Source organism: Dendrobates tinctorius, unplaced genomic scaffold (genome assembly GCF_039654945.1).
Source record: "Dendrobates tinctorius isolate UK_male_01 unplaced genomic scaffold, ASM3965494v1 ptg000023l, whole genome shotgun sequence".
NCBI lineage: Eukaryota > Metazoa > Chordata > Amphibia > Anura > Dendrobatidae > Dendrobates > Dendrobates tinctorius.
The window spans coordinates 3,611,728-3,683,816 of NW_027361691.1; the positions used below are offsets into that span (position 1 = coordinate 3,611,728).

General features: G+C 45.4%; 1 protein-coding gene across 1 annotated transcript; it reads right to left on the minus strand.

The window, feature by feature from the left end:
• Positions 1-15,690: 15,690 nt before the first annotated feature.
• Positions 15,691-50,704, minus strand: PRCP (prolylcarboxypeptidase). Its single transcript, XM_073569181.1, has 9 exons — positions 50,510-50,704; positions 31,314-31,454; positions 30,602-30,703; positions 30,319-30,497; positions 28,828-28,985; positions 27,471-27,643; positions 24,976-25,140; positions 17,819-18,006; positions 15,691-16,903 (listed from the first exon to the last, which is right to left on the minus strand). The coding sequence occupies exons 1-9, from the start codon at positions 50,702-50,704 to the stop codon at positions 16,690-16,692; spliced, it is 1,515 nt and encodes a 504-aa protein (XP_073425282.1). The 3' UTR covers positions 15,691-16,689.
• Positions 50,705-72,089: the final 21,385 nt, after the last annotated feature.

A 72,089-nucleotide genomic window follows, 5' to 3' on the forward strand; every position in this document is an offset into this window, starting at 1 on the left:
ACAGGAGGATTCTGGTTCAGGTGCTTGAAGAGATCCATTGGTTCAGGGTTTGGAGGCAGGTAGTTTTAGGAAGTTTGGAATGGTTTACCCCACTTTGACAATAAGGCTGGGATCACACTACTGTGTGTGATGCGAGAAAGTCGGACGAGTTTCTCACATCAACACCCGGCGCTGCCAGCGGCACTCAGGACCGGAGCTGCGGCTACATGTATTTCTATGCAACCGCAGCTCCGGTCCCGAGTGCCGGCGGCTGCGCCGGGTGTTGATGCGAGAAACTCGTGCGACTTTCTCGCATCACACACTGTAGTGCGATCCCGACCTAATCCATAAGGTATGGGAAGCAATTAAAAAGACTAGGGGAAGGGTGGGACATCTGACCAATTTTCCCCGACATGGCAAAATGAAATACTGCTGGAGTTTGTTAAAATGGGGGAATTTAAAAATTGGAAGAGATTATGAATACGATACATGGTCCAGATACAGGATGTGTAAAGGCCCCGTCTCACATAGCGAGATCGCTGAAACGTCACAGGTTTTGTGACGCACCAGTGACCTCGCCATCTCTGATCTGGGCCCCCGCTGCGATCTCGCTGATCGTGCTCAAATGTCCTGGGCCATTTTTTGATCGCTGGTGTCCCGCTGGCATCGCTGTGTTTGACACCGTAACAACAGCGAGCGACCTCGTTGAAGCACGTGTATCGAGGTCTGTATCATCAGAATAGCTGCTGTGTGACTAGGTCCCAATGACCGCCAAAAATCGCTGTGTCGTTGCTGCGTCATCGAATAGATCTGCCTGTTTGACAGCTTACTAGCGACGCTCCAGAGATCCTTACCAGGTTGTATCGTTCTCGGGATCAATGGAGCGTCGCTATGTGAAAAGGTACCTTAAGGATTGATATCTTTTGAGAAGCTATAGGAGACCTATGGGCTACCGGAGGTCTATAGGTTTCAATATCATAGAATCATAGAATCGTAGAGTTGGAAGGGACCTCCTGGGCCATCTGGTCCAACCCCCTGCTCAAAGCAGGATTCGCTAAATCATCCCAGTCAGATGTCTGTCCAGCCTCTGTTTGAAGACTTCCATTGAAGGAGAACTCACCACTTCTCGTGGCAGCCTGTTCCACTCATTGATCACTCTAACTGTCAAAAAGTTTTTTCTAATATCTAATCTGTGTCTCCTCCCATTCAGTTTCATCCCATTGCTTCTAGTCTTTCCTTGTGCAAATGAGAATAAAGTTGATCCTTCTACAATGTGACAGCCCTTTAGATATTTGTAGACAGCTATTAAGTCTCCTCTCAGTCTTCTCTTTTGCAAACTAAACATTCCCAAATCCTGCAACCTTTCCTCATAAGACAGGGTTTGCAGACCGGTCACCATTCTGGTCGCTCTTTTCTGAACTTGCTCCAGTTTGTTGATGTCTTTTTTAAAATGTGGTGCCCAAAACTGGACACAATATTCCAGATGAGGTCTGACCAAAGAGGAGTAGAGGGAAATAATGACTTCACGTGATCTAGACTGTATGCTTCTGTTAATACATCCTAGAATTGCATTTGCCTTTTTTGCTGCTGCATCACACTGTTGACTCATATTCAGTCTGTGATCTATTAGTATACCCAAGTCTTTTTCACATGTGCTGTCACTTAGCCCTATTCCTCCCATTCTATATATGCTTTTTCCATTTTTATTGCCCAGATGTAGTACTTTGCATTTCTCCCTGTTAAAAACCATTCTGTTTGTTGCTGCCCACTTCTCCAGTTTATTTAAATCTTTTTGAATCCTCTCTCTCTCTTCTCTAGTATTAGCTATCCCTCCTAGCTTTGTGTCATCAGCAAATTTAATCAGTTTACCCTCAATGCCTTCATCTAAATCATTGATAAAGATGTTGAACAATACAGGGCCCAGGACAGAGCCCTGTGGTACCCCACTTGAGACATTCTTCCAACTGGATGTGCAGCCATTTACGACCACTCTTTGGGTCCGATCACTAAGCCAGTTATGAATCCACCTAACAGTTGCCTTGTCTATTCCATACTTAATCATTTTTTCAATAAGGATTGTATGAGAGACTTTGTCAAATGCTTTGCTGAAGTCAAGATATACTATATCTACAGCATTTCCTTGATCCACCCAATCAGTGATACCATCATAGAAGGAAATTAAGTTAGTCTGACATGACTTATTAGTTACAAACCCATGCTGACTCTGTTTAATCACTTCATTCTTATCCAGGTATTGACATACATGTTGTTTAATAATTTGTTCAAAGATCTTTCCTGGTATAGAAGTCAGACTCACCGGCCTATAGTTACCTGGGTCCACCTTCTTCCCCTTTTTGAAGATAGGAACAACATTTGCTCTTCTCCAGTCTTCTGGCACTTCTCCTGTTCTCCAAGAATTTTCAAAGATTATAGAGAGGGGTTCAAAAATTTCTTCTGCTATCTCCTTCAGTACTCTGGGGTGTAATTCATCTGGACCTGGAGACTTGAATTCATTTAGGCTAGCTAAGTGTTTCCTCACTATCTTTCTGTTTATAGATATCCTGGATTCTTCTATTCCCTTAATAGGACAGTGAATAACAGTTGATGTTACATTTCCTTTCTGAGAGAAAACAGATGCAAAATAGGAATTTAAAAGTTCAGCCTTCTCAACATCCTGTCTTACCATTGCATCATTTTCATCCTGTAAAAATCCTATAGCATCTTTGACTTTTCTTTTACTTTTGACATATCCCCAAAATCCTTTATTATTGCTTTTGACATCTCTTGCAAGCCTCAATTCATTTTCAGCTTTAGCTAATCTGATTTGTGCCCTGCAGGTTCTGCAGACAGCATTATATTCTTCTTTAGATATGCCTCCCTCTTTCCATTTTATAAACATTTTTTTCTTCCTTTTTAGCATGTGCTTAAGTTCTGTGTTCATCCATCCTGGTTTCCTTAACTGCTTCCTATTCTTCCCTCTTTTCGGAATTGTTAACAACTGTGCTTTGAGAATTTCATTTTTCAAGATTTCCCATCCTTCCTGGACATTTTTGTCTTTAAGGATATCCAGCCATTGGATCCCTCCAATTCTCTTTCTGAATCCCTTAAAATCTGCCTTTCTGAAATCTAACCTTGACGTCTGAGTCTTCACAGGTCTTCCGCCTCTAGTTATCCAAAATTCTAAAATAGCATGGTCGCTACCTCCTAGGGTCCCAGCCACTTTTACCTCCTCAACCATTTCCTCCCTGTTTATAAGGATTAGATCCAAGGTAGCAGTTCCCCTTGTTTTCTCCACTACCTTTTGGAAGATAAAGTTGTCAGCAAGAGAGGATAAGAATTTCCTTGACCTGTTAGTTTTGCCTGAGAGAGATTCCCAACAAATGTCTGGATAGTTGAAATCTCCCATGACAACTATGTCATATTTTTTGGAGAACTTTGCCATTTGATGCATAAAGAGTTCATCCATAGCTTCAGCTTGCACAGGCGGCCTGTAGTAAATGCCTACAATGGTGTCCTTTCCATTGTTCTGAACATAAGGATGAGTGACCTCATGGAGATCAACATCCAACACTGCGGAGACACCATCACATGTTTCTCAACGCAGTGATCTAGAGCAATGCCCCCATCCCTTATGGGAAATATGCAAAAGCATGTAAATCAACAGCCGCGGAGACACCATCACATGTTTCTCAACGCAAGCAATGACTAGCCAGGTCTTTCCCCGGGAAGGAACAACCACGGGAAGGGCAGTCTCCAATGAAGGAAACCACCTATGCCAAAACATGGTATCCATCCACAGACAGCTGTTTCGGGGTATTGCCCCTCATCAGTGTGGAGTAGGAAACTGGCTAGTAGGAGCAATGCCTAGTGAAAGGCTATGAACATAAGGATGAGTGACCTCATGGAGATCAACATCCAACACTGCGGAGACACCATCACATGTTTCTCAACGCAGTGATCTAGAGCAATGCCCCCATCCCTTATGGGAAATATGCAAAAGCATGTAAATCAACAGCCGCGGAGACACCATCACATGTTTCTCAACGCAAGCAATGACTAGCCAGGTCTTTCCCCGGGAAGGAACAACCACGGGAAGGGCAGTCTCCAATGAAGGAAACCACCTATGCCAAAACATGGTATCCATCCACAGACAGCTGTTTCGGGGTATTGCCCCTCATCAGTGTGGAGTAGGAAACTGGCTAGTAGGAGCAATGCCTAGTGAAAGGCTATGAACATAAGGATGAGTGACCTCATGGAGATCAACATCCAACACTGCGGAGACACCATCACATGTTTCTCAACGCAGTGATCTAGAGCAATGCCCCCATCCCTTATGGGAAATATGCAAAAGCATGTAAATCAACAGCCGCGGAGACACCATCACATGTTTCTCAACGCAAGCAATGACTAGCCAGGTCTTTCCCCGGGAAGGAACAACCACGGGAAGGGCAGTCTCCAATGAAGGAAACCACCTATGCCAAAACATGGTATCCATCCACAGACAGCTGTTTCGGGGTATTGCCCCTCATCAGTGTGGAGTAGGAAACTGGCTAGTAGGAGCAATGCCTAGTGAAAGGCTATGAACATAAGGATGAGTGACCTCATGGAGATCAACATCCAACACTGCGGAGACACCATCACATGTTTCTCAACGCAGTGATCTAGAGCAATGCCCCCATCCCTTATGGGAAATATGCAAAAGCATGTAAATCAACAGCCGCGGAGACACCATCACATGTTTCTCAACGCAAGCAATGACTAGCCAGGTCTTTCCCCGGGAAGGAACAACCACGGGAAGGGCAGTCTCCAATGAAGGAAACCACCTATGCCAAAACATGGTATCCATCCACAGACAGCTGTTTCGGGGTATTGCCCCTCATCAGTGTGGAGTAGGAAACTGGCTAGTAGGAGCAATGCCTAGTGAAAGGCTATGAACATAAGGATGAGTGACCTCATGGAGATCAACATCCAACACTGCGGAGACACCATCACATGTTTCTCAACGCAGTGATCTAGAGCAATGCCCCCATCCCTTATGGGAAATATGCAAAAGCATGTAAATCAACAGCCGCGGAGACACCATCACATGTTTCTCAACGCAAGCAATGACTAGCCAGGTCTTTCCCCGGGAAGGAACAACCACGGGAAGGGCAGTCTCCAATGAAGGAAACCACCTATGCCAAAACATGGTATCCATCCACAGACAGCTGTTTCGGGGTATTGCCCCTCATCAGTGTGGAGTAGGAAACTGGCTAGTAGGAGCAATGCCTAGTGAAAGGCTATGAACATAAGGATGAGTGACCTCATGGAGATCAACATCCAACACTGCGGAGACACCATCACATGTTTCTCAACGCAGTGATCTAGAGCAATGCCTCCATCCCTTATGGGAAATATGCAAAAGCATGTAAATCAACAGCCGCGGAGACACCATCACATGTTTCTCAACGCAAGCAATGACTAGCCAGGTCTTTCCCCGGGAAGGAACAACCACGGGAAGGGCAGTCTCCAATGAAGGAAACCACCTATGCCAAAACATGGTATCCATCCACAGACAGCTGTTTCGGGGTATTGCCCCTCATCAGTGTGGAGTAGGAAACTGGCTAGTAGGAGCAATGCCTAGTGAAAGGCTATGAACATAAGGATGAGTGACCATTGTTCTGTCCTTGTATTCTTACCCAAACAGTTTCCACAGAACTCCCAGTCTCTGAAGCTTCAATCTCTGTGCAGATATACGCGTTTCTAACATACAATGCAACACCCCCTCCTCGTTTATCAAGTCTGTTTCTTGCAAATAAGTTGTATCCTTCTAGTCTTGTATTCCAATCATGTGTATTGTCCCACCAAGTTTCAGTGATTCCAATGACATCATATTTCTTTTCCTGTGTTAGTAGTTCCAATTCTCCTTGTTTGTTGCCCATGCTTTGTGCATTAGTATAGAAACATTTTAGTTTGTGATTGGTTTCTCTTTCTCCAATATTTTTATTAATTAGATTCTTTCGTCTTTGTTCTTCCTTTCCACTTCTAATAGCAGAGTTCTCAATAGCATTTGTCAGGTGTATGGCTTTTTCTGGTCTTTTGCTTCCCTTCCCATGTTGTTCTAGTTTAAAGCTCTCCTTACAAGTGTAGCAAGGCGACTTCCAAATACATGTTTTCCAGTCTTCGTAAGGTGCACCCCATCTCTAGCAAGTAGTCCATCGTATAAGTAGTTCACTCCGTGATCCAGAAATCCAAATCGTTGCTGACGGCACCATCGACGTAGCCAGTTGTTCACCTGCAGAATCTTATTCCACCTCCTTGTTCCATGGCCATCCACTGGGAGGATGGAAGAGAAGACCACCTGCGCTCCCAGTTCTTTCACTTTCTTACCTAAGTCTTCAAAGTCTCTGCAGATGGTTTCCAGGTCGTTTCTTGCAGTGTCATTTGTCCCCACATGTAGTAGCAGGAATGGGTAGTCATCTGTAGGTCTGAAGAGTCCTGATATCCTGTCAGACACATCTTTAATTTTTGCAGACAGTTTAGACCTGCTTACACAACACAGAGCAAAACGGTTAACATGGAGATTCGTAAAGATTATGTTTGCGCAAAGGGGAGAACAAAAAGGGGTAGTTTCAGATATTTACAACGTTATTGTATACCTTTTTAAAAAAGGCAATATAGAATTAATCTTCAGCTCACCTGGTCCAGCCTGCCCAGTCCTCCTTTCCATGATCTCGGTGCACGGAATGAATCCATCCCCATCTGGGAGAAAATTCTTGGTGAAAAAAAAACTTTTGTAGTTCCAGCACATGATATAGGAAAATTAAAAAAAGCCTTTATTTAGTCCATCATTAAAAATTACAATACCAAATGTAATAAAAGCATGTGTAGGCTTACGCGTTTCGGATCATAGTTGACCCTTAATCATAGCATAAAATACTGGATAAATGTAGCACTTATCAAGGAAAAGCAACCAAAGAAGGCTGCCTTGGGTAACACCCACCAGAATCAGCTGTAATACCAGCATCACTAATTCAAGGTTAGCAATAGTACCTCACTGGATTAACCCTATGATGCATCCATCTTATACAAACATGTTACAATGTGAATTCTCACTTAGTGATAATCTAATGGTTTAGTCACTTTTTAACCAAATTTTTATATATATAAATTCATCAGGAAGGGATGGGATTACAGGCGCACACCACCGCACCCAGCGGCAAAAAAAAAAAAAAAAAAAAAAAAATTTAATAAAAAAACCTTTGAAAAAAAAAATTTTTAATAAAAAAACCTTTGGAAAAAAAACTTAGAAAAAAAATTAATATAAATTTTTTTTTTCTTTTTTTTCTCCTTTCCTTTCCCCTCCTCTTCCTTTCAATTTATCTCTATGTTTCCAACTATTTTAGTATAAATACATCAATTCATGCTTAAAATTTAATCCTGCTGGATATCTGGTGTTAAGTTTTAGAATCCATCGAGCTTCAGTCATGTGGAGTAGTTTAATTCTATCACCACCGCGCCGAGGAGCAGGAACAAATTCCAAAGCACTTACTCGCAGGCTGCTCAATTCTCCCTTATGTTCATGCAAAAAGTTTTTTTTTCACTTTTTAAAAAAGGTATCTGATTAACCCCTTTCCTACATTGGACGTAATATTCCGTCCATGTGACCTGGGACCTAAGTCCCATGGACGGAATATTACGTCTAGCGCGATCAGCGGCGCCCACATGGTGAGCTCCGCTGATCATCACAGCTGACACCCGGCACAATGTGTCAGGGGCAGTCACGGACCTCCCCCGACATGTTAACCCCTTGCACACCGCGATCAAACATGATCGCGGTGTACCGGGGGTTAAAGGGAAGCATCGGCAGGGAGGGGGCTCCCTCCGTGCTTCCCTGAGCCCCCCACAGCAGCGCAATGTGCAGCGCTGCTGCGGGGGGCTCTTTCCCTGCAGGTCCCCGGTTCCAAGATGGTGACTGGGGCCTTCGGGGGCCTGCAGAGAGCCAGCTTCCTCAGTGCCTGCAAAGCGCAGGCATGAGGAAGCCTTCGGCACTGCCAGTGACAGATCGCTGATCTGTCATAGTGATCTGTGATGTGACAGATCAGCGATCTGTCACAGGACAGTGATGTCCCCCCTGGGACAATGTAATAAAGAAAAAAAAAAAAAAAAAAAAATATATTAAAAAAAAAAAAGGGTAAAAATAATTTAAAAAAAAAAAATTGCTAAATAAATTAAAAAAAAAAAATATTCCCAAATAAATTCATCTTTTGGAAATAAAAAAAACAAACAATAAAAATACACATATTTGGTATCGCCGGTCCGTAACGACCCGCCCTATAAAACTGTCCCATTAGTTAACCCCTTTAGCGAACCCCTTAAATAAAAAACGAAGCAAAAAATAATGATTTATTATCATACCGCCGAAAAAAAAGTGCAATACTGTGCGACCAAAAAGACGCATATAAATATCCATGATACCGCTGAAAAGGTCAGCGTGGCCCACAAAAAGCGAGCCGCCATACAGCATCATCAGCAAAAAAATAAAGTTATAGCTCGCAGAATAAAGCGATGCAAAAATAATTATTTTTTATATAAAATTGGTTTCATTGCATAAAAGCACCAAAATATAAAAAAAGACATAAATGAGGTATCGCTGTAAGCGTACTGACCCGAAGAATAAAACCGCTTTATCAATTTTACCGCAGGCGGAACGGTGTAAACGCACCCCCCCAAAAGAAATTCATGAAACGCTGGTTTTTGTTCATTCTGCATCCCAAAAATCGGCATAAAAAGCGATCAAAAAATGTAAGGTGCCTGAAAATGGCACCAATAAAAACGTCAACTCGTCCCGCAAAAAATAAGACCTCACATGACTCTGTGGGTCAAAATATGGAAAAAATTATAGCTCTCAATATGTGGTGATGCAAAAACTATTTTTACAATAAAAAGTGTCTTTTAGCGTCTGACAGCCGCCAAACATAAAAACCGCCATAAATAGTAAATCAAACCCCCCGTTATCACCCCCTTAGTTAGGGAAAAATAATAAAATAAAAAAACATGTATTTATTTCCATTTTCCCATTAGGGTTAGGGTCTGGGCTAGGTTTGGAGTTAGGGCTAGGGTTAGGGCTGAGATTAGGGTTAGGTGTGTGTTGGGGTTAGGGTTGGAGTTATAATTGGGGGGTTTCCACTGTTTGGGCACATCAGGTGCTTTCCAAATGCAACATGGCATCTGATCTCAATTCCAGCCAATTCTGCGTTGAAAAAGTCAAATGGTGCTCCTTCCCTTCCAAGCTCTGCCATGCGCCCAAACAGTGTTTTACCCCCACATATGGGGTATCAGACTACTCAGGACAAATTGCAAAACAACTTTTGGGGTCCAATTTCTCCTGTTACCCTTGGGAAAATAAAAAATTGGGGGCAAAAATATTTTTGTGGAAAAAAATGATTTTTTTATTTTCATGCCCGGGCATTATAAACTTCTGTGAAGCACTTGGGGGTTCAAAGTGCTCACAAAACATCTAGATAAGTTCCTTAGGGGGGTCTAGTTTCCAAAATGGGGTCATTTGTGGGGGGTTTCCACTGTTTAGGTACATTAGGGGCTCTCCAAACGCACATGACACCCACAGACCATTCCATCAAAGTCTGCATTCCAAAACTTCACTACTTCCCTTCCGAGCCCGGACGTGTGTCCATACAGTAGTTTTCTCCCACATATGAGGTATCAGCGTACTCAGGACAAATTGGACAACAACTTTTGGGGTCCAATTTCTCCTGTTACCCTTGGGAAAATTAAAAAAATTGGGGACTAAAAGATCATTTTTGTGGAAAAAATATGATTTTTTAATTGTATGGCTGTATGTTATAAACTGCTATGAAGCCCTTGGGGGTTGAAAGTGCTCACCACACATCTAAATAAGTTCCTTGGGGGGTCTAGTTTCCAAAATGGGGTCACTTGTGGGGGGTTTCCACTGTTTTGGTACATAAGGGGTTTTCCAATCGCGACATGGTGTCCGATCTCAATTCCAACCAAAAACATCAAATGGCGCTGCTTCTCTTCCGAGCTCTGCCATGCGCCCAAATACTGGTTTACACCCACATTTGGGGTATCAGCGTACTCAGGACAAATTGTACAATAACATTTAGGGTCCTTGTTACCCTTGGGAAAATAAAAATTGGGGGTGAAAAGATCATTTGTGTGTAAAAAATATGATTTTTTAATTGTACCGCTGTACGTTATAAACTTCTGTAAAGCCCTTGGGGGTTCAAAGTTCTCACCACATATCTAGATAAGTTCCTTGGGGGGGGTCTAGTTTCCAAAATGGTGTCACTTGTGGGGGGGTTTCCACTGTTTAGGTACATCAGGGGCTCTCCAAACGCGACATGGCGTCCAATCTGAATTCCAGCCAATTTTGCATTGAAAAAGTCAAAAATTGAACCTGAAGTATTTTTTTCGTAAAAAAAAGTTAAATGTTCATTTTTTTTTTTTTTAATATTCACCGCACCTGAAGGGTTAATAAACTTCTTGAATGTGGTTTTGAGCACCTTGAGGGGTGCAGTTTTTAGAATGGTGTCACTTTTGGGTATTTTCTATCATATAGACCCCTCAAATTGGCTTCAAATGTGATGTGGTCCCTAAAAATAAAATGGTGTTGTAAAAATGAGAAATCGCTGGTCAACTATTAACCCTTATAACTTTCTAACAAAAAAAAAAAAAAATTTGGGTTCCAAAATTGTGCTGATGTAAAGTAAACATGTGGGAAATGTTACGGCACACAAAAAACTTAAGTATTCAAAGTTGGAAAATTGTGAAATTTTAAAAATTTTCGCCAAATTTCCGTTTTTTTTCCACAAATAAACGCAAGTTATTTGAATGAAATTTTACCACTATCATGAAGGACAATATGTCACGAGAAAACAGTGTCAGAGTCACCGGGATCCATGGAAGCTCCAGAGTTATGACCTCATAAAGAGACAGTGGTCAGAATTGTAAAAATTGGCCCGGTCATGAACGTGCAAACCACCCTTGGGGGTGAAGGGTAAAGCAAAAGAGAAATGGGAGGAAAGCATGGAGTATATACCCCAATTGTCAGTAAGTGAGCCGGGTAGACTTTCTCTGATATATGTGCTCCATAGAGTATGTAGGACTCCAGATCGGCTGCATAGAGCCGGATTGAGACAGACCTCTGAGCGTCTAGGTGTCAGGCTGAAGGGGCTGGGATCCTAAATATGTTATGGCAATGTCCAAAACTGACCTCATATTGGATAGAAGTGGGGAGATTTGGGGGCATACTTGTCATAAGCTGGCAATAGCCAGATTATTGCAGATTGCGCGGAAACTAATCGCTAGATAGTGGATAAATGAGGAACCGCCGAAGTTGTGGGAATTTTATAGCCAGTCTGACCTTATTGTAAGCATAGAGCGTATTAATAATTTAAAAAAAAAAAAAAAAAAAAAAAAAAAAAAAAAAAAGAGACAGACTTCTGTGGTAAGTAAGACTAGGGAGACACCTGCTGACAGGATCAAGTCACTGCGATCTGTGCAGCTCCTGGGCCGTCAGCACAACCATTTCCATGTGTGTCAGCCGTATATGGACCACGTGTGCCATCATGTACCACAACCAGGTAGACCACCACCATGTATAATGCCCAAACAGGGCATGTTTGATGATTACTAGTGATGAGCGACTGGGCTGGGGTAAGGTGCAGGGGCTGGCTGGCAAATTTTAGCCTGGGGGGCAAGCACAATGCAGTGGCCCACTGTGACGCGGGCCGCGGCCCATCTTAAGGCTTGGGTCTCCTGTAGTAGCACTTGAGTATAGCACATGTGTGACAGAGGTACACCTTCTAACAACCATTTCATAAAAAATGGTTGAGGAACAATAAGGCTGTGTGCACACGTTGCGGATTCTGCTGCAGATTTTTCTGCGCAGATTTGTCCAAATCCGCAGGTCAAAAGACCAGAGGTTTATCTGCGGATTTAGTGCGGTTTAGCCTGCGGTTTGACACCTGCCATGGAATCCGCACAAAGGATTGACATGCTGCGGCTTTGAAACCGCAGCAAATCCCTGTCAAGGCCAGCCCAATCTCCAGACCTGAACCCCACTGAAAACCTCTGGAATGTAATCAAGAGGAAGATGGATAGTCACAAGCCATCACACAAATAAGAATGGCTTACATTATTGTACCAGGAGTGGCATAAGGTCACCCAAAAGCCGTGTGAGAGACTGGAGGAAAGCAGCCAAGACGCAGGAAAGCTGCGATCAACAATCATGGTTATTCCACAGAATATTGATTTCTGAACTCTTCCCGAGTTAAAATATTAGTATTGTTGTTTCTACATGATTATGAACTTGTTTTTTTAGCATTATTCCAGGTCTGCAAGCACTCTGCATTTTTTTTCTAATTTTGACCATTTCTCATTTTCAGGAAAAAAAAAAAAAAATACAAAATTTAGTGCTTGGAAATTCACAGACAAGTTGTCAGTTTATAAAGTAGAATAAAAGAGCAATTTACATTTTACTCAAATATAAAGAAATAATATCAGACAAACTGAAAATTTCAAAGTGGTCTCTTAATTTTTGCCCGAGCTGTATATACTGTGTATATAGTCTTTACAATCAGCTACAGTGTGCTATGCGCTACAGTATCGAAGCACCCTCAGGGAAATAGGGATAATATTGGATGTGGACACTCCTTACCGCAGGGCGCAGGGACTGGAGTAGGAGTGGGACTCAGACTGGCCTGTGGGCTGTGTCACACTATAACCTAGAGGGTCACATCCACATTACAGAGCAGACCTGGGCAAAGTGCGACCCGGGGGCCACATCTGGAACGAGACAGCTGTGAGACTGGAAATCAGGTCCACACGATGCCCGCCTGGCCTCTGGCTGTTTCCATGTGCGCTGCTGACTCCTTTGGTGGAGGAGGGGCCTCCGGCCACTTCCTCCACCAGTGTGTGAAACAGCTGACATGATGAAATGACGTCATCGCGTCAGCTGTTTACTCCGGAGAGTCCACGCACCAGAGGCAGGGAGAGAAGCACAGTGACAGGGAACAGGAGGAGGTGAGTATGTGGTGTTTTTTTTCCTTATGTGTATGGGCATGACGACATGGTGCTGCACACCTGGGGTGACATGAGGGGGTGATATGGTGCTGCAGAGGCTGTGCGGGGCCCATGCAGTGTATATGGGGAGGCTGTGCGGGGCCCATGCAGTGTATATGGGGAGGCTGTGCGGGGCCCATGCAGTGTATATGGGGAGGCTGTGCGGGGCCCATGCAGTGTATATGGGGAGGCTGTGCGGGGCCCATGCAGTGTATATGGGGAGGCTGTGCGGGGCCCACGCAGTGTATATGGGGAGGCTGTGCGGGGCCCATGCAGTGTATATGGGAAGGCAATGTGGGTCTAATGCTGTATATGGGGAGGCTGTGTGGTGCTCATGCCGCATATAAGGGGCTCATACAATATACTGAAGGGGCTGTGCTCGGGTTCAAACGATATATAGGGGGATGTCGGCATTCATAATTCTGCTCAATATACAATATTAATAAAATCATCAATATAATTATAAAATATCAATATTAATATTAATATTGAGAATTAATTTTGGCCTATTGGTTCAGCCCTCCACGACAGTCATGGTCTCTCATGTGGCCCCTCAGGAAAATTAATTGCCAACCCCTGTAGAGGGTCACAGCCACATTATAGAGTCTGTGGATGTGACCCTTCTAAAATGTGGAGAGAGAAAGAACAGAGAAAGAAAAAAAAGAGGAAAGAAAGAACAGAGAGAAAGAAAGAACAGAGTGAAAGATTAGAGAGAAAGGGGAAAGAAAGAACAGAGCGAAAGAAAGAACAGAGAGAAAGAAAAAAGAAAGATTATAGAGAGAAAGAAAGAGAGAAAAAAAACATTAGAGAGAGAAAGAGGGGAAAGAAAGAAAAAACAGAAAGGAAGAGGGGAAAGAAAGAACAGAGAGAAAGAAAAAAAATAAAGATTAGAGAGAAAGAAAGAACAGAAAGAAACAGAGAAAAAGAAAGATTCTATAAGGATACTATAGCAGCCCGGCTCCCATTGTAATGCCCACCTGAGCCTCCCGCTGCATGACATATCATGGCCGACATCCCCGAGTCCAAGGCGATCCCACTATCCGCGCTGTCGTCGGAGGACACAGTGATGGATCTGAAGCATTCCCTGAAGCACCTCCATGGTTCCGTCACAATCTCCTCCCGAAATTACTTAATTTCTGGTCAGCTTCTAGCACGTCATTTCCGGTGGAACATTACGTGCAAATTTTAAAGTGCTCCTCGGGGCTCCGCCGTGTACTCCTGTGTCCGTGGGAAAAGTAAGCTCCCAGCCAGGGCAGACTCTCTCAAAATCGAGACTGTCCCGCTGGATCCGGGACGGTTGGGAGGTATAAATGCTCCCCACCACACACCTCATACACTCACGGTTCCGCTTTCTATGCCTTGTACACGGCTCCGCTCCGTACACCTCGCACACACATGGCTTCACTCCATAAACCTCACACATGTGGCTCTGCTCCGTACACCTTGAAAACACACGGCCACACTCTGTACACACATGGCTCCTCTCCATAAACCTTGTAGACATGCGGCTTTGTTCCATAGACACGCGGTTCCACCCCATACACGGCTCCGTTTTGTACGCCACGTACACACGCGGCTGTGCTCCATACAACCCATACACACGTGGCTCCACTCTGTACACTTTCTACACACAGGGCTCCGCTCAATACACTTCGTACAAACGCGGCTCCGCTCTGTACACCTCATACACAGGCGGCTCCGCACAAATATGGCTCCGCTCACTTTGTACACTCGCGGCTCCGCTCAATACACCTCGTACACACAGCTCTGCTCCGTACACTTTCTACACACAGGGCTCCGCTCAATACACTTTGTACAAACGCGGCTGCGGTCCGTACACTTCATACACACACGGCTCCGCTCCATACACCTTGTACACATACAGCTCTGCTACATCCACACTGTAAACCCCTCCTGACCGCACATACACTTGCCCTCATCCAGCACAATGACAACAGCACAGCAGAGTCCTGCATACACTGAGGGCCCTGATCATGTGACCGACTGCTCCCCTCCTGTGACCTCATCACAGGTCCTGTGCGCTGCACACAGAAAAGCTTGACTATAGTGGCTGGCCGGATGCAGAATGTAACAGTGAGTGAGCCACCGCCCCCTCCAGCTACCTACTGCTCCAATAACAGCACGTCGCCGTCTGCAACGGCAACACAGTGTCAGCCTGCAGTCAGTGCAGTGACTGAGTCCTGTCCACCGTCACCGCGCTGTGTCTTCTGCTCTGTGTTTGGCCGCCACTCACTCTCCTCTCCACCTGTACTGGGGGCTGCGCCGGAGTGGCCGCGGCCATGATTTATATCATGTAATGTACAGGCTGTGGCTGCGGGGCGGACGGGCGTTGCGGCCCTGTCTGACGGTAATTAACCGGCCTGGGGGGCAAATGCCTCTCTGCCACCCGGCCCAGCCTGCCCCTGGTAAGGTGTGATCCGATCATGCTTGGGTGCTAACCGAGTGTCTTTGGTATGCTTGAATAATATGTTCGAGTCCCCACGGCTGCACGTCTTGCCTAACAAACAGGCAGTCCCCACATATGTTGCAGTTGTCAAAACAGCTGCAAAGTCGCTTTGGCAGCTAAAGAGGGAAAACTAACACTGACAAAAGCATAAAAATCAGTAACAAAGTGAATTTCAGATTTATTGCTTTGCAGTATCAGACAGATAAACCTCAAATTAAAAAAAAAAAATCAGAACAAACAGCAAGAGGATCCAGTCCCCAATCACAGAGGTCTAACATTACAGGAGAGACTTTTAGATATCACACGACTTCCATTCCTGGTAATCTCAAAAAAAAAAAAAAAGATCATACATGTCACAAAAATGGCATCATCCGTCCATGATTGAGGTGAGACTTTTTTAGATGTAAATCCCACCCTTTGTAAAACCATCCCACCATAGGCACCAGAAAGGAGTTGGTGTAGGCTCTGCCGGCAAGTTCCTGAGGAAGGAAACCATTTATAAATTGGGTGCACTAATAAAAATTACACCACAGCTCAAAGTAAAACTGATCATAAAATAAAAGAGGACACGTGTATCTGGATATCAAACTTATCCATATCAGCCGACGTTAATCAGATTTTTTTAATTTTAGGTAGAGAACCCCTTTAAAGAAATACAAAGTTTGCTCAGGATGGGTAACCATTAATAAGTGGTGCTTCGTACAAGTGATGGAGGAGTTGGCACCAGTCAAGATCCGGCAAGCAAGGTATCTCCAAGAAGCCATACTGGAAGAGGCTCGAGACTGTGGGACTCGAGGTGATCAAACATTAGTGGACACAGTGAGGGTTGGGATTGATGGTGGTGCTGGGGTTGAGCAGGTGGAATGTTCTTCCGCTAGTCAAAGCTGGCACTGAGAAGGAGTCACCAAAAGCCAAGTGACCCCATATTGGATCAACGTCCGGTTCTGTACATGGAGTGTATTGATTTTAAGGAAAGGGAAAAAAGTGCCAAGATGCCCTTAAGGTCCAACGTTATTGCCTTCAGGAAACACGCTCCGTTATGCTGTATACATTTCCTACCACATCCAACAGACGCAGGAAATATAAGCTGGTGTCAAGGACAGTTCTACCATCCAGGTCCTGAGAAGTTTCAGTGGTGGTCCACAGAAGGTACAGACCCATTAGATTCCATTTCCTTGCAGACTGTGCTCTTTTATCCACTTCTTCATATAGGCCACCTCCAACGCCCGAGCCTCAATCACAGACTTGGGGTCATAAGCGTTATTGGAGCGCAGGTCCAGGTGATGAGCACCATCTGTGATAAGGATGGCGACCAAGGAGTCACTGAGGCTCTGCTTGACGCCTCCTGCTGACCACGGATCCAGATCACCATTGCTGTAATAAAGTAAAAAAAAGAAAAAAAAAAAAAAAAAAATCAAACTTGATTACATTTTTAGCTTGTGGCTACTATAGAATAAATTACTGAAGATAATTTTCTAAATTCTGCAAATAATGAAAAGTCAGCATGGGTTCTCAATCTATAGAATTTGTAATTAAGGGGCATCTAGGAGTCATAGGTTTCAGTATCTTTGACCATTAGGGATCTTCTCATTTGAGTATACTCTACTGCAGACTGACAACGGTGTCCTCACTACCGCCTGCACCACTCCAGACAACCAGGCCCCTTATTATATAAATTAAATATTCTTAACCATTGGGAATCTTCTCATAAGCTTCTACACTACCACAGATCAGAGAGATTGCTCATTACCACCTTCACTACTGCAGACCACCACGGATCTTCTCCATCAATCAATCCTGACCTCAACACTACCACAGACCACCAGGAACCTTTCCATTATGGTATGCTTTATCCTTGACCATCATGGTAAGATGGGGGTCAGCCCATAGTTACATGTTCTACTCTGATGAACCATAGGGATTCTAGTTGATAGCCTGGTCTTAGAACCCCAAAAGACCATCCATAAGCTAAAACCCAGTGGAAGGAGATTGATACAAGTTGCCACGTGATTTCATCAGTGAGGTCTCAACCAAAAGTCTATGACCACCAATGGGCCTTTGTACCCTTTTGGAGAGCAGATCTGGACAACCTCAGTGCAATGAAAGTGGCCATCACTGTGTTCTATGAAAAATAAAAATAAGCCATGGTGAGCCACGTGCCTTCTCCTATGGTGGGGATATTAGTGCTACTCACATAATAGTTTTACCCTACTGAAAATAGACTGCTCAACCTATTAATCCCTCATTCTTCCCATCCCAGCGATGGACATGACGGACAGCCCAACACACCTGAAGATTATGTTGCTGGCGGCACTGATGTTCCTTCCGCCATACATGGATGTGATCCATTCGGGACGAGGCCTGATGCCCCACTGTTTATAACACTCCTCAGAAAAAGCCTCGAAATTCCAAGTCTGAGGCTCAAACATGTCCGTGACCCCATCAGAGCAGAACGGCATCACCATTTCTGTGCAAGCCTGAGGAAAAAAACAAGAGGACACAGGTCAAATACATGAATGACTGGTAAGAGCAATTTCCCCATCCAGTGCTACAGAAGGCCACACTGGAGGACTTCCTAGATCTTATGTTTCTTGGCCTGTGGTGGGTGTGCCCTGGGGGAACATACCTAGAGCAATTCCCAGCAAACGTCCCCATCCATGGCTACAAGAGACCAAAGTATGCGATTTTTTTTTTTTTAGATCCTAGGCTCTCAACCTGTGGTGTATGCCCCAGGGGGAAAGTATCATACCATTGGGGGGAGTCCACGCTCATTGTGCCCTTTATTCCAATTGTGTATGGATATAGCGTTGGGGAACTTAGAAATGCTGTTCTGTATGATCAGTAAAACGGCTTTGTAGATGGTTTGGATAAAAAGAGCGATAATGCGAACTAGGACCAAGTATGACACTACTTCTACCACTGTCAATGCTTCCACCAGCATCACCAATGAAGATCGTAGTATTAGTACTACCACTGCAGATATTACTTCTGCTACCATAACACCACAGCCAATACCATATCCACCAAAGATAATGCTACTACCACCACCATTGGTGCAAATACTACCACAGCCAATACCAGTAATACAAGTACATGTACCACCACTTCTACCAACGACAGTCCTACAAATACCACCACCCATGGTAAATACCAGTGTCATTACAACCACCAGAATTCATATTTTGAGATACTGAGAACTTTAAAAATCCCATAATTTGGCATCATGTCAGTGACGCCCCACAAATTACCAGTAACCCATGCTTTTCTGTTTCGGAATGTGACCATCCAGAAAGTCCTACATTCTCGTGACATCCTAAAGCCCTGGATGGGAATTATAGGGAACCTTACTATAAAAGTTAGTGGCTGATGATAAAACCACCATGGTTACTTACCGGTAGCCGGTTTTTCCGGAACCCATGACAGCACCACCTGAGAGAGGGATCCGCCCCGCCAGGACCCTACTGAGACATAAGGGGCGGCACCTCTCCCCCGCTTCAGTTGGGTTACAGAGCATTGAGAGGACTTCCCGGTTAGTTACATGTTTAATCCAACACCACAACACTCAAAACACCCTACTAATTGTGCACACCATACAGTGAAAAAGGGGGGGAATGTACGGGTGCTGTCATGGGTTCCGGAAAAACCGGCTACCGGTAAGTAACCATGGTGGTTTTCCCTTCACCCATGACAGCACCACCTGAGAGATTTTTGGAGACTTCGAAACACCTTAGGGAGGGACCACCGCTTGCAGCACCCTTCTACCAAAGGTTAAGTCAGCAGAGGAGGATAGATTTAATCTGTAGTGCTTAAAGAAGGTTGAAGGTGAGGCCCAGGTAGCGGCCTTACAAATTTATTCGATTGATACCTCTGCCTTTTCAGCCCAGGAGGTCGCCACGGCTCTGGTGGAATGAGCCTTGATGCCGTCAGGAATCGGGATACCACTAGCTGAATAGGCTACACTAATGGCTTCCCTGATCCATCTAGCAATAGTCCCTTTTGAAACCCCATAGCCTTTCCTGGCACCCTGAAAAGCTACGAATAGGGACTGTGACCTCCTCCACTGGCTAGTGGCAGATATATATTCTACGAGAGCTCTTTTAACATCCAGACTATGGAATTTTTCCTCCCCCAGATTTTTTGGATTTTCGCAAAAGGATGGAAGAACAATTTCCTGACCCCGATGGAAATCTGACACTACCTTGGGCAGATAACTGGGGTCTGTTTTTAACACTACCCTATCCTGAAAGACTTGCGTATAAGGAGGATTTACTGAGAGAGCCTGTAAGTCGCTTATCCTGCGGGCTGATGTGAGGGCTACTAACAGGATCGTTTTTAGGGTCAAAAACTTTAGGGGTAGCTGATGTAATGGCTCATACGGTTCTTTTGTAAGGGCTTCTAACACCAGGTTTAAATCCCAGGGGGCTATTCTAGGTATTGGAATAGGCCTAGCTCTATGGCAGGATTTAATAAATCTGGCTATCCACCTATCTGATGCCAGTTTGCAATTGTAGAGCGCCCCTAGTGCCGACACCTGAACCTTAAGTGTGTTTACTGCTAACCCCATCTGCAACCCAGATTGTAAGAACTCTAGGATGTCACTAATCGGGGGTTCTTTCCCTAATGGCTTACCCAAGAACTGTAGGAACTTATCCCATGTTCTGCCGTAGATGTTAGTAGTCACCGGTTTCCTGCTTTTTAGCAGAGTGGCCACCAGCCCAGGGGAGAACCCCCTATCTATTAAAAGCGACCTTTCAAATTCCACGCCGTCAGATGGAATCCTTTGACCTGAGCGTGCAATATTGGACCCTGAACTAGTAGGTCCGGGATTTCTGGCAGAACCCAAGGATCGGAGAGGGACATCTTCCGTAGCAGAGCGAACCAGGGCCTTTTTGGCCAAAATGGAGCTATTAGAATCACCCTGGCTTGATCGTTTCTGATTTTTCTTACCACAGTCGGGATCAGAGCTACTGGGGGGAACGCGTAAGCCAGTCTGAAGTTCCACTGGATGTGCAATGAGTCCACTGCCCATGGGTTTTCCCTTGGGTTTAGAGAGCAGAACCTTTCTGTTTGCCTGTTGTGCTTGTTTGCAAAGAGGTCTATCACCGGTTCCCCCCAAAGCTGAACTAACTTTTGAAAAATGGATCGGTTTAGCGCCCATTCTCCTTGCCTCAGGGTATTGCAACTCAGGAAATCTGCCTCTATGTTTTCTGCCCCTTTTATGTGTAGGGCTGTCACGGAGTGTAGGTGATCCTCTGCACTGCTCAGAATGTCTGTTGCTGCTTCCATTAAGGAGTGTGATCTTGTCCCTCCTTGGTGGTTGATGTATGCCACTGCTACCTTGTTGTCTGACATGATGCGTACATCTCGACCCTGGAGTAGCGGAATGAAGTGGTTTAGGGCCTTGCCCACTGCCCACAGTTCTCTCAGGTTGGAGGATGCCTTCCTTTCTTGAGGTGTCCAGGAACCCTGACCTATGAGGCCCCTTAGGTGTGCCCCCCACCCCGAGGAGCTTGCATCTGTTAAAATTATTTCTGTCGCCTGTCTGTCCCATGGTATTCCTAAGGTCAGATTTGTCTCGTTCAACCACCAGTTGAGAGAGTCTCTGGTTTTTAAGGAAAGCTCCAGCTTTCCTTCCAAACGCCCTCTTAGCGATCTTTGTGCTCTTAGTATCTCCCCCTGGAGTTGCCGGGTGTGAAACTGAGCCCACCTGACCGCCGGAATACAGGATGTTAGGGTACCTAGCAGGGACATTGCTTTTCTTAATGTCATACATGGTTGGTTTCGGCCCGCCAAGGCCAGATTTTGCACCTTCTCTATCTTGGACTCTGGGAGCAGACACTCTTGCCTTTCTGAGTCCAGTATAAATCCTAGGAAGGTCTGTTTCTTTAGGGGTTGTAATTTTGATTTTTTGAAATTGACTATCCACCCTAACTCTTGCAAGGTGTTGATCACCTGAGTCAGCTGTGCTGTACAGTGGTCCTCTGAACTGCCCACTATAAGAAAATCGTCCAGGTATGGTATTATGACCGTATCGTGAATCCGGAGAAAGGCTGTCACTTCCGCTATGACCTTGGTGAAGACCCTCGGGGCTATGGATATGCCAAACGGAAGAGCCCTGAACTGAAAGTGCCTTAGTGTGCCCTGAATATAAAGCGCTACCCTCAGGTATTTCTGGTAATCTGGATGGATAGGGATGTGGTAATACGCATCCTTTAAATCGACTACGGCCATGAAGCAATCTTGATGTAGCAGCTTCACTGCCGTAGTTACTGATTCCATCTTGAAGGTCGGGTTCTTTATCCATAGATTGAGGCGTCTGAGATTTATGATTGTCCTGAACGACTGATCCGGTTTTTTTATTAGGAAAAGGGGTGAATAAAACCCCTTTCCTTCCTGTAAGCGTGGCACCTCGGACAGTACCCGCTTGTCTATCAGGCTCAGGATTTCTGTTTCTAAGGCCAGTTGTTCTTCGGTCATCTTCCTGATAGGTGTGATGACGACCACGGATTTTGGCTGACGAATAAAGGGGATTTTCAGGCCTTCTTTTAGGATGCTCAGAATCCAGGTGTTGGAGGAGATCTTTTCCCAGGCCTGGAAAAAGAGTGCCAATCTCCCTCCTACTGGAATACCGGCGTCATTGTGGTGACTTTTTGGAGGTGGAGGTGCCTCCACCAAACATAAATCCTGATTCTCTCTTTTTATCCTCCCATCTTCTTCTGTCAGCGGGAGGACGCCCTCTATTGAATCTCCCCCTCCGAAAGGGCTGTCTCCTCTGATCCATAGGGAATCTGGGGAAGCCTTTTTTCTTATCGCCTGCTTTCTCCAGAATATCGTCCAAGTTTTTGCCGAACAGGAATCGGCCATCGCAGGGGAGAGAGCACAATTTGGCCTTGGACTGAAGGTCACCCGGACAGCCCTTAAGCCATAACGCGCATCTAGCAGCATTTGATAGTGACGCTGCTCTGGCTGTCAATCGCATAGAGTCCACCGAGGTATCTGCCAGAAAAGCCGCTGCCCCGTGCAAGAGATACATGTCTGATAAGATCTTCTCTCTTGGGACCCTTGACGCCAGCTTCTCTTCTAACTGCTGCAGCCAGATCATGAGGGAGCGTGCCGTGCAGGTGCCCGCTATCGCCGGCTTAAGACCTCCTGCTGTCGCTTCCCATGCGTGCCTCAAATATGAGTCCGCTTTTTTGTCTAGCGGGTCTCTAAGAACCCCTGCGTCTTCCAAGGGCAGGGCCGACCTTTTGGAAGACCTGGACACCGCTGCATCTATTTTTGGGACTTTGTCCCATATTTCCGTATCCTTGTATTCAAAGGGGTATCGTCTCTTAGAGGCGGATGGAAGGGCCCCCGATTTTTCAGGCTTTTTCCACTCCTTCTCAATAAGCGCCTGGATTTTCGCGTTTACTGGAAAGGTTCGTTTTTTCCTCTCCTGAAGCCCCCCAAACATGACGTCCTCTAGGGTTTTAGCCGCCCTTTCTTCCTGTAGGCCCATTGTGGTTCTAATGGCCTTTAGGAGGGCATCTGTATCTTCTACAGGGAAACATGGCTTACCCCCTGTGTCACTATCTGAGGAGTCTGAGGAGGATGATTTTTCCGCCTGAGATGATACTGATGCGGAATCTGAGGGGGAACTAGGGAAATCCTTCCTGCTTTTTTTCCCTTTTTTCAATAAGGACTTAATTGAGCCTTCCATTTCTGACCTGAGGGCAGATATTAGATTGGCTGCGAAACTAGGCGCTTCCTCCGCCATAGTCCGCTGAATGCACGAAGCACAGAGATCTTTTTGCCAGTCTCTTGCTAGGGGAGATTTACATATAGCACAATCCCTATTGTTCTTCTTGCTTCCCGCTTTTCTGGGCCTTTCCTACAGGGTGAAGCATACAATAGAAAAACCCCCTATTAATATACTGCTGACATTCACGAAGATCACTCACCACCCGTAATCAAGGGTACCGGATTTGGAGGCTGCGTCGGAGCACCTGACCCGCGCTCTTTGGACCTTGAGGAGTGCCCCGACCTGCGGCTGGGGCGACTGCTGTTTGAATGGCTTCCATGCTTTCTGCCAGAGGGCTGTGAGGGAGGCAGGGACGCTGAACGTTCCTGCTCGGACTCCATCTTGCACCGCCGATCTACAGCTGTCTTTCTCCTTTTAAATTGCATGCCTCCGCCTGGTGAGCGTCTTCCTCCCCTCCCCCCTGCGACCGCCGGCCCAGCGCTTCAGAAAGCCGGCCGGCGTCGCACCCGGCGCCATTACACCGTCGCCTTCTGCTGACGTCAGCCGGCGCACCCAGCATTCCAAGCGCCGCTGACGTCAGCGGCCGGAAGACGCCAGCGTCTCTCCCCTACCACGGGGATCGAGATGCGGCGTGCGCGAGGGGAGGGCGGCGCGGTGGGGGCTTCCCGGAGCCACCGGGATCCCATCCACGCCCGCACGAACCCGGAGCCCCAGGGACCCCGGGGACTGCGCTTCCAGGACCCGACGGCCGGCGCTACAAGTATGCTACCTGTTCTTCCCGCGCCGGGACGGGCCTGGGTCTTTATCTTTCTCTTCGCCCATGACAGGCACCGCCACAGTGGGATTCCTTCCAGGACAGGAGCCCAACTGAAGCGGGGGAGAGGTGCCGCCCCTTATGTCTCAGTAGGTTCCTGTCCTGGCGGGGCGGATCCCTCTCTCAGGTGGTGCTGTCATGGGTGAAGGGAAAAATCAATATTTTACAGTTAGGGTGAGCGTCCGGATCTCGTCCCCCATCTTTATGCAGGAACGTATTAGACTTTGACTAGTGGTATTAGTAACCAGCCTTCCTGAGCCCTGACCGGCTGCTCTCCAGTCACAGCCAGGTCAGCCCACAGTCCACGCCACCTCTATACAACCCGCCATTTGGAGTCAGCCAGCATGGAGTTTATCCCTTTGTGGAATTCTCCAACATGTTCATCCAAGACATGAGGGTTCCGGTCTCATTGTTTGCAGTCATGTAGGTCCTACTCTAATCACCATCATCCTGGAGAAGAACTGTAGAGAATACATCCAAGTCTATGACAATGTGCTTTGGAGGAAACCCTCCATGGAATGTTAATTAACCCTTTGCCAAAGGAGATAAGCGGCATCCGATCCTCTGGCACGTTGCCGATGTGATTATTGGTGGTTGGATCTCAGATCCCCATCACTTCTTACCCAAAGCCATGAAGTTTTTTTTTTTTGTTTTTTTAATTATCCAGGCTGTTGGCAAACAGCAGGGACCAGCTGTGATCAGCAAGTGTGCAGTTCTCCTGCAGTGCGCCAACAGGTGAAGTCAGGAAGTACACTGTTCCCAGTGAATAATATTCTTTTTGCGTGATGCGCCATCTATTCTGAGTTCTGGCTGATAAAGGAGGTTCCTGATTGAGATCGAACAACCCCTGTAATTGAAGATTAAATTAGGTCAAATCATTCTAGACATTACCTGATAACTCCATCCAAGGTCGTCCAGGCTCCCCACCGCCGTCTGGGAGGTGTTGAGGCACGGAGTGTTTCCAGTGTAGTTGTAATATACATTAATTGCCTGGAAGAGGTTCTGCAGCAGCGTTTTGTCATCTAGGTTTGGATTCTTTAAATAATTACAGACCTCCTACATGGAAGAGAGAAAAAAAAAAAAAAAAAAAAAGTACAGAATGATTGTTATGGTCAGTGGACGCAGAAAATATAATAATATATATATATATATATATATATATATATATATATATATATATATATATATATATATATATATATACACACACACACACACACACACACACAGTGCCTACAAGTAGTATTCAACCCCCTGCAGATTTAGCTGGTTTGATAAGATGCAAATAAGTTAGAGCCTTCAAACTTCACACAAGAGCAGGATTTATTAACAGATGCATAAATCTTACAAACCAACAAGTTATGTTGCTCAGTTAAATTTTAATAAATTTTCAACATAAAAGTGTGGTTCAATTATTATTCAACCCCTAGGTTTAATATTTTGTGGAATAACCCTTGTTTGCAATTACAGCTAATAATCGTCTTTTATAAGACCTGATCAGGCCGGCACAGGTCTCTGGAGTTATCTTGGCCCACTCCTCCATGCAGATCTTCTCCAAGTTATCTAGGTTCTTTGGGTGTCTCATGTGGACTTTAATCTTGAGCTCCTTCCACAAGTTTTCAATTGGGTTAAGGTCAGGAGACTGACTAGGCCACTCCAACACCTTCATTTTTTCCCCTCTGGAACCAGGCCTTGGTTTTCTTGGCTGTGTGCTTTGGGTCGTTGTCTTGTTGGAAGATGAAATGACGACCCATCTTAAGATCCATGATGGAGGTGCGGAGGTTCTTGGCCAAAATCTCCAGGTAGGCCGTGCTATCCATCTTCCCATGGATGCGGACAAGATGGCCAGGCCCCTTGGCTGTGAAACAGCCCCACAGCATGATGCTGCCACCACCATGCTTGACTGTAGGGATGGTATTCTTGGGGTCGTATGCAGTGCCATCCAGTCAACAAATGTCACGTGTGTGGTTGGCACCAAAGATCTCGATCTTGGTCTCATCAGACCAGAGAACCTTGAACCAGTCTGTCTCAGAGTCCTCCAAGTGATCATGAGCAAACTGTAGACGAGCCTTGACATGACGCTTTGAAAGTAAAGGTACCTTACGGGCTCGTCTGGAACGGAGACCATTGCGGTGGAGTGCGTTACTTATGGTATTGACTGAAACCAATGTCCCCACTGCCATGAGATCTTCCCGGAGCTCCTTCCTTGTTGTCCTTGGGTTAGCCTTGACTCTTCGGACAAGCCTGGCCTCGGCACGGGTGGAAACTTTCAAAGAATGTCCAGGCCGTGGAAGGCTAACAGTAGTTCCATAAGCCTTCCACTTCCAGATGATACTCCCAACAGTGGAGACAGGTAGGCCCAACTCCTTGGAAAGGGTTTTGTACCCCTTGCCAGCCTTGTGACCCTCCACGATCTTGTCTCTGATGGCCTTGGAATGCTCCTTTGTCTTTCCCATGTTGACCAAGTATGAGTGCTGTTCACAAGTTTGGGGAGGGTCTTAATTAGTCAGAAAAGGCTGGAAAAAGAGAATTAATCCAAACATGTGAAGCTCATTGTTCTTTGTGCCTGAAATACTTCTTAATACTTTAGGGGAACCAAACAGAATTCTTGTGGTTTGAGGGGTTGAATAATAAATGACCCTCTGAATAAACTTGTCACAATTTAAAAAAAAAAAATAATAAAAGAAATAACATTCTTTTTTGCTGCAGTGCATTTCACACTTCCAGGCTGATCTACAGTCCAAATGTCACAATGCCAAGTTAATTCCGAATGTGTAAACCTGCAGGGGGTTGAATACTACTTGGAGGTATAGGTATATATATATATATATATATATATATATATATATATATATATATATATATATATATATATATATATATATATATATATATATTTCCAAGAGAGCAATACTACAAAGTAGTGATCTGTAACCGGTGGACCGCCAGATGTCGCAAAACTACAACTCCCAGCATGCCCTGAAATTAAAACTATGATAATATATTAGAACGTTGCTTTTTCAGCATTTTTCATGTATTTGGCAAGAGCATCCCAGTAATGGAGAATGGAAGCTGCACAGTTTTGTGCCATGTGCAAACCACCAGGGGGAAAGTGTCCTGCATCCGGGCAGTGATCCCTCACATCTAGGCTTGAGTGACATCTCATTTTGAATAGTAGAACACAGGAGGCATCAGAGACATCAATAAAACCTTAAATGGAAGAGGACACTGCAAAGACTGCAGGACATTTACCTACTGAAGAAAACACCCAGTGAACATGAATATGAGTGATGGGGCCCTGAAGGATGTGAGGTGACAAATAACTTTAGGATAAGCCATGAAGGTTTCATCACTTCACTGTAAGAAGCAAGAGCGGTCAGTGTCACCTTGATCGGCCAGGCCGGCAGCGGCTCCAGGAAGTTGGCTGGGTACGGATAATCTACCATTGCCAGGTTCACCCAGGTCTCACTTAACCAGTTTTTAAAGGCGGCTACTTCATCCTGGCACTTAAGAGGAGAGCACAAGTGAAACGTGCCAGATAACCATCGGATGCCTTCATCTACACAGGAGGGAAATGGTAACAAGTTACACATACATTACTGATCCAGAGTTACATCCTGTATTATACCCCAGAGCTGCACTCACTATTCTGCTGGTGCAGTCACTGTGTACATACATTACTGATCCAGAGTTACATCCTGTATTATACCCCAGAGCTGCACTCACTATTCTGCTGGTGCAGTCACTGTGTACATACATTACATTACTGATCCTGAGTTACATCCTGTATTATACCCCAGAGCTGCACTCAGTATTCTGCTGGTGCAGTCACTGTGTACATACATTACATTACTGATCCTGAGTTACATCCTGTATTATACCCCAGAGCTGCACTCACTATTCTGCTGGTGCAGTCACTGTGTACATACATTACTGATCCGGAGTTACATCCTGTATTATATTCCAGGGCTGCACTCAAACAGAATCAGATTTTTTTTCACTTTTCCTTGAATAGGGACCAGTTGGTTTTAGTAGAAATCCTGCAATTTAAAATTTTCCACCATCATTCTTGATGGAAATGTTAAAAAAAAAATAAATTATACAATTAGATGCAATAAGGAGGACTAGGGGGTTAGGAAAGCACCTACACAGTGTTCATTACGGTATTGTAGAAGAAATGAAACGGCAGCAATCACCCGTGCATAAAAATTCGACAACCGTTTCGCACCGAGCAGATGCTTTTGCCTGATCCCTGGTTGTTTGGGCCCAGGAAGAAACCTCAACTTGGCGCGAAACGGACATTTTGTATATAGCAGTATGGCATTCACTATCATGAAGGAAATTTTTAATTACTCGGAATGAAGTCTTGCATTTTCTCTGCACGGATGAGTGCCGCAATTTCATTTCTTGCACAATACTGTTGGACGGTCTACATTTTTGTTGCCGAGCACCATCCCTGTGGACGGGGCAACATTTTTGTGGGAAGATCCAATATTTTTCCTTCCTATTAGAGCTAACAGTGTCTTAAGAAGAGGATAGAAACATTTCCAAGAGGAATGAGAGCGACGGTGGAATAAAAGATTTTACAAAAAAAAAAAAAAAAAAAACAAAACAGTACCTTAACTAAAGCAGACGATCGGTCCGGAGAGCGGACCGCTCCCCATTTATTGGACAGCTGTACTTCAGAGACAAGGTTAAGAAAAGGACCAAGACAACAACTCCCCATCTGATGTGATCACTCACCACTTCCAAACATGCGATTTATGGCCGCCCAAGACTTGGAGATGCTTTCCGCACATCCCGGGCCGCTTTTTTTAAAGTCGTTTGTCACAATTTGATAATACAGGTTGCAGGGAACCAAATCTTCAAATTGCCAGATGGGGGCAGAAGCAGCGAGAGCCCTGGAATAGGGAGAAGTCAGCGATTATCTGGGGACACTTGCCTGACGCCTTTCCTGTACACACCCAGAACAATGGACCCTCAACACATCTTCATCAGCTCCGCTTCCTTCCTAGACGCCCATCCATCCTCCTGATCAACGAGTACAGACCCAATAATTCTCCCAGCTGACGATCCCTTCTTACAGTGTATCAGTGTCTATGCCTTAAAGGGTCATTTCCCCATCTTCATTAATCATACATCACCGGATAGAGCTTCTAAAAGTAAGAACTTTTCCACTTTACCATCTTCTAAAATTTTCAACCGTTCTTGAGATATTAACAGTTTTCTTTTGTTTACAGATCGCTACCCTGGAGACCGACCACCTCTGCTATACACAGCGCAGTGCTTACAAGCTCTTTGCCATTGAGCTTGTAAGCGCTGGTTTGAAGCTGACCATGATCGCTGGAGTGCGCCGTTCTCTTAATCTCGGCCAGCTTCAGCGCCGTGATTACAATCCAGAAAGTAGCGGCAGTCGGTCTCCTAGGCAACAAGCTGTAAACAAAAGGAAAAAAAAAAAAAAAAAAGTGTAATTATCTCAAGAACGGCTAAATCTCAAAAGTGCTCGTTTCTACACAGGGAATAACCCTTTAATATTTCAAGACCTGTGATTGCTGTCAGTGAGTAGAAAGTTGCAGAACTTTATATTAAACTTCATTTACACCAAGTTGGAAGCCCTTCTCCTGTTATATATGGCCACATCAAGTATATGAACACCTTCACTAACTATATTTTCCTTCACTTAAATGCTTGCATTAATGGCTAAAATATAATTCTTTACAATTATATATGAAAAATTTTGCACAGTTTGCCTTCTGAATCCACTGTATTTTCTGTGGAATGAAGTGAGAAACCATCAGCAAGTACATTCTGAAAGTTCCTAAAACTTTTTTTTCTTGCCTTTTTTTTCTCTGAACTTCTCTTCCATCATATGAACATTTAGTATTCTGCTGATGGGATGTGTGGTCATAAATCAATTATAAATCAAGTTATGCATTCTTCCATCAGACTGAGCTCACTGATAGATTCTTAGTTAACTCGTTGTTCCAAAAAAAAAAAAAAAAAAAAAAATTACATAATTTTTTTTTTTTTGGAACGAGTTAACTAAGAATCTATAAGTGAGCTCACTCTGATGGAAGAATATATATATATTTATTAAGGTTACATGGGCAAATAGTAAGTAAAGTGCCCTGATGGATTTTTTTGTGTTGTGCCCCATTAGAGGCTAGTAAAGGAAACTATTCCATATGTTAACATTGGGAATCTTCTCTATAAGAGGCAGCACAGTGTCCTTACCCCACTACAACGTGAGGATACTTCATTCTCAGCCAGGCCGCCAACATCCCCCCGTACGAGCCCCCGATGGCGATTACTGCGCTATCTTTGGCTTCGGAGCCTTCCTTGAAAAAACGGATAAGAATGGCGAAGTCTGCGAGGGCCTGCTCCGAGGTGAGATAATTCAGGTATTTGGGCTCCTGGAAGAAAAAAAAAAAAAAAGTAAAAAAAAAAAATTGAGCATCGTTTGAAGGGGTGGATGGGTTGTAAAACGTCAGAGGGGGGGGGGCCTAAAAATACTTACACTGTAGGATAAGTTGCCGTAGGGCATGGACTCTCCATAATAACGATGCTCTGCAAATACCAACATGGCGCCAAGCTCCTCAGCTACGTCCCACATAAATCCCTGAAAAAGAAGAATACACAGATAGCGTGTGATTAATATATTAATTTACGATCGGGAAGGGGTTAAATGATTATAAACATATCAGTATTAGTTTTAATTTAATTCACAGGATTCTTTAAAAGAGTTATGATACAAAACTCCAAATCTCCTGCTTCCCATCAGACAGCCATAGAGAAAAAGTCAAATTCCTTCTGCCTACAGTCACCACTAGTGGGAGCCCCTGCGTTGATATTTATACAGCTCCTTTATGTAGTGAGCTCCCCCTGGTGGTAGCAGAAAGTTTCAGCTTTTAAAGGGTGCAATCCCATTAACAGTAAACATTTATTGTGACGATGATATGCAGTCACTGTGCGATCAGGAAGGGTCTCGCATTTGGGACTCCCACCCATTCTGAAGATGAATGACTAATGCTGCAGTCACATCTCATTCAAGTGAATGTGGACAAATGCAGCTCCCTGTATAGCAGGAGATGGTGGACAGAGCTCTGAGACAGGTAGAAGGGAAAAAAAAAAAAAAAAAAAAAGTCTGACCCATCCAACCTGTATGAATTGGATAAGGATGTCCTGGCCGGCCAGTGACGCACACTAGTAAGAGGTCAGCCTATGCCTACCGTATTATTACTGAATAATGTGATGTCTCCTTCATTGCCGGTGTAGAAGAGGATGGGACCGCCAGGTTTCCTCCAGTGAGTATCCGAAACAAGGTAACGCTGCTTAAATGTGGAGTCCTCATAAAAGCCGAAGTGGTCAATCTATAAAGAACAAAAAAAAAAAAAGATTAAATGAAGAGTAGACCGTAAATTGGAGATTCACTTTTTTCAACAAACTTGACATAAAATCAATGTCACAAGCAAATATAAGACAGCTTCTCCACTTATAAGCCCCTTCTTCCACCCCTGGACTACCGAATTCATCATTTACTCAGAAATTACAGCTAACAAACCTTCTTTGTTTCTAGACAAACTGCTAACTTCTGTTCTCCGGCAAGTGTTTTATCTCATCCCAGATCTGGATTCACAGTTACACTGCTCAGTGCTGTTGTATAGTGTTTTTTTCCATGCTGCAGTTTCTGAAATCGTGCTACATAGAAACAGGAATTTGTCGTGTGTGCGCTATATATGGGATCCGATGTAACAAATGAGGAATACGGTGGTTAAAAGTCCATGGCTGCCCGAAGTTTAAAAAGGTACGATCACACACAAAAGGCGAAGCATGAATGCGGTTTACTACGTCAACACTAGTGATGAGCGAACGTGCTCGGAGAATTTATTGGAGCATGCTCGTGTGCTAACTGAGGGTCTTCGGCGCGCTCGAAAAATATGTTCGAGTCACCGCGGCTGCATGTCTCACAGCTGTCCAGCAGCCCAACATATGTGGGGATTGTCTGTTACAGCCATGAAACATGCGGCGACTCGAACATAGTTTGAGCACGCAGACGACAATTGGTTAGCACCCGAGCATGCTTGGATAACGACTAGTGACGAGCGAACATGCTGGGATAAGGCAACACTTTTAAAAAGGTTTTCGAACAACTTTATAGGACCAAACCACAATACTGTGTGTATGGGATACATCATAGTAGCTCATCTCCACCCCACTAGCTCAGAGACAACAGACAAATCAGAGATGGAGACCAAATTTAAAAAACACAATCGTAATGTACCTGGGTATGCACTGTATGGCGGTATTGTTCCAATACATGTGTCACTTGTAATTGGCTACCATTATAGATGGTCTTTGAACACTAGTAATAAGTGCAGTGGTGACGGCCAGCCTTCCCATAACAGCTTCATTTTCCACAGGTCAGGACATTACAGCGGAGGGTCGGCGTTTGATCTTTCATTATTAAGGCCCTTTAACCCAGCACATCAAGCAGTTCAGAGCTAATTTTCATGTCAGAAAGCCGTCAGCTCCTCCAGATGTCCAACCTCGCACCATTTCTTACATGCCCCTTGTCGAATTCACTGGTGAAAGGCAAGATCAACTGCTGGAGGAAAGGAAGTTTCTTAAAAACGGGCCATTTCGGCCCTAATCAGACAGATGGAAGCCAAAAAGTAGGGTCCCCCGTTAGCCAATATGGAGTCAAGGCGTGAGAGATTTTAACTTTTTTCGACACTCGTCTAAATTTTATTGGTTTACAATAGTAAAGACTAAAAAGAAAAATACCGTAATGCTTTAGCGGCAGCTTACTGGCATTGATTAATGCCAGAAATCCAACCCAAGGCTTCAATGGTAAAACCTCTCCAGGATTTCCCTGCAGGTTATACAATGTACAAGATGTGGCGGCGGTTCTGATGATCTCCCATCCTGTCTGAGGAGTTTCCTTAGATGGGACAGGGAGCAGTGAAGAGGATTTCCTCGCCGCGCCCAAACCGTGCCCATCATAGACCGGGTAGGAAATGAGATTCCCTCCTGTGGATTCAATTCAGGACCAGCTTTATAAGCCATGAAGGCAGAACGGTCAGGGTTACTCCATGTTTTATATAAATATATTCATTTGAAAAAATAAAGAACTAAAAGTAATTTGTTGCATAAATCTGCACACCCTGAAACACAGTACTTTGCTGCAGTACCTTTTCTGATAAAAACTCTCCAAAAAGACTGAATGCCATCAGTGCAGCACATTCAGAATTGACATTTGTCCGCTCCTCCTTGCAGTAGCTCTACATCTATCAGTTTACGAGGACATTTACTATGTACAGCACCTCTTCAGATCAGAGTGTCACTTGGATTCAGGTTTGGGCTCTGGTGGAGCCATTCCAAAACTGTCATTCTGGCGATGCCATTTGTAGGCAAGTGTAGAGTGGTTGTTATGCAGAAAGGTGAAAATTCCTCTATATCTTCAGCTTTAAGCCTTTAAGCCAAGGCATGAAGGTTTTGTTGCAAAATTTACTGGTATTTAGAACTGTTCATAATTCCCTCTACCTTGACAAAAGCCCCAGTTCCAGCTGCTAAAAAAGTAGCCATAAAGCATGCTGCCTCCACCATGCCTCACTGTGGGTATGGTGTTATTTTGGTAATGTGCAGTCTTGGCTTTGCGCTAAACATAACTACTGGAATTTTTGCCACAAAGATCTACCTTGGTTTCAGACAACCTGTTTTTCCCACCACATACTTTTGGCAGACTTTATGCAGGCCTTGGCAAAACATAGCCTGGCTTGGAAGCCTGTTCTTAAAACAGAAAAATATCCATTTTACCAGCCGACACCACAGTCAAGACATATGAAGAATATGCAAGATTGATCACATGCAGCACATGAAAATTCTGGCAAGTAATGGTTAAGTACTGCAACTACTTTAATGTTACTGTCGGCCTCTTGGCAGCCTCCGGGACCAATTTTCTTTTTGCCTTTTCATTAGCTTTTGATGAACATCCAGTTCTAGGTAACATCACTGTAGTGTCACATCCAAGCCACTTCTTGATGACCATCTTCACAATGCTCCATAGTACAACTAATGCCTTGGAAACTTTTTTGTTCCCTTCTGGCAACTCTGAACAATCAGATTCCTTTGCTGTGTTGTCAGCCATTTACAAACTACAGATTTTGCTGCAAAGTGCAACTAAGAAAATATCAGGAAAAGCCTCCTGGAACAGTGAAGCTTTATAGGGGGTTAATCAGAATCCCTGTAAATGATGGTGGCCGTGCACTGACTAAGTTTTTTGGGGGTATTAATCGTCCCATGTCGTTGCTTCTTGTTCACCTGAATCATGTTTTAAGGAAACGTTCTTTTTTGTTAGTACGGTATACTGTGCTAACTAAACCTTTTTTTCTCCTCTAAAGTCTAAACCAAAACTGCTTCTGCTTCTTTCGTGTCCTCCGTGGTCACCAGAACCCGTCAATGCAGACTATTTTTTGAGCTGACGTTGGATCTGAAGATAAAACTGCACAAAAACGTATAAGCAGCACCGCCTCGCTATGTTCTTGTTTGTAGTCCTATATTGTATCCTTGCTATTTTTTGAGGGGTCTATTGACCTGGAGCAGCTCTTGCCTATATGGGAAGTCCTGTGAGGACCCTGATGAGCTCCTCGTTGTCGGAGCTGTAGATGCCTCCAGGAGCGTTAGCATGTTTTTGGGCTCTTGGGGATTATCACATTTTGTTTTCCTTGCAGAAGAGTAGAAGCATTTATTCCCAACCCCCGGTGGTGTCCCATCTGTGGATGTTCTCCTGATGTCTTCTCCATCTGTGGACATTGGGGTATCTTGTTTCTTGTGGGAGCAGATCAAGTCATGGCTGATTAAGAAGGCAGGCATCTTCTAGTGTCCGTGTGCCGACAAGGTTTTTGCAGTGCCCGGATTGTTTTTACTTTCACACCATGATCCAGAACCTGTTTTGCATTATATACTCGCCCTCCCCCCCCTCTCCTAAATTTTCTTGTCTTAAAGTCCTTTGTAAAAGATTGATGGCCTGGCAGAGAAACAAGTATATTGAGTCCACTGATTCCTGCTATCTCATGGAAGTTTTTAATGTTGGATGGAAAGAGACATTTCCATTAATTACAGTAGTTCTACTCTTGTACATACACAAGTAACGAGCATGTGAATAGCTCCTCATTGCCCTGCGCTTCTGAGTGAAGTCAATGCTGAAAAATGCACGGAGAACTCACATTCTGCACATTATTTTCTGCACGTCACAAATAAGCAATGTGTGCATGACACTTCAAGGTTCTCATTCACTTTGCGGGCATCAAGAGTGCTTCAGGTTTTGCTAGCAAATCTGCACAAGATCTAATACTGCCCCCTATATACAAGAATATAACTACTATAATACTGCTCCTATGTACAAGAATATAACTACTATAATACTGCTCCTATGTACAAGAATATAACTACTATAATACTGCTCCTATGTACAAGAATATAACTACTATAACACTGCCCCCTATGTACAAGAATATAACTACTATAACACTGCCCCCTATGTACAAGAATATAACTACTATAATACTGCCCCCTATGTACAAGAATATAACTACTATAATACTGCCCCCTATGTACAAGAATATAACTACTATAATACTGCCCCCTATGTACAAGAATATAACTACTATAATACTGCCCCCTATGTACAAGAATATAACTACTATAATACTGCCCCCTATGTACAAGAATATAACTACTATAATACTGCCCCCTATGTACAAGAATAATACTATAATACTGCCCCCTATGTTCAAGAATATAACTACTATAATACTGCCCCCTGTGTACAAGAGAATATAACTACTATAATACTGCCCCTATGTGCAAGGATATAACTACTATAATACTGCCTCCTATGTACAAGAATATAACTACTATAATACTGCTCCTATGTACAAGAATATAACTACTATAATACTGCCCCTATGTACAAGAATATAACTACTATAATACTGCCCCTATGTACAAGAATATAACTACTATAATACTGCTCCCTAAGTACAAGAATATAACTACTATAATACTGCTCCTATGTACAAGAATATAACTACTATAATACTGCCCCTATGTACAAGAATATAACTACTATAATACTGCTCCTATGTACAAGAATATAACTACTACTATAATACTGCTCCTATGTACAAGAATATAACTACTATAATACTGCTCCTATGTACAAGAATATAACTACTATAATACTGCTCCTATGTACAAGAATATAACTACTACTATAATACTGCTCCTATGTACAAGAATATAACTACTATAATACTGCTCCTATGTACAAGAATATAACTACTATAATACTGCCCCTATGTACAAGAATATAACTACTATAATACTGCTCCCTAAGTACAAGAATATAACTACTATAATACTGCTCCTATGTACAAGAATATAACTACTATAATACTGCTCCTATGTACAAGAATATAACTACTACTATAATACTGCTCCTATGTACAAGAATATAACTACTATAATACTGCTCCTATGTACAAGAATATAACTACTATAATACTGTCCCTAAGTACAAGAATATAACTACTATAATACTGCCCCTATGTACAAGAATATAACTACTATAATACTGCTCCTATATACAAGAATATAACCAGTCTAGCGAATATAATCAGTCTAGCGTATTTTACATGCAGCGCACGGTGCTGCTAAGCCCCGCCCCCTGCCCGCCCCATCCGGTCCTCTCCTCCTACTATCGCACACGGCCGCGTGCGATCTGCGCACCCCATCTTTAGCATAGGGTGCGCAGACTGTGCGCTAGTAGGATTTTTGCGTGCGCTGCGCACTTTTGAAGGTGCGCCGAGCACGCCAAAATGCAACATGTTGCGTTCGGCGCACCTTCAAAAGTGCGCAGCGCACGCAAAAATCCTACTAGCACACAGTCTGCGCACCCTATGCTAAAGATGGGGTGCGCAGATCGCATGCGGCCGTGTGCGATAGTAGGAGGAGATGACCGGACGGGGTGAGCAGGGGCGGGGCTTAGCGTCGCTGTGCGCTGCCTGTAAAATACGCTAGTGTGAAACTAGCCTAAGTCTACATGTCTGTAAGAAAAACCATTAACTAAAGGCTTGAATTGTTCCATCCTCTTATTAACCCTCTTCCTGATTTTGTCCAAAAAGGATAGCCTCGCGCTCGTCCACAAGAGTCCGGGAATGATCTCGAAAAAAAACCACAGATGTGCCAACCAATCTAAGCTTTAAAAAAGAAATATCATTACGCATTTGAACCATAAGATCTAAAGATTTGGTTTTGCAGAGATCATTTCCGCCCAAGTGGATTATTATTAAATCAGGATGGGGTAATTTAACTGAGAGATTTAATAATTCGCTAAGTTCTTCATCTCATTCCTCTGATACTGTGCCAAAAATTCCTGACTTGAGAGGCACTAAAAGACAAATTCTCGGAGTAGGACCTTTGGCTGGCTCTCTTCCGAGCCCAGAATATGAAAGAATGTCCAACTATCCAAACCTACCACGGATCTGGAAGAAAATACAATTTAATACTGGTAAAGGTTTTGACGAACATATAATTTAAAACGATTCGAATCCCATCCTCCCTGAAACCGGCTCTAGCTGCCTCAGTGGCAGCGCCGATTCTGAAGGAGTGTGAAGATATCTTAAGGTGACTCAAACCCAATTTAAATAAACATTTCTTCAAAACTGCGTTAAAGTGAAAAACGATTGCTGGTTCGCCATTAAAATGAATGAAAAGAGGGCCGGAATATGCTGACCTTAATCACAACCAATTCCTAGCATTGAAAACCAGGCAAATGGAAAGATCGGAAATGGGGTTCAAACGGATCGAAGACCCTTTACCTATTTGGCCGGTCTTGGATTTGCTTATAACCAAAATCAACTGGGAGTCCTCGATAAGAACATACGAAATCATCTAACCTGGCGGTGCTGATTTTTTTTAGTCGACACTACTTCGCTGACCATTAAAGCAGCAAAAAATGTCAAGCAAGAGGCTGTGGTAAAAAGACAGGTCCCAAAATAATTAAGACTGACTCCAAAGTAATGCATAAGTCTCTTAGGAGCTGAAATGAAATTGGCCTCCTTTCGTCATGCCTAAATGTCCCTCTTTTCAAACCCTTTAAAATTTGTTTGATCGAGAATAAACTCGATAAAGGAGTACCACCATAGAGCGTCAGAACACACGAAACACCTGAAATGGTTTTAGAAAGGTCTGAATAAGACAAGCCCCTCAAGCAAACATTCTGCAAATCTGACCACAAGTCCAGGTGAAGACTTAGTAGTGGAGACTATGAAAGTAGTGCAGAAAGTGACCCACTGATGCCATGCAGCTACACAATTGGCCCATGTTTTATCATCTAGTGACTGCTTTATACATTGGGATGAAAGCCCAGAGAGATGGGGGAAACGTTGGTTCCAAGTCCACCTCCGGGGCCAATTGTCGGAAGAGAGACCACTGTCAATGACAAAAAATGTTAATATGTAATTCTGTCACTAACGCCCATCCTGGACTTCAACCAAATGTTATCTCAAACAATGCAGGACCAAAAGACCTAATGACACTTGCGCATACTATATTTTTGAAAGAAATAATAAATTTTATTTCTATAGTGCTGACATATTCCGCAGCACTTTACATTTCAGAGGGGACTTGTACAGACAATAGACATTACAGCATAACAATAATCACAGATTATAACAGATACCAAGAGGAATGAGGGCCCTGCTCGCAAGCTTACAGTCTATGAGGAAAGAGGTAGACACGAAAGGTGGGTGGTAACAGTTGCCCTGATTGTATGGACCAGCCATAATGTTAAGCGTGTAACAGTACAGACACAGAGGGCTAATGGATGCATAAAGCATGTGGGAACATGATCCGGGGAACCTGGTTATGGTGAAACTTTTGGCTGTGCCACACAGGGATAGATTAGGTTAATGTGTTGAGGCGGTAGGCCAGTCTGAATAAATGCATTTTCAGGGCACGCTTAAAATTGTGGGGATTGGGGACTAATCGTATTGACCTGGGAAGTGCATTCTAAAGAACTGCCGCAGCACGTGTATAGTCTTGGAGATGGGAGTGGGAGGTTCTGATTATCGAGGATGCTAACCTCAGGTCATCAGCAGAACAGAGGGCACGGGTAGGGTGGTATACTGAAACAAGGGAGGAGATGTAGGGTGGTGCTGAGCCATAGAGAGCTTTGTGGGTGAGGGTAATAAGTTTATACTGAATTCTGGAGTGGATGGGTAGCCAGTGTAATGACTGGCACAAGGTAGAGGGGTCGGTGTAACGATTGGTGAGGAATATGATCCTGGCTGCAGGATCATACAAGAAAGGGTATTAACACAAAATAATACACCTTGGCACTCAGAAAGAATTACCAATCTCTTGTTCTGTAGCAAGTTACATATCCAAAAACAGCTTGCTGTCCGTGAGTTTGAGAGACCCAATTAGAAGGCCAGGGCTGACAAATCCAATGAGAAAAACACACATGGCACTAAAACCTAGTAGTTTATCAGTGTGTAAAAGAAGAGGGATTGAATCAGATAACACAAATGAAGACTGAAGAGAAGGATCTACCTTTAAATTTGGAGGGAAATTCCAACCATATCTTTATATCTTCCTTGGTTTCAGAATTAACCCTTACATGAGCATTGGGAGACTAACCCTTTTGTAACATCATAAAGCCACCTGGAAAAAACCCTACCCATGGGAAAAACGCTCAAAGCAAAGTTTAAAGATCCAAGCAATGATTGAAGTTCTTTCAGTGTAACTTTCTCTTTCCCGAGAACTAGAAAAAGAATCTCTTAACTTAGAAATTTTATCCAAAGGCAGCCTGCATTTCATAGAGGAAGAATCAATCGTGATGCCTAAAGATTCAAGGCAATTGGTGGGGGAAACTGTCTTTTCCAAAGTTATGGGAATACCAAAATCGGAACAAACATTGCTAAAGGTGTCAAGAAGACGCTGACAAACACCAGAATCCGAGGGGCCTATGAAAAGGAAGTCGTCTAGATAAAGAAGGACACCCCCCCCCCCCCCCCCCCCTTCATTGAATTTAGATTGCACTACCCATTGTAGAAATGTAGAAAAAGGCTCAAAATAAAAACATGAAAGAGAAAAACCCATAGGTAGGCATTTGTCAAAAAAGAATTGATCATTGAAATAAAAGCCCAAAGAGTTGAAACCCGACGGATTTACTGGAAGCAACCGAAAGGCTGATTGGATGTCAGATTTGGACAAACGAGAATCTTTACCAAAAATTCTCAATAAGTCCAAAGCAGTATCAAAAGAGGCATAATGAACTGACACCAGGGATTTGTCGACCTCGTCATTCAGGGAAGAACCATAGGGGTAGGAGAGATGACGAATGAGCCTAAAAGACCCCTGCTCTTTATTGGGGACAATTCCAAGAGGAGAAATTCGGAAATTAGCGAAAGGTGGGTTGTCAAAAGGGCCTGCGACCCAACCCAACTGAACCTCTTTCAAAATTTTGGATTCGATATTGCTGGAAAGTTATCAATTAATTTACAACCGATACCATTAATTTGCGGGATATGAAGACCTACCGAAAAACCAGTTATTAAAAGATTTTTATTCTGTATGTCTGGGTGCATGCTTATCCATGGCAGGATTTTTTCCCATATCACTGGAGTCGGAGCCCTTGAGAAAAAAAGAAAAATATCCTTGCTAGAGGGTGGCTGAGACAGATCCTTGTTTCTTAAAACATTTGGTTAGCGGATGAGAACCCCCGCAAAAAACATGTCCAAATCGGCAATTATGCACCCCTTTGCATGAAGCTTCATTGAAGGTGAAGCATATGCCTTTCTTGTTAAAGGGAATCTGTCACCTATTGTCACGGGGTCCTTCTCTTGTATCACACAATCAACAGAGCAAGCGAAGAGTGAACAATTCCAAGACCTTTATTCAGGCAAAAATACGAAAAGGTCCATATTCAGTCCACCACACAAAGGATAAGATAGTCCAGAATAAGAATGCAGTCCAGTATCAGGGTAAAATGTCCAGGGAAACGAGATTCCACAACTCTAGCATTCAGAGGATAAAAATGGATCCTTCTCTCTGAAATGCAGCCTTTTCACCATCATGTCTATACCGGAACTGACCTGTCCAGCTGCCGTTCTTCCCCCCCACCCCCTTCCTTGTCCAGGGGTAGTCCAACAAGTTGCCTCCCAGAGGAGAACAAAAGGCCTTAGGGATTAATGCACTACAGGGGGTCATCAAGAGACAGATACAGTGAGGCTGTAGACTTACAATGTAATAAGAAAAACACTATGAAGATAACTGAAATAGAAAAATAGGAATATACAAAAAATGACATCCACATAGCATATCACACCTATATTTAGTGATATCATGTAAAGATATCACTAAATTGTGCGTCCCATAAGGATTCTAGTCGGGCCTTTGACTCCCCCCGACCCCGCACCCTTGAGGCATAAATACCTTTTTTAGCTTGCTGTGGGTGCATGCAAATCGCCGCGGTCCGGTCTGATGGGCGTGGCTCACCTCCTCGGCTTGCTTCACGTAATCTTTGTCTGTGAATACCACAGACACCGTTGGTTTCCGCTCTTGCGCAATGCAAGGGTCCCCGGCGCCTGCGCAGTATGCTTTGCCCGACTGTGGGCGAAGCATATAATCGCTACTGCGCAAGCGCCAGTATTTTCCAGCGCGGCCTATGCCCCGGAAGTGTGTCCTGCATGTGAAGACTTCCAGGGCATAGACCGCGCTGGAAAATGCCAAGGGGACGTCTCCACGTTCCAGATCGTCAGCGCTTTGAACGCAGCGGATACCCGGCTCCGCCCAAAGCGCTGCCCCCTTTTGTACGCGCGATGATGCCGCATGTATTCACTGATTATCTTGGAGACGCGCAGTCTCAAACAGACATGCTGCGGCCTATAAAGAGGCACCACATGTGCGTATATCAGGTCTGCCACCTGCGCCTTTGTACGCATAGTGGAGACGGGATTAAATAAAATCCCCTCCACTATACTGTAACATCTGGACACTGCGGCTGTACGCAGCGTCAAATCCGCAGAAAATATGCCACGTGGAAACATACATTCCTGTAAAATCTTCCTTGGGGTATCTACTTCCTTCCAGGAAACAGCGCCTCACCTGTCCATGGGATGTGTCTGGTATTGCAGCTCAGCTTCATTGAAATGAATAGGGCTGAGGTGCAAAACCAAGTAAAACCAGTGGACAATTGTGACAGTGTGGCTTTTATTTTGGGGGGGGGGGAATGGACCAGTCCTGTACTTTTAGAATCCTATACAACCCATTTAAGCGGGAAGCTCCGCTAAGGATATTCAATGAACTGGATTGTCTTCTAGATAGCGCTCTAAAATTGAGGGGGATGACTGCGCCTGTAAGTATATGTTCCCATGGTCAGGAAACGCTGCAGATTGGACGCTGTGTACAGCTGCGGCCAGACGTCACAGCTTCGTGGCGGGGATTTCATGAAATCCCATCTCTACTATGTGTGCATGGACGCCTCTGGGACGCTGCCCTGTGTAACCGGACATGCGGCGCGTCTTTACAGACCGCAGCATGTCCATTTATCCTGCGGAGACGGAGCGTCACCCATACAATGTATAGGACTCAGTGATTCCGCACAGTTCAATGAACACATGCGGAATCACTGTGCGTACAAAAGCCAGCAGCGCTTTGGACGGAGCGGACATGTGCAGCCGGATACTGACCGTGGAAACATACCCTTAACATCCTGAGGTTGCTATATCCCTGAATAATAAAAAGGTGAGAAGTCAATCCCATGCAAATAAAATGTAGCATTAAACTATTAGGAATTTGTTGATTGCATATGAGGGGGAGGCGGTGAGCTGTGACATCACCTATTGAGAATGGTGGATCCTGTGTCATCTACTGTATATAGAGGTTATCAGTCATTGTACAGGAGGAGGAGGAGGTGAGCTGTGACATCACCTATTGTGAATGGTGGATCCTGTGTTATCTACTGTATATAGAGGTGTTATCAGTCATTATACAGGAGGAGGTGAGCTGTGACATGACCTATTGTGAATGGTGGATCCTGTGTCATCTACTGTATATAGAGGTGTTATCAGTCATTGTACAGGAGGAGGAGGATGTGAGCTGTGACATCACCTATTGTGAATGGTGGATCCTGTGTCATCTACTGTATATAGAGGTTATCAGTCATTGTACAGGAGGAGGTGAGCTGGGACATCAGCTTGCTTTGAGAGTCTCCTCAAATCCACACCCCTCCTGGGAACCGCTGGCTCATGTCGGAGTGCCCATTTCAGGAGATAAAAGGGTTACGCTCCAAAATAATAAAGATTCTTATACATATGATAGCAGATGACTTGCTGATTGCTTGGGGGGGGGTCTAATTGCTGATACCCCAAACAATCCCAAATACACGGCAGCAGTGTCCTGAATGAAGCTCAGATGCGAGTGTGAACCCCACAAGCCCACGCTCAGATCTCAGGATTACAACGCCTCATTCTGAAGGGGGTTTTACACATAGCGGTATCGCTAGTAATATCGTTAAAGCATCACCGATTTGGTGACGCAGCAGTGATATCGCCATGTGTGATACTTACCGCCGACCGGCTCCCCCGCTGTCTGTCGCTGATCGCGCAGCTCCATTTCTCATCGGGCGCTTCCTGCTGGTGCCAACGAGCGACGCGTGGACAGAAGGACGTCAGGATCGCCGTGTCTGACAAGTAACAACCGCTGTATCGCTGCTGTATCGCTGTGAGATCTTCCTGTGTGGCAGCTCACTAGCGACCATTAGCGATGCACCAGCGATCCTGACCGGGTCGTATCGTTGTCGGGATCGCTGGTGCATCGCTAAATGTAAAGGGGCCTTAAGGATCACCGGAAGGCCTAGAATTCAGACCCCCCAAACAGTCAGCCTTATCCTATAAATAGAGAATGGGAATGGCCCTTTAAATGAAGTCACTGGAGACATACTGCCAGTCCTAGAAATATTTTTCATCAACTGGAAATATCACCGCACTAGTTACAGCTTACAGGAGGCAGAGATGAGTAATGTTAAAGTTAAGATTTTGCTTTATCATTTGTAATTAGGTCATTGCATTGGAAAACCTGATTCCAGTCTAACCAGACTGTCTACCACAGCAATCCAAGACCAGAAAGTCCCAAATCTTCTTCAGTGAAAGTGACTTTCCTGCAGCCACCACTAGAGGGAGCTCATCACATACTACATACAGTATATTACTATATCATTTTGCAAGCTCCCCCTAGTGGTGGATGCAGGCAGACTCCATCAATGCAGGGAAATTTGGGGCTAAGAAGATAAAAGGACTTAGCTTTCCTGAGACACAGCGCCCCCTTCGTGCATGTGCCGTGTCCAATATAGCAGCGTTCACTTGAATGGGGAAAAGTTGCAAACTATATAGCATATGTGGTGCCATTCATAGAAATAAAAGAAATAAAAAAAGTTTAATCCAATTTTTCTTTTTTTTTACCCTTTCCCTAAGCTTTTAATTTCCATGGTAGTAGGGGCCGCTGATACTGCACACAATGACTATGAACATCTGCAGATATAATTGACTGCCGCTTTATAATGAACCCATAACAAGCGTTGCGATTGTGTCCTACCAGGTATACGAGTAGATTGTAGGAAGCCAGAGGAAGAAATGACTACAGCTTCCTGACCGGGTAAGAAAGTGCCTTCTGCACGGTGACCCTTTCATTAGCAGTGCATAAAAATATCTCATTTCACCGGCCGCGTCCTACAAGTACTTCCTTATTTTACCCAATTGACAAAAAGTCCATTGTGTCCTCCCCGCGGCCCATTGTGTGGATGGCGCTATAATAATCCTCATTCAAAGCGAGCCAAGTACATTATCTCCACTGATGAGCAGAACAATGCATCGTTACACCACTAGCTGCATGGCACAATCAAGACGGGTGACACAATCACTGATGGCCATTATGGTGCCCACAGAGGCCATGGCAATGTCTGCAGCCACACCAGGAGCCTAGGAAGCCCCAATGGTGCCACTGACCCATATGAGACCACAAATACTATTAAAGGGATGTCCACCTTTAGGGATACATTCATTTTAGGGGGGGGGGAGTGTAAAGTTTTGGGGAGCGAGTACATTTTTGCTCCATTAAAAACAACTTGCACCATTTGGCTTTTAGAGACCCTTTGCTTCCCAGAAGATTGAATTTGTGGCCCATGGTCATAGATCACCTGAAAGGGCGTCTTCAGAAGCGTTACGGCTCATGCAGACATCCATGCAAGTCTGCTCGAGATTGGACGGTAACGCGTGGACTGGACGCGGCTCCCCCAACATGAGAACAGTACAGATACATCGCATTGAGCGCCAGTCTCGCACATCTGCATTAGCCGTTAAGTAACGCTCTACCACTCCTAATGTAATGGTCATCATACTATTCAGGAAGGACAGATACAACTTTTACGGACGTGCTCGGACTGGCCGTCAGCGGGAACAGGTGAATCCCCCGGTGGGCCGCCATGCTCCTACATAAGACCATCGCTCTTGATTTACTATGTGCAAAGTTGACATCGCATCATTAATTTAACAAACTTAGGCCGGTTTCACATTTGCGTTAAAGGCCGCAGCGTCGGCCTGCGCACGGCCGCCCCCTGTCGTGCCTCCGCCAGTAGCTCCGCCTCCAGGTGCATGACTCTGCATGCGTCCCCTATCTTTAGCACTGGGGACGCAGGCTGTGCGCAGTATGCGTTTGGCGGTGCATGCGTCCGTTTGACGGTGCGCCTAGCGCAACCAAATTGCAACAGGTTGTGTCTGGTGCTGGTCGGCGCACCGTCAAAAGGACACATGCGCCGCCAAACGCATACTGCGCACAGCCTGCATCCTCAGTGATAAAGATAGGGGACGCATGCAGAGTCATGCACCCGGAGGCGGAGCTACCGGTGGAGGTACGGCAGGGGCGGGGCTTAGCGGCGGCTGTGCGCAGGCCGACGCTGCGGCCTTTAACGCAAATGTGAAACCGGCCTTAGTATTCTATAAATTCATAAATGAGAGTACTCTAATATTTGCATGTAGCTGAGCAGTGGGCCCTAAAGAGTCAGGCCCTTGGCTTTCCACTACGACACTGGATGTGTCGATACCATAAAAATAAAGATTCATTTTCTCCCCCCCCTTTCATTTTCAATTAGGAAAATTTAAGATTTTTTTTAATATTTTAATCCCCTAAAGGGACCCGAACTTGCGATCATCGGATCGCTTTCACCATTTAATGCGTCGCTGCAGTCATGCGGTAAATAGTTAAATTGCGATTCTTCTATGATGCCAGGACAAGTCAGGTTTCATAGAAGGACTAACAGTAGCCATGGGGCCTCCGGCAGGACACCCCTGTGCTTCATGGAAACGCACAATTACGTCACAGGAAGATGCGACTATGGGAGCCAGTGTGGCTGTACTGGCAACTCCACCGTTTCAATACCACAGTCACTGATTGACAGCAGCATATAAATGGTTAAAAAGCAGGCACTGTGTATGGTACAGGCTTAGTTTTTGAGTCTGCTGTATACACGCTCTGCGCCCATGTAGTGCATTTGCTTTTTAACCCCTTTACGACCATAGCTATACAGTCTGTTGCCCATAGTAACCATTCACAGCACAGCTTTTATTCCAGGAGAGCAGTTTAAGAAATGAAAGCTGCGCTGTGATTGGATGCCAGGGGCAACAAAGACTGTTCTGATGAACCAAGCCTATAAACCCTGATTTTTTTTTACTTTTCTGAAATAAAAAGGATTCTAAATAGTGTCTTTATTTTGTACCTTATTCGTTTTTAAATTTTTGCTTTAAGCTTTTGACTTTCCCCCCTCCCCCTCAGTTTATTTTGACAATCCAGATATTTTAGCCTATTTTGTCATTTCCAGCATTCTTGGTGGTGGTGTGGGGGGGGGGGGGGGACACTTAGAAACATTGATACTACAAAAAAAAAAAACCCACCACAACAAATCTGCCCCTGTAGGCCTCATTTAACAGAGCAGTTTTGTTGCCACTAGCAACCAATCACAGAGCAGCTTTCATTTCTTAATCTGCTCTGCTAGAATGAAAGCTGATGTGTGAGTGGTTGTTATGGGCAACAAAGGGCCGTTCTGATAAATGAGGCCTAACAAACAGGGTCAGAAGTTTCGGCTACATGTGACTACGCCCTCATGGGCGGCCAGGTGTCCTGACAGAACTACACAAACAAGTGTTTGATTATTGAGACTATTCTTTAGAATTGCAAAATGGCTTCTAAACCTCTTAATCGGTTCTAGCCCCTTCACCGCTACTCACAACAGGTCGGATATTTATGGCCTACACAGAAAGCAAGAGGTGCCATACAAAACTACAAGCAATTCTACAGAAATAAGGGCTCTACGGACGGAAATTTAAAAAAAATTCAAAAACACTCTTGGAAGAAGGAGAAAAAAAAAAAAAAAAAGTCCCGTTCCTGTTGATCAGTCAGGGTCCGGCAGAGTCAGAGACCCTTACGGTTCGCTCAAACCATGAGGTCACTGTTCTGAGCATGCACACAGACGTACACAGACTGATGGACGTCCTTTTGAGCCCGTATACCACCATGCACAGGTTTACACATTCACTGAGCCTTGTGGTTCAAGCGATCGGTGGGGATCAGAGTCCTGAAACCCCCAATCAGAGATCGCCACGATAGTCTTCGTACATGAAAGCTTAGATTATACAGAATCATGAAGGCAATGGAAGACGCAGCGGGGTCCAAGTTATGGCGCTGCCACCACTGTCCATTAGATAGCACAATCCAGTGAACTCACAGCAGGAGAGGCCACAGCTGGACCCCGATGTGCCAGGCTGCACGTGGCACAAGAGGCTATTCAAGTGTTGTCAGGGGAAAAGCCATCTCCGGTCTGCTCAGTCCCACCATTTTTCCAATACACTAGACCCGATTTATTATTTGTGCATTTTTCCCCCCAAGTTTTTGTGCTTTATTCTGGTCACCAGTGTGGGTAGGGTTTTGGGTTTCCTTAATTGGAACATTAAAAAAAGTCTGATTTTTTTTTGTGCAAATGTTCTTCAGTGTTTGCACCCCTGGGTGGTAGATTTTTGTTTTTGCGATTGTGACCAGAGGAATGGAAGAGGATGACCCCCCAATATTATCATCTCTGGGAGTGGAGAGGATCACATCAGGACACGGACCACCCATATAAATCACATGCCCATCTGCCACCCTGGAAGAGTTTTCTAGTTTAAGTCTTTATAGGCATCCAGACATCAGGCCCTGTTCAAACAAAGGAGGAAAACCATTTGCCATCAGTCTGATGGTGCAGGAGCACATGGAGGGCATCGCCTCAGTACCTTAATCCAAACTCCATACATGAGCTCACTGAGGCGTGCCATCATCATACTCCCAGTCACATTAAAGAAGAACTCTGAAGGAGTTTATGGGAGAAAACCATACATAGTACAACATAATTAACATTTATAAAGAGCTGAAAGTGTGGAGTAGAAAATAGTGTATGGTATTTTAAAAGCCAATTGGTAGAGGAACAATGGAGTACCATCTGTGGACTATGACCAATAAGGCAGGGCATGGAGTGCCGCATGAAAGGAGGAAGAGGAGGGCATGGAGAGCCATCTGAGAGAGGAAAGGAGAACAAGGGCATGGAGGGCTATATGAAAGGAGGAGGAAGAGAAGGGCATGGAGTGCCATCTGAGAGGGGAAAGAGGAGAACGAGGGCATGGAGTGCCATCTGAAAGGGGAAAGAGGAGAACGAGGGCATGGAGTGCCATCTGAAAGGGGAAAGAGGAGAACGAGGGCATGGAGTGCCATCTGAAAGGGGAAAGAGGAGAACGAGGGCATGGAGTGCCATCTGAAAGGGGAAAGAGGAGAACGAGGGCATGGAGTGCCATCTGAAAGGGGAAAGAGGAGAACGAGGGCATGGAGTGCCATCTGAAAGGGGAAAGTGGAGAACGAGGGCATGGAGTGCCATCTGAAAGGGGAAAGTGGAGAACGAGGGCATGGAGTGCCATCTGAAAGGAGGATGAGGGCATGGAGTGCCATCTGGAGAGGGGATAGAGGAGGGCTATATGAAAGGAGGAGGAAGAGAAGGGCATGGAGTGCCATCTGAGAGGGGAAAGAGGAGAACAAGGGCATGGAGAGCCATCTGAGAGGGGAAAGAGGAGAACGAGGGCATGGAGAGCCATCTGAAAGGAGGATGAGGGCATGGAGTGCCATCTGGAGAGGGGATAGAGGAGGGCTATATGAAAGGAGGAGGAAGAGGAGGGCCATCTGGAGAGGGGAAAGAGGAGAACGAGGGCATGGAGAGCCATCTGAAAGGAGGATGAGGGCATGGAGTTCCATCTGGAGAGGGGATAGAGGAGGGCTATATGAATGGAGGAGAAAGGAGGGCATGGAGAGCCATCTAAGAGGGGAAAGAGGAGAACAAGGGCATGGAGTGCCATCTGAAAGGAGGACGAGGGCGAGAAAGAGAAGAAGGCCGTGTAACATTCTTGTGGCATGCAGTGCCATCTGAAGAGGAGGGGAGAGGGGAGCAAGAAGGCACAGTGTATCACCTGAAGGGGAGAGGCATAAGGTGCTATTATCTGAGAGGCAAAATGAGCTGTGTACAGTCTGTGAAAGAGGAAAGGTGCATCTCCAAGGAAAGTTGTGGCATCTGAGAACTGGAGAGGCATGCGGTAATAAATTTGGTACAGCACGAGAGGCAATCTGTGCTGTAAAGGGATAAGAAATATTACACTAGGGGGGGGGGGGGGTCTCCTGGGCACTGATGCAGTACAGTATGTGAGTGGTACGAGGGGCCCTGGCCATATAAGAACTGCGGTGTTTAGCATAGGACAGCTTAGAGATTGGGGGCCCCCTTACACAGTAATTGGGGCTCCCTTTACAGATTCTGCAGTCAGACCCAGGAGCTTCGCCTGCTCCTCTACCATATGACACATATAGTGACTGAGGTTACAATGTATCACGGTTTACATTCCTGGGAACATTATACACCAGATGTAGCAGAGCTCAGATTGTTATTTGGGGCATCATATAGGACTGTAGCCAGCCGCCTCTATATTCTCCATCCCCGCTACATCTGCCAGACCCCAGACCCCTCCTGGACCATATATTTAGGTCGGATGAATACAGGATTTTGCTGACTATTGAAAATTAGAGGGAAGGAAATTAGAATCGAATGTCAGCTGAGCCCATTACGAAACACAGGAAGCCGTAGACTCGTGATGAGAGCGCTCACATTAACCCCAATATGGCCAGCACAATATAAGGCAGCCCAAGATACAATACTAAAGGGTTAACCGGGCGCATTAGCACCACGCATCGCCTCCTCCATGTAGACCCTACATTCTCCCCCCATAGAGATGATGGAGCTTCTTACCTTCTGATCAAAGTAGAACGTTTCATAGGTGGGAGCAGAATGCACTACAAAGCCCAGCATGCAGGACCCCAGCAGGAGGCTCCAGCCTGACAGCTGTGGAGGAGCCATGACTGCTCTCTTCTGTCTCAGACCTGGGGATTCCCTGGCTGGATGGACTGAAGGAGGAAGGAGGACTATCCTGAGGAGGAGTCGCATCCTCCTCCCTTTTAACTATGTCAGCGCCACTTAGGGGCAGTGACAGACTACAAAGCAGCGTGGCTCTTTAAATCCTTAAAGGGACAGGAATCCTGAACCCTATATGTAGCCGAAGCATGTATGGATAGAGTAATATAACATGTCCCATATATCAGAGATCAGGGGGCAGGGAGTTTATTTCACTTTCTGACACTGATTATAGGGGACTGCAGCAGGAGAAATGGCTGATAACATGGAGCAATAGAACCGCAGCAAAACCGCGCGGAAAAAACGCAGTGTGAGCACAGCGGTTTTGAAAACCCATAGGGTTACATGGTACTGTACCATGTCTGTGGAACTGCTGCGGTGTACAGTACCATTATTCCCTATGGGAAATGGAAACCGCAGTGCACATGTTGCGGAATTTTCCACGCGGATTTGCTGCGGTTTCTAAACCGCAGAAAGAATTGACATGTAAATTCTTTCTGCGGATTCCGCAGCGGTTTACCATCTCCTCTATTGCAGAGATAAAAAACCGCAGGGCAAAACCACAGGATAATCCGCAGATAAACCGCAGGTCTTTTGACCTGCGGATTTATCTGCGGATTTTGAAAATCTGCGCGGATCAATCCGCAGCAGATTCCGCAGCGTGTGCACACACCCTAAGTGCCCTGATTGCCACGAATAATGCACAAATAGGAAAATAATCAAACACAATAGGTTATTTTTAATATATAATTTTTTAAGTATTTTTTTTCTGTTTTTTCGTCTCGTGGTGCTTCTTGCTATTTTTTTCACCTTTTTAAAATGGAGCGAATTTGGAACAAAATAAAAAATGGCTCTTTATCTTTAACCTGTTTTGCTCATTTTTAGCTCGAAAAGTCAAATGTTTCTGTAAAAAGTCACAAAATTGTGCTCAAACACTACAGATGTACAAAAAAAAAAACACTCTGGGGCGGGGGGTGCAACTTTTTAAAAAGTCGCAATTGATGAATACCCCAAAAGCATCTGGAAACCCCAAACAATGGTGAATATAAAAAAAAAAGATGATTACATATAAAAAAAAAACACAAATGCAAAAGTGAGTAACAAATGAAAAACAGGTGAAACCGAGGGGCGTAACGATCACCGGCCCTTCCCCTGGATATGCGTCCTCACATGCACATTCAGCTGAAGCGTATTGCGGCACAGGGGTGATCACCAGCAGACTGACGAAGGCCAATTGTAGGCCGAAACGTTCTTTGTGACTGCCACAATAAAACTTATTTTCAAAAAGGATCATTCAGTTGAGTGCCAAGTTACTTTATTATTGTCATGCTGAAAGACCCAGCCACGACCCATCTTCAATGCCCTTACTGAGGGAAGGAGGATGTTGGACAAAATCTTGCGATACATGACTCCATCCATCCTCCCTTCAATAAGGTGCAGTCATCCTGTCTGATTTGCATAAAATTACCTTCAAAGTATGATGTTTCCCCCACCATGCTTCACGGTTGGGACAGTGTTCTTGAGGTTGTACTCATCCTTTTTCTTCCTTCCAACACGGTGAGTAGAGTTGAAACCTAAAAATTCTATTTTGGTCTCATCTGACCACATGACCTTCTCCCATGCCTCCTCTGGATCATCCAGATCAGGGGCAAACATACCGCTGGTGCAGCTGCACCGGAGCCCAGAGATGAAGTGGTGTCCTTGAAAGCAGGCAGGGCACGCGTCGCCACCTGGCAACTGCCGGGGCCCACTCGCCGTTGGGGGCACGCCACGTAATGGGGCCCGTGAGTTGGGGGCCCGGTGCCAGCGTGCAGCCATCGGGCCCCTCCTTGCTTTAAAGTGTTTTAAATACTTACCTCTCTCTCTCTGTTCCTCCGCAGCTCTTGTCTCTTCCACGTCTTGTGACTCAGTGACATCTCAGGGCAGAGGGAATGGTTTTGTCACTACAGTGTGCCCTCTGTGCTAAGCAGTGCAGGAAGTCAGGAGACGCTGAGGAGACCGGAGCAAGGAGAGGTAAGTATTTGATTATTTACTTTTTATGTTTTGAGCATTATATGGGGCCCATTCTGTATGAAGCATTATATGGGGCCCATTCGGTATGTAGCATTATATGGGCCCATTATGTATAGATTAATATATGGGGCCCATTCTGTATGAAGCAGTATTTTGGGCCCATTCTGCATGGAGTATTATATGAGGCCCATTCTTTATAGAGCATTATATGGGGCCCATTCTGCAAGGAGCATTATATGGGGTCCATTATTCTGCATGGAGCATTATATGGGGTCCATTATTCAGAATGTAGCACTATTTGGTGCCCATTATTCTGTATGGAGCAATATATGGGGTCCATTATTCTGTATGGAGAATTATATGAGGCCCATTCTTTATAGAGCATTATATGGGGCCCATTCTGTGTGAAACATTATATGGGGCCCATTCTGCATGGAGCATTATATGGGGCCCATTATTCTGTATAGAGCATTACATGGGGCTCATTATACTGTATGGAGCACTATGTGGTGCCCATAATACTGTATAGAGTAATATATGTGGCCTACAGTTGTGTGAAAAAGTGTTTTCCTCCTTCCTGACTTCCTATTCTTTTGAATGTTTTTCACACTTACATCTTTCACATCCCCAAGCAAAAATAAATATTAGACAAAAATAACACAAGTAACCACAAAACACATTTTTTTATGAAGGTCTTTATTGTTAAGGGAAACATAAATCCAAACAACAGGACCCTGTGTGAAAAAGTGATTGCCCCCTAGACCTAACAACAGGTTAGGCCACCCTTAGCAGCAAAAACTGCAATCAAGCGTTTGTGATAACTGGCAGAGTCTTTTACAATGCTCTGGAAGAATTTTGGCCACTCATCTTTGCAGTATTGTTGTAATTCAGCCACATCGGAGGGTTTCCAAGCATGAACCGCCTTTTTAAAGGTCATGCCACAGCATCTCAATTGGATTATGGTCAGGTCTTTGACTAGGTCACTCCAAAGCCTTAATTTTGTTTTTCTTAATCCATTAAGAGGTGAGCTTGATGGTCTGTTTTGGATAATTGTCCTGCTGCATCACTCAAATGAGCTTCAGCTTGAGGTCATGAACAGATGGCCAGACATTCTCCTTCAGAATTTTTTGGTAGACAGCAGTATTCACGGTTCCATATACCACAACAAGTCTTCCAGGTCTTGAAACAGCAAAACAGCCCCAAATCATTACACTACCACCATATTTTACTGTTGGTATGATGTTCCTTTTTTGAAATGCTGTGTTACTTCTATAGCAGATTTAATGGGGCATACACCTTCCAAACAGTTCAACTTTTGTCTCGTCAGTCCACAGAGTATTCTCCCAAAAGTCTTGAGGATCATCAAGATGTTTTCTGGAAAACCTGAGACGATCTTTATGTGCTTATTGCTCAGCAGTAGTTTTAATCTTGAAGCTCTGCCATGCAGGCCATTTTACCCGCTATATTGTATGGTCTTTTTACTTTGTGCTTTCGCTTTGTGCTGTAAAAGGCTGGTTTTTGTTTGGTTCTCTGAGAGGTTCATGCAGACTTAATAAACCAGCCTTGAAATTTTAATGAAACCGTTTTCCTGTGCCTACCTCAACCGCAGCTGAGTGAGTAAAACCCTACAATATATGTGTGTGTATGCAGGACTGTACATAGAAATCATGGGGCCCCATTGCAGAAATCCTAATTGGGCCCCCAAAAAATCAAATTAATAAATAATGGTCGTGGTTACAGAAAAGCATAATTTCACAACTTTCCAGCCTTTACCTAGTAATTTTCCTCCTTTTGAAGTCCAAGATTTCTCCTTCATTGCCCCCCATGATATATGATGCCATCAAAAGTGCCCCCAAACACAGTATGATATCCCCATGATGAATTCCTCCACATTAGACTCCACATGCACAGTATAATGACCCTATTGTACCCTGCCTCAACTCCCAATGCAAAGTATGGTGACCCCAACACAGTATGAGTCCCCAACTGCCATCCATGCAGTATAATGGGCCTACAAAGTATAATAGCCCCACACTGTATAATGGCTCGCACTAGCCCTCCAAATAGTAAAACGGCGCTCCCACACAGCTCTCCACACACATTGATGGACGCACACAAACCTTCACATTATATAATTGCTTGCATACAGTATAATGCCCCCCCACATAGCCCTCTAAATATTATATTTAGTGTTAATTGAGCATTTGACAGCCGCAAAACACATGCAGGGATTGCCTAACAAACAAGACAATCCATGCATGTGTTGCGGCTGTCGAACAGCCGCAAGACATGCAGCTGTGGCAACTCATACCTATTTTTCAAGCATGCCGAAGACAATCGCTTAGCACTCGAGCACACATGCATTACTGATCTTGTACTGATCCTGAGTTACATCCTGTATTATACTCCAGAGCTGCACTCACTACTCTGCTGGTGCAGTCACTGTGTACATACATTACATTACTGATCCTGAGTTACATCCTGTATTATACTCCAGAGCTGCACTCACTATTCTGCTGGTCCAGTCACTGTGTACATTCATTACATTATTGATCCTGAGTTACATCCTGTATTATACCCCAGAGCTGCACTCACTATTCTGCTGGTGCAGTCACTGTGTACATACATTACATTACTGATCCTGAGTTACATCCTGTATTATACTCCAGAGCTGCACTCACTATTCTGCTGGTGCAGTCACTGTGTGCATACATTACATTACTGATCCTGAGTTACATCCTATATTATACTCCAGAGCTGCACTCACTATTCTGCTGGTGTAGTCACTATGTACATACATTACATTACTGATCCTGAGTTACATCCTGTATTATACTCCAGAGCTGCACTCACTATTCTGCTGGTGCAGTCACTGTGTACATACACTACATTACTGATCCTGAGTTACATCCTGTATTGTACTCCAGAGCTGCACTCACTATTCTGCTGGTGTAGTCACTGTGTACATACATTACATTACTGATCCTGAGTTACATCCTGTATTATACTCCAGAGCTGCACTCACTATTCTGCAGGTGCAGTCACTGTGTACATACACTACATTACTGATCCTGAGTTACATCCTGTATTATACTCCAGAGCTGCGCTCATTATTCTCCTTATGCAGTCACTGTGTACATACATTACATTACTGATCCTGAGTTACATCCTGTATTATACTCCAGAGCTGCGCTCACTATTCTGCTAGTGCAATCACTGTGTACATACATTACATTACTGATCCTGAGTTACATTCTGTATTACCGTAGTCCTCCAAGAGCTGCAGTTACCATTTTACACACTACAGAGCTTTAATCTCCCAGGTCTCCCAATAGTTTTTAGAAGCTGCCTGCCATGGTGAGATACATAACTCTATAGGACAAAAACAAGGTTCTGCTGGGACTTGTAGTTCATTACAGACATTAGTGCCATACGTGTAATAGAGCTGGCTAATTAGATTCATGGATTATTTTGGATCCTTGCACTCGCTCTAAATAATGACCAATGATTAATTCAGTACAAGATAATTACACATCAGTGACTGTTCAATGTTAATGAGGCAAAAAGGCAGCAGTCACATGACCCTAGGAAGAGTATATAGTATAATGCACCCCCCATAGGCAGACTCTGTATAGTATTATGCAGTCCCCATAGGCAGACTCTACATAGTTTAATGCACCCTCATCGGCAGACTTTGTATAGTATAATGCACCCTCCCATGGGCAGACTCTATATAGTATAATGCACCCCCCCATATGCAGACTATATATAGTATAATGCACCCTCATAGGCAGATTCTATATTGTAAAATGCACTCCCCATGAGCCTCCATACAGTAAAATGCACTCCCCATAGGCAGACTCTACATAGTATAATGCACCCACATAGGCAGACTCTATATCTTATAATGCACATCCCATAGGAAGGCTATATATAGTATAATGCAGCCCCGTAGGCAGACTCTATATTGTATAATGCACTCCCCATAGGCTTCCATACAGTATAATGCACTCCCCATAGGCAGGCTATAGTATAGTATAATGCACTCCCTATAGGCAGACTCTATATAGTATAATGCACCCCCCATAGGCAAACTTTATATTGTATAATGCACCCCCCATAGGCACATTCTATATACAGTAGTATAATGCACCCCATAGGCAGACTATATATAGTATTATGTACCCCCCATAGGCAGACTCTATAGTATAATGCACCCCCAATAGGCAGACTCTATATAGTATAATGCACCCCCCATATGCAGACTATATATAGTATAATGCACCCTCATAGGCAGATTCTATATTGTAAAATGCACTCCCCATAAGCCTCCATACAGTATAATGCACTCCCAATAGGCAGACTCTACATAGTATAATGCACCCCCATAGGCAGACTCTATATCTTATAATGCACATCCCATAGGCAGGCTATATATAGTATAATGCACCCCCATAGGCAGACTCTACATTGTATAATGCACTCCCCATAGGCTTCCATACAGTATAATACACTCCCCATAGGCAGTATAGTATAATGCACTCCCTATAGGCAGACTCTATATAGAATAATGCACCCCCCATAGGCAAACATTATATTGTATAATGCACCCCCCATAGGCAGATTCTATATACAGTAATATAATGCACCCCCATAGGCAGAAAGGCAGACTATATATAGTATTATGCATCCCCCATAGGCAGACTCTATAGTAGAATGCACCCCCCATAGGCAGACTGTTAGGAAAGGCGAAACGCACTAAATAAAATAAATAGTAAAGTGCGTTCGCCGCTCGGGGTCCACCGTGCAGAAGGTGTAATAACTGCTGCTGAGTAGTGGCAGACGTGCTATATGGCGGTATAATGCGCACGGGGTTAAACGTCACCCAGGTGCGCAGAGCAATCACTGTTTAATCATAGAGATGCCAGTAGGGGTAAACACAAAAAGGCTGAGCCTGTTAGCGTCACAGGTCTCAGATATATGCACACACGGTATCAGGTCACAGGTGCAGGACCCAAGGCAGAAGGAACTGCGTCCGTCTAGACCTACCATGTGTGCGGCGTCGCTACTGCGGGCGCCAAAAAGAGCTGCAACTGCAGCGCGGCGTAGGACACCGCCGCAAGACGATAGTGCCGTGAGGAGTAGCACAATCGGACGCTAGTGTAGAGGTGCGGTGTGCACAGTGGCCTATGGCTTGCGACTGACTGGCGCTGACTCTTTCTCTAGTTCCCTATCCACATGCGTAATATCAGAGGGAAGGGTTTCAAATGAGTCAGTCACCAGAATCATACATCCGTCACCATTCACACATCTAGCAAGTAATGTCTATACTAGAGCATGGCCGAACGGCCTTGCGGCCCTTTTATAGCCGTGTGCTGCCGGGACCTTCCAGATCTCTGAGATGGACCAATCAGATCAGGAGAAGGACATGAGCACGTGACTCCCGACCTCCAATGGGAGATTGTCTCATGAGCATGCTCAGAGGAGTGGCAGAGGGACTTAGCCTCAGGAGTAACTTGCTGCAAAGCAGTATGTGAGGCTCTGGACTCCTGCTGTGTAGCCGCAGGAATCCGACACCTAACACAGACGCTATATAGTATAATGCACACCCAAAGGCAGACTTTATATTGTATAATGCACCCTCCATAGGCAGACTTTATATTTTATAATGCACCCTCCATAGACAGACTTTATATTGTATAATGCACCCTCCTTAGGCAGATTCTATATACAGTAGTATAATGCACACCCATAGGCAGACTCTATATAGTATAATGCACCCCCCATAGGCAGACTTTATATTGTATAATGCACCCCCCATAGGCAGACTTTATATTGTATAATGCACCCTCCTTAGGCAGATTCTATATACAGTAGTATAATGCACACCCCATAGGCAGACTATATATAGTATAATGCACCCCCATAGGCAGACTCTATATAGTATAATGCATCCCCTATAGGCAGACGTTATGTATAGTATAATGCAACCCCTATAGGCAGACTCTATATAGTATAATGCACCCCCCATAGGCAGGCTCTATATAGTATAATGCACCCCCATTAACAGACTTTATATAGTATAATACCCCCCCATAGGAAGACTTTATATATAGCATAATACACCCTCCATAGATAGATTCTATATACAGTAGTATAATGCACCCCAATAGGCAGACTCTATGTAGTATAATGCACCCCCCCATAAGCAGACTCTGTATAGTATAATACACTCCCCATAGGCAGACTCTATATAAAGTTGTATAATGCACCCCATTGGCAGACTCTATATAATATAATGCAATCCCCATAGGCAGACTATATAGTATAATGCACCCCCCCCATAGTCAGACTCTATATACAGCTGTATAATGCACCCCATAGTATAATGCACTGCCATAAAAAAATACAATACTCACCTCTCCTCCTCATTCCCCCGCTGCTCCGAGCTCCTACACATCTCAGGGCAGCGAGCGCCGATTAGTGACGTGATCGTGACCCTGTCAATGCCTGCATCAAGGACGTCAGACACTGAGGGGAGGGTGATGGGAGAGGGAGCGTGATGCTCCCATTCGCATCAATAGGGTCAACTGTATCAGCATCTAGCCGACAGTTGAACTTGCGACGATGGGCGGAGGTCCGGTGCTGGCACTGGCCACCCCTACTGTTCAGGGGCCCCATAGCGGACGGGTGGCAGAATAGGAAGGTTTAGTCTCCCTGCTCTGCCGCATTTTGTAACTGTATGAGTGCGATGTGCACGCCGATAGAGTTACAGCAGCGTAGCTCCAGGTGCGCCCCCTCAGAGCATGGGGCCTGGGGCAACCACCCCCTCTGCCCCCCAGTAGCTACGCTATTGGCCACTACTGTACAGGAGCCTTTATGACCTCCCTTTTTTACGTCCATAGATGGATGTGCTTCCCCTTTTCGCTAGTGCAGGAAAAATGTAGCAGTGTTTCCTTTATGAATGTGTTGATGGGTCCATCTTTCATAGACTAGTGTAGTATAGTGCGGTATTATTTTATTCACAGATGTAGAAAACTTTAGTGTGACATTTTCAATGTCCTGTAAACCGGTAAATGTCAACTTTAAGTTTACGATATTCTTACCAAGTTCTAGAACATTGAGCTGATTAATGTCTTCATGCACTAAATGGACAGAAGTCTTGTGCATCCTCCACATTACTCCACGGGAGCTTTCCTTGTGCTCTGGACACAGTCATGGGGGACAGAGAAGGGTTCCCCAAACTGTTCCCACAAAGTTAAAGCTACGATTATCCACAATGTCTCGTGCTGATGATTAAGATTTCTCATCACTGGAGCTGAGGGTCCGAGGCCGCCCCCTGATAATAGCCCATAGCATCATCCTCCTCCACCATCTGTACAGCGGGCACAATGCAGTCAGGGGGTAACGTCCTCCTGGAGTCACCAAACCCAGATCCTCCATCAGACGCAGATAGAGAAGTGTGATCCGTCACTGCACAAGACACGTCTCCTCCAGAGTCCAGTGGGGGCGGCTTTACACCACTCCATCCGACGTTCGTCATTGTGCTTTGTGATGTACAGCTGCATGAAGCTGCTCTGCCATGAAGCTCCCGACGGGGGCGCAGTGTTTGTGATGATATTAAACCAGGGGAGATTTGAACTTCGCAGTTATGGGGTCAGCAGAGCTCTGTAACGTTATGGGGTCTTCACTTTGTTGTTGAGTTGCTGCAGTTCCTTCCACTTTTCAATATAGCTTCCAACTGTCCCTTATTCAGTCAGACTGTCCTGGTTTGAGGGGGCAGTCCCGCAGTCCCAACAGGTCAGCAACGTCTTCTCTCCACTTCTTCATGGTTCCATAGCACCTCCTCCTTGGTGCCGTTATCCCTCTGCACAAACTTACACTAATTAATGAACAATTCTCTTCTTTTTTGGTGATCTGCTCTCCTCATCATATATCATGGCAGGCAGCAGCTGTGAGCCACAGTATGCACTAACAAGTATGGGAAAATTCTCCATTTGAAGCTGCAATGCAGGCTCTTAACTCATAGGCAAATAATACTGGTGCATAGAAATGCAACTGGACATAGCAGTGTATTTCAAAGTCCCTGTATTCTATAGGAAAAATCAAAATCAAATTTTTTTCTTCCGAAAAAATTACAAAAAAATAATGAAAAACAATCACAATAATGTCATTTTTAATGCACTGTTTAAAAAAAATAATGAACTTCATGAATCAGCAACCTATTTGGTGTCACTGTAATAGTAATTAGACGCACAACACAGCGATCAGACTATTCACAGTGAACAGTAAATGGTGCAAAAAAATGGCGAGATTGATTTTTTTTCTCCATTTACACCAGAAAAAAAAATGTAATAAAAATGTAACGCTGAGGCTGTGTTCAGACGTAGCGTAAATGCTTCGTTTTTTTGTGCTACATCTTTCTGCACGCTTTTTTACAGGTGTACGAACGACACAACGCAATAACAATCTTCTCTGATTATTGCACTTTTGCTGTGTAGTTTTATGCTTTTTACCCAATATTTGATGTGTTTTCTGATGTGTAAGCTTTTATAATAGTACAAAAAAGATTTGATTCTGCACTCAACCACTTCACAACATAACATCATATGCTGGCTCCCTGACTTTGGCTGAGTCCGCATATTTCCCGGCATATGATGTCTAATTTCATCCACCATCATCTGCCTCTAACAGCCATGGTTCAAGTACAGCTCAGCCTGTGGCTGTTAGGCTATGTGTACACGTGCGGAATTGCTGCAGAAATTTCCGTGGCAATTCCACCACTCCCTGCCGCGGGAAATACGCATGTGGAATTTCCGCGAAAAACTAGCGTTTTGCAAGCATAATTAGGTTGCAGAATGCTAGCGTTTTCCAAGCGATCTGTAGCATCTCTTGGAAAACTGATTGAAAGGTTGGTCAAAACATAGTGTTTGACAAGTGTACCTAACTTTTTACTATTGATGCTGCCTGTGCATATAAAAAATCGTGATATTCTCACCTCCCGGGGCCCCCCGCAGCCTTCCCGATCCTCGCAATGCTCCCGGCAAGTCCCGTTCCCAGCGATGCCTTACGACAATGACCCCAGATGACGTAGCATCATGCGAGACCGCTATGTCATCACAGGTCATTGTCGCAAGGCATCGCTGGGAACGGGAGTTGCCAGGAGCATGCCGGAAGATGAGAATATCATGATTTTTTATTTTAATTCGATTTTTTACAGGGATATGGTACCCAGGGCCTGGAAGAGAGTCTCCTTTCCTCCAAATCCTGGGTACCATCTGCACATTTTCCGCTTACTTTGCACATGGTGGGCATAGCCACATGCGGAAAGTAAGAGGATCAATGCAATCCTATGTGTGCAGAATTCCAGTGATTCCGCAAAAAGAATGAGCATGCTGTGGATTTTTCCGCGATGCGATTCCGCCCGCGGAAAAATACGCAGCATTAGCACAGCATGTGCGCAATGCCATTGAATTCAATGGGTTGCTTTTTGTATGTGTGGTGCCCCTGAGGCTCAGTCGCCACAGAGGTACTGCACCTTCTCCTAAGGTGTAGTGCCCCACCACCATCCAGGTAAGGTGGGAACTCCTTTCCACACTCCAACACTCGCACCCCACACAACAGGGTAGTTCTGCACAACCACATTGCGGCTCAGTGCTTAGAGAGTAGCAGAGCACCTCTGGTGGTTCCCTGCTTGGAACACTGGATGTGCTGGGAGGTGGGTGGAGTTTAGATACATGAAAATTTTTTTACAACCAGTGGCGCTGCGTGAGGGATATAACAGCCGCAAATTAACAGACAACACCACCTTTTTGTCTGAATAGTAAAACAATTAAAAATATATAAATAAATAATTGCGCTAGTAATACCCACAAGAATTAAATTGCTCACTCTTGAAAAATCAGTAGGTGACCATCTGAAAGATATAATTGGTCGCTCTCCTTAAGAGTTACAAAGTGATTTCCAAATAGTTAAATCTCTCTCTGCGATGAGACAATAATACGAACCACCTTATTATCTAAAAGTGTATAACTGAAATAATAGCGCTAATAATAACCACATGAATAAAATTGCTCACTGCAAAAGATCAGTAAGTAACCATCTAAAAGGTGTAATTAATCCCTTTCCTTGAGGGTTGTAAAAATAATATCCACATAAATGAATCTCTTACTGCGAGGAGACAATTGTACTGACCGTCCACGTCACTGTTCATATCATACGCGGTGTTGCCGGTCTGGAATTCAGCACATGGAGATATTTCTCCTGCTTTGCTTCTATGTGCTCGCAATTACTAGCGAGTGTTGGAGTGTGGAAAGGAGTTTCCACCTTACCTGGATGGTGGGGCACTTCACCTACACTGCCCTGGGACATCAGCCCTGCCTGTGGAGGGCTATACCATCACTGCTGCACCACACCATCTGTCCCAGCGGAGCTGTCTGCAGCGTCGGCTTAACACCTCCCTTGCCGAACACCACAGGTGGCGTCACGAACCATTCTACTGCATTACAAACTTCCACTGATTACTTGGGCGCCCAGGGCCACTTGGGCGCTGTGACACATTTCCCTGACACCGGCCCGGTACCGAGTACCCCACAACCCTGGGAAGGCGACACTTATGGGTTTTTGTGGCGAAAAAACGCAGCAAAAACGCTTAAAATTCGCAGGAATTCTGCACGTGTGCACACAGCCTAAACCTGTTAAATCCTCCTGTCAATATATGATAGCAGCATTTAACACCCCTATCAGCACATCGTTCCACGCTCCCATCAGTGCAAACGAGTTGACATGAGAGTTGAGGGTCTGCTGATGACCCCTGTTCCTGTCATTACAATCCGCCAGTGCTCACCAGTATAACTAAATGTCCCAATGTGAAAGAAACCACTGGAGCCATAGGCGGAGGAGGACATGACTTGGGGATGGGTGCACCTTTAGGGTACGTGCACACGCTGCGGATTCCGCTGCGGATTAATCCGCACGGATTTTGCAAAAACCGCAGATAATCCGCAGGTCCAAAGACCTGCGGATTATCTGCGGTTTTGCCTGCGGATTCACTATCTCCACAATGGTGGAGATAGGAACCCGCAGCGGTTTCCGCAGAAAGAATTGACATGCAATTCTTTCTGCGGATTCAAAACCGCAGCAAATCCGCGCGGTTTTTTCCGCAGCGTCGGCACAGCGTTTTTTGTTTTCCCATTCAAATGAATGGTACTGTACACCGCAGCTAAAACTGCTGCGTGTCCGCAGCGGCCAAAACCGCTGCGGAAACGCAGCGGAATCCGCAGCGTGTGCACACAGCCTTACTCCTGCAGCTTTTTTGGTCTAGTGGTGTAGATTTTAAGCACGAGGGATGTTGCTTTCAGAGTAAGAAGCCCAGTATGTCTGTGCCTGGGGGGTCACTGTGAGGAGGGTGGGATTATATAGAGCAGGAAATCTGTCTCTCTCCCTCTTTCTTACACAGGATGAACAGGAGGAAGCATGTCTGCAGCTTCAGGGAGTATAATACTGGGGTTATCACCTCACACGACAGATGATAGGAGCACATTCACCTCAGACATCATGTACTAGTGTAGTATCAGCTCCTACATTATGTATGGGACCAATATTACCTCAGAAATTCATGTAGCTGCCATGTCCCTCATGTGCATGCTACATTTTCCTCACAGACTGTGAGACAACTTCTGTGTGACCTCCCTGCAGACATGTTTGATATACTCTGCAGTCACCTCAGACATTGTGTAGTGTGTACTAGTGCAGTATAGAGTTGAGCGAAACGGGTCGGTCAAATTCATAAGTCGCCGACTTTTGCTGAAGTTGGGTTTCATGAAACGAAACCCTACCATAGCGTGAGGTCGGCATTGAGGTCGGCGACCAGAGCGCCAAAGTCGCGTTTCAAATGATGCTTCCAGCGCCCTTTTTCAGCCAATGATGGAGGACACACACTGTGGGCAACGCGATGACATGGGCATCGGTCACCACCATCTTTGAGAAGGGCATGCAAGTGATTGGCTGGCTTTGTGTGGCGTCACAGGGGCTATAAAAGGGCGTGCACACCGACCGCCATCTTACTTCTGCCGATCTTAGCATTAGGGAGAGCTGCTGCTGCTGCTGATTCTGTAGGGAGAACGTTAGGCAGGGAAGAACCAAAAAAACTGCTTCTGCTGTTAGTGATTTCCACTGTACAACACAACACTTTGTGTGCAGTGACAGGGGAGGCTATATTTTTGTACATCAGCTCTGTTGGTTATTAGGCTGCCTTATAAGGCTCCCTGATAGCTGCATTGCTGTTTGCACACTGCTGTGCAAACTGCTTTTTTAAAAGCAAAAATACTTTTCCTCCTCTTTTCTGCACAGTTACCAAGCGTTCATTTTTCCACCCTTTTGTGTGTGCAGCAGTCCTGCTTATTAGGCTGCCTGCATCCATACTTGAACTGAGAACATCATTGTCAGCCTCCTAAAATCTCTAGGGAGCTTCCAATTCTCCCCAATACTATAAACACATGGGACGCCCCTCACACCCAGGGCTGTGGGGTACTCGGTACCGGGCCCGGTGGATCTCAATGGAAGTTGTCACGGTAGCTGTGGCCCTTGGCGCCCATTGTAAATGTTCAGTGTGAATGAATAAGTCGTGACGCCACCTGTGGTGTTCGGCAATGTAGATGTTAGGCCGACGCTGCAGACAGATCCTCTGGGACAGATTGTGTGGTGCAGCAGTGATGGTATACCCTCCACAGGCAGGGCTGTTGTCCCAGGACAGAGTAGATATGGGACACTTAGGTGGTGTAGTGTCAGGCGCAGGGGATGTAGCAGTGCGGGGCAAGTTGACGCTGAACTAAGTGGAGGGCACCAGGGCATGTAGTTCCAAAGCTGTACTCACAGTCTGTTGTACAAACAGGTGCCCGCTTCCGTGCCGTGTCCTCCAGGTCTGGGACTCAGTCAATCCCCCAGGCCAGATGGAATACTCCTTTCCAACACTCCGCCAACTTGTGCCTTTCTGAACGTCTCCTCTTATAGTGCCTTTAGATGAAGTACTCCTAGTACTGAGTTACACTGGAGTTCCTCCTGTCTGATGTTCCAATGAACTCTACTTGTACGGTAGACAGCTGTAGCCTGCTTCGGGGACTCCTTGCTACTAAGTCCCGGCTCACTATCCAGTTGCTGTTGTGCCCCCAAGTCTTGTGTGGGAATAAAGTGGTCACTACTTCTATTCCTCCGGTGTCTGCTGCAGGACCATTAGTATCCGTACAACCTCAGGGACCGGGCCCCGGCCTTGCGCCCAGAACTTCTAGGAAGGGTTCTCTTCTCACCCACGTCCTCTGTTCTCTTTTACTCCTCACGTTCCGTACTAATCCTTTCTTTCTATGGAGAGTCAGGCATACAGTCTATGTTGCTTTCTTTCTCCCTTTCCCGTGCCAGCAGACCCAGATCACTGGGATCTGCTGCAGCACTTTCATCCATCTATCCCTCTCTCTAGGGATCTTCTTCTCTCTCCAACCAACTACGGACTACGCACTTAAACTCTTCCCGCTCCTTGAAATGTAATCTAACTCCACCCACCTCCCAGCACGTTTCGTGTTCCAAGCAGGGAGCCACCAATGGGTGCTTTGCTATACTCCAAGCAGGGAGCCGCCGAAGGTGCTTTGCTACACTACTTTGTGGTGTGGGGTGCAGGTGATGGAGCGTGGTCAGGAGTTTCCACCTTACCTAGATGGTGGGGCACCACACCTCAGGAGGAGGTGCAGTACCTCTGTGGCGACCGCGCCTCAGGGGCGCCACACACATCTTGTACTTTGTCATACACCAGCCAATTTCAGCCTGTTAAATTGAGGTGTAATCTATAGTGGGCCTGAGATAATAGTTCTGCCTCCTAAAATCTCTAGGGAGCTTCCAATTCTCCCCAATACTATATACACACCTTGTGCTTTGTCATGCACCAGCCAAATTCAGCCTGATAAATTGAGGTGTAATCTATAGTGGGCCTGAGATAATAGTTCTGCCGCCTAAAATCTCTAGGGAGCTTCCAATTCTCCCCAATACTATATACACACCTTGTGCTTTGTCATGCACCAGCCAAATTCAGCCTGTTAAATTGAGGTGTAATCTATAGTGGGCCTGAGATAATAGTTCAGCCTCCTAAAATCTCTAGGGAGCTTCCAATTCTCCCCAATACTATATACACACCTTGTACTTTGTCATACACCAGCCAATTTCAGCCTGTTAAATTGAGGTGTAATCTATAGTGGGCCTGAGATAATAGTTCAGCCTCCTAAAATCTCTAGGGAGATTCAAATTCTCCCCAATACTATATACACCTTGTAACTTGTCTTACGTACCATATAGCTAGTGGTATTTTGGGTACATTTTTCCAAAAATGAGGAAGTATGGTGGAAGAGGCTGTGAAAGTGGGCGGGGTTTCCAGCTGGTACTGATGGTGGTGGAGGTGGTGGTGCATCTGCTGGTAGTGGCAAAAGCACAATAGCACCTAAGGCAGGAGGTGTTGAGTCTGCGTCATCGTCTGGCTCCACAAGGCCTCGAAGGCTCCCTTTTCTGGGAGTAGGTAAACCGCTTTTAAAGCTGGAGCTTCAGGAACAAGTTTTGGCTTACATTGCTGACACAGCCTCCAGCTCTATCGCCTCCTCTTCTGAAGTTTCAAAAAATAAAAGCACTGAGTCGTCAGTGGAGGCTCCTGGTCAGGAACAACACCTTTCCTTGTGTCCTTCACCCCTACCAAAAGTAAAGGATGCGGCAGGCCACACTACAGATTACTCCATGGAGCTCTTTTCACATACCATGCCTGGGTTATCAAGTCAAATCATGAATTCTCCAGTCCAAGATGAATCGGACATGAATTGCACTGATGCACTGCCACTGCTTGATTTTTCTGCTGGTACATTCAATCAGAGCACTACATTGTCCTCGCAGTGTACTGAGCCAGAATCTGACCCTGATGAAACTCAGGTACCCCTTCCTGCATACTATACCAACTTACACGGTGACACAGAGGAAGGTGCACATGTAATTGAAGAGGAGGTGATGGATGACCCAGTTGTTGACCCAGATTGGCATCCATTGGGGGAAGGGTGCCGCTGCCAATAGCTCAGAAGAAGAGGAGGAGGATCCGCAGCAGGCATCGACATCGCAACAGCTCTTATCTGGCAGGCCCGTAGCAGTCCAAAAACGGTTTACAAAAACCCAAAGAGTTGCAGGACAGCTTGGCCTGACGGTCAAATTAGCAAAGCGTGCAAGGCCTCAAAATGTCTTCCATAGTAGGAAGAGTGCAATGTGGCACTTTTTTGAACAAAATCCTATTGATCAGGCAAAGGTTATCTGTAAGAAGTGCGCAAAGACCTTTAGCCGAGGGAAAAATCTGAGAAATTTGAATACCAGTTGCATGCTTAGACATTTAACCACCATGCACTTGCAAGCGTGGACGGACTACCAAACCTCACGTACCACATGTGCACCTGCTCTGAATGAAGGTAGTCAGCAACGCTACATCGCTTCCCCCACTGTAAGCCCACTGGTTAGCATACCACCAGCAGCAAATGTTGAGTTGTTATCGCAAGGCCAAAGCAGTCAGGGAATCACAATGTTATTGCTACGAAAGACTGAATCTAGGCCATCAGCAAGACCACCAACACCATCACCATCACCAACCCTCTCTCAGTCCGCCATGTCCACCACTAGTTCCACCATATGCAGCTCTCAAGTTCAGCTCACCCTACCAGAGACTCTCAGTAGGACAAGAAAGTACTCATCTTCTCATCCGCGTACACCGTGTTTGAACACCCACATTGCCAAACTAGTCTCGTTAGAGATAATGCCCTACCGGTTGGTTGAAAGCGAAGCTTTCTGCGAGCTCATGGCCTACGCAGTACCACGCTATGAGGGGGGAAGGTTGGTGATGAAATCCATGGACAAATGAGTCCATGGTCTCTCAGGAATTGGCAGTGGTACCAATTCCCCGGCCGGCCGGCCGGTTATGGGGGGTTTTTGCACGGGCACAAACATCACAAGCAGACACATATTCCCCAACATCAGAGGCTAAAGCAGACCACCAGAATACTCTAGCAATGGCCTTTCGGGTAGCTGAGATCGCTGGATGTCCACCCAGAACTGAGTCATGGAACTCCCAGAGGACCTTGAGGCGAAACTGAGCTGGCACGAAAAGCTTATCCACCGGCTTAGTCGGAGGTGCCAGAGACTGAGCCTCCCGAATCTCCCGTTCCAACATATTAGAAATATCTGCCACCACCACCCCAGGCTGAAGAATGGAGGATGGAGGTTCCGGGGGGGACACCGGATCTAGACTGCGTGACAAGGCATCCGCTCTGTCATTTTTAGATCCTGGCCGAAAAGTGATCGAGAAGTTGATCCGGGGAAAAAAAAGTGACCATCTAGCCAGTCTGGGAGTCAACCTTTTAGCTGACTCAATGTAAGCTAGGTTTTTGTGGTTCATAATTACTGTTATAGGATGGACAGCCCCATCCAAAAAATGCCTCCATTCTTCAAAGGCCAACTTTACGGCCAGAAATTCTCGATTCCCCACATCATAGTTTCTCTCCGCAGGGGAGAACTTCTTTGAGAAAAAGGCGCAAGGTCTCAAATTGGTCAAAGTGGCGGGTCCCTGGGACAATACCGCCCCCACCCCCACCTCTGAGGCGTCTACCTCAACAATAAATGGTTCCGACGGGTCCGGGTGAAAAAGAACCGGGGCAGACATGAAACATTTTTTTAAAAACTGAAACGCCGCTACCGCTGCTGTTGACCAATTCTTGATATCGGCCCCATGGATTTCATCACCAACCTTCCCCCCTCCGAGGGTAATACCGTCATTTGGGTTGTGGTGGACAGGTTTAGTACGCAGGCACATTTTGTACCTTTGGCAGCTCTACCTAATGCGGAAACGTTGTCCAGATTGTTCGTTGAGCATGTGGTGCGGTTGCATGGGGTACCCTTGAATGTGGTGTCTGATGGAGGAGTGCAATTTGTTTCCAGATTTTGGAGGGCTTTTTGCAAGAGGTTGGGTATTGGTCTGTCCTTTTCATCCGCTTATCATCCTGAGACTAATGGGCAGACCGAGCGGACCAATCAGTCTCTGGAGCAAATTCTTCGTTGCTTGACCTCAGCCCGACAGGATGATTGGTGTTCTGTGTTACCGTTGGCCGAGTTTGCATTTAACAACCGCATTAACCAGTCTACGAGTACATCTACCTTTTTCTGCAAATATGGGTTTCATCCTCATTTTGGAGAATTTTCTCGTTTGAATTCTGGGTGTCCTGGGGCGGATGAGACGATCCAGCGGTTGGGGGAGGTATGGCGGGAGGTCCAGAGTAACATTACGAAGACCTAGGACAAAATTAAGTTTTTTGAGGACAAAAAATGATCCGTGGGACCGGTGTTTCAGATTAGGGATAAGGTATGGTTGTCCACCAAGAATATAAGGCTCAAGGTCCCCTCTGCGAAGCTTGGACCCAAGTTTATAGGTCCCTATGTAATTACCGAAGCAGTTAACCCGGTGGCTTTTCGGTTGCGGCTCCCGCCATCTCTGCGGATCTCAAATGTTTTCCATAAGGCCCTTTTGAAATCTGTGAGGTCCGGTGGGGAGGGATCATCAGCTTCCCCACCACCAGTTTTGGTAGTCGGAGTACGAGGTGGAACGAATTGTCGACTCTAGGTTGGTCCGTCGTGCCCTTCAATATCTGGTACGTTGGAAAGGCTACGGTCCTGAAGAACGGTCGTGGGTTCCTGCTCGATTGGTCCATGCGGATCGGTTGGTCTGGGCCTTTCACGCCAAGTACCCTGAGAGACCTGGGGGTCCGGTGGCCCCGCATTGAGAGGAGGGTACTGTCATGATCCAGGACGGGGTTTTGCTTTGGCCCGTCCTGATCAGACTGGGGGTTAATTGTTCCGCCTCTCTTAGGCAGAGGGCGGCTATTTAATGCTCACTGGACCTAGGTCCGGTGTCAGTTATACTCCTGCCCTCGGCTGAGTTAGTTGACCTTGTGCGTACGTGTGCCTTGTGCCTGATATCTTGCTTGCTTGTGTGGTTTTGATCCGGTTCTGTCCCTGTTACGAGTTCTGCCTGTCCCTCTTGTACTGCGCTACCTCTCGTGTATGGCTCTCTGCTTGTGACCCGACTTCTCTCTGCTCGCTCCCTTGGTACCACGTCGCCCTCTTGTGTATGACCTTTGGCTTTGCCTGACCACCCGTCTGTTTGTCCCTCCTGTGCCACGTTTGCCCGTACTGTGTGTGACCTCCGTTTTGCCTGACTCTGAGTTGTTGTATGGTGTCCTGTCATATCTGAAAGCAGGACACAAAGCCCCGCCCCCTTGCAGTCACATGACCATAGGTCCTGTGCCAGCTTGCTAACTTCTGCGTCCTCAGGTCCTGTGCATCTTTACTTTCCGGCACTGACTGGACCCTGACACCAATAGTTTGAAGCACGCATTGTCACCTCTGCTGCCCTGCTCCACAGGTATCTTTTAGCACTGTTTCTGTACTCAGGACACACGCACTGGCTCTGTGAGCGAGTGTAGTGCGGTGTCTCTGACACCAGTGTTGCACACGAGGTGTCCCACTATCGAACAGCTAGTGGTAAACGTCAGCAGGCTGTGTTGAAGATGATGTGTTTGGGCGACAACAGACACACCGCGGAGGTACTGGCCGACTACTTGCAGTGACAAACTGAGTCATGGCTGGGCAGTCTACATCATGAGGCAGGCAAGGTAGTTAGTGATAACGGCCGGAATTTTGTGGCAGCCATAGCCCTTTCAAAACTCAGACACATACCTTGCCTGGCTCACACCTTGAACCTGGTGGTGCAGTGCTTCCTCAATTATCCGGAGTTAACAGCCCTGCTCCATAAGGTGCGAAGACTGTGCTCGCACATCCGCCGGTCGCCCGTACACTCCAGTCATATGCAGAAGCTGCAGCGATTGCTCCACCTTCCAAAGCACCGCCTAATTATCGACGTTGCAACAAGGTGGAACTCCACCCAGCACATGGTTCAGAGGCTGTTTGAACAGAGGCAGGCTGTAATGCATCTGTGGGAGGATACACGGGCAGGTAGTTTGAGGGCAGACATGGAGTTGTCTGGTGTGCAGTGGTCGAAGCTGAAAGACCTCTGTAAGGCTAGTTTCACACTAGCGTTTTTGAGCGCAGCGACGGCCTGCGCACGGCCGCCGCTAAGCCCCGCCCCCTGTTGCGCCTCCGCCGGTAGCTCCGCCTACCGGTGCAAGACGCTGCATGCGCCCTGCATCCCCTATCTTTATCACTGGGGGTGCAGGCCGTGCGCAGTATGCGTTTGAGGCGCATGCGTCCTTTTGACGGTGCGCCGACCTGCGCCAAACGCAACCTGCGCCAAACAGCCCAGTGATAAAGATAGGGGACGCAGGGCGCATGGAGC

What these genes read in the sequence shown, in the direction of transcription:
- PRCP (XM_073569181.1), bottom strand. Translation starts at nt 50,704, where the DNA reads ATGCGACTCCTCCTCAGGATAGTCCTCCTTCCTCCTTCAGTCCATCCA. An exon ending in ACGGCAACTTATCCTACAGT is followed by an intron (nt 30,498 to 30,601) that starts GTAAGTATTTTT and finishes TTTTTCTTCCAG; the next exon opens with GAGCCCAAATACCTGAATTA. An exon ending in TATCCTCACGTTGTAGTGGG is followed by an intron (nt 28,986 to 30,318) that starts GTAAGGACACTG and finishes TCCCTATTCCAG; the next exon opens with GGCTCTCGCTGCTTCTGCCC.